Source organism: Megalops cyprinoides, chromosome 12 (assembly GCF_013368585.1).
Source record: "Megalops cyprinoides isolate fMegCyp1 chromosome 12, fMegCyp1.pri, whole genome shotgun sequence".
Taxonomy (NCBI): Eukaryota; Metazoa; Chordata; class Actinopteri; order Elopiformes; family Megalopidae; genus Megalops; species Megalops cyprinoides.
In genome coordinates, this window is record NC_050594.1 from 15,230,744 (window position 1) to 15,302,832 (window position 72,089).

General features: G+C 42.6%; 1 protein-coding gene across 2 annotated transcripts; it reads right to left on the reverse strand.

Moving 5' to 3' along the window:
* Window positions 1-7,971: 7,971 nt before the first annotated feature.
* On the reverse strand, window positions 7,972-43,907 carry fndc5a (fibronectin type III domain containing 5a). 2 transcript variants are annotated; one of them, XM_036542536.1, is made up of 6 exons: window positions 43,776-43,907; window positions 21,187-21,302; window positions 20,207-20,405; window positions 13,995-14,084; window positions 13,035-13,168; window positions 7,972-10,167 (listed from the first exon to the last, which is right to left on the reverse strand). In XM_036542536.1, the coding sequence occupies exons 1-6, from the start codon at window positions 43,846-43,848 to the stop codon at window positions 10,120-10,122; spliced, it is 660 nt and encodes a 219-aa protein (XP_036398429.1). In that variant the 5' UTR covers window positions 43,849-43,907; the 3' UTR covers window positions 7,972-10,119. The 2 variants fall into 2 exon arrangements, with proteins under 2 accessions (XP_036398429.1, XP_036398430.1); XM_036542537.1 differs by lacking the exon at window positions 7,972-10,167 and having other exon boundaries at window positions 13,029-13,168.
* Between the last annotated feature and the right edge of the window lie 28,182 nt (window positions 43,908-72,089).

Here is a 72,089-nt window from a genome sequence, read left to right on the forward strand (position 1 = left end):
TGAATCAAAATTTGTGTCGATCTCTCCAGGTGTCCTTAAAAATAACGCAGTTATAATTAATCACACATTTACTATAAGATTTGCTCCCGTTTCCTTCATATGTAGTCTTTGCAGCATCTGAAATTCAGAAATGCTTTCAGCAATAATGCACGCTCATCGCATCTGATACTGAACGGCATGTATGCTTTTCAGTTGTAAAGGCTGTGAACAATGCTAACACGTCCAAACTAAGCTATCTTTGGATACTTCACCTTCATAGTTAAATCTGTTATTTTCTTAGGATTAAGTGTGTGCCGCCATCTGCTCTTGAAGTTTAAAATAAACGCGCACAAAAACTGTTACAAACTGCGGAGTTGAAGAGGCCTGCCCTTTAACGACTGGTTATCGAACGTGGCGTTTTTTTGTTTTTTTTTTTCCCCCTCCCGTTCTGGCGCTGTCCTCCCTGCTGGCCCCGCTCTCCCGTCGGTGCGGTTGGATGCTCTTCCTCACAGTAGGTGAGCAATTCTCCGGCACATTCCCCCGGTGCACTGAGTGTTTGTGGGGGAGGTAGGGCTGCCGCTTATTTGTTTATTTCTCCCGGAGGTTCGTGACATCGCCTGCAGCGGATAGAACGCCTGCCTCTGAAGAAAAAAAAGACAAGAAACAAAAAGCACAAAAAGGTTGGCTCTGAATTCCCCCCCCACACCTTTTTTCCTGAACACCATTGGTAGCGTATGAGTACCTTTTTAAGCAGTTTGCGCCTTGTAAACAAAACACCATGGAGTACACTGTGGGAACGCCTGCCTCTAAATGTGAAAGCCCTTTAAATGCCAATTGTGGGTACAGGCTAGTGGAAAGGGAGAAAGAGGGTCATTTATTATGTAAATGTGTATTATGTAAGACTAACTCTTTACCTCTGCATTGAGTGGAGTACAGCTCGCAGGCTAAAAGCAATCTGTGTAAACCCCTGTACCAGCAGGAATCGCTGTCGATGGCAAAATGAATGTGGCACAGTGCATTTCCCAAATTGGTATTGCTCTCTGTGCCAGTGCAGAACTGCAGTTCTGAATGTTATTTCATTTTGAGCTGTTTTTGAAGATGCAGTCGGTTGTGCTGTACAAACTTTGATAGTGGTCTGTTCTTGGCCATTTAAGTTAATGACTTCCCTCAATTGAGTAACATCTTAAGTGGCTGCATATCTGTGACAGGCATCAGAGTGTACCACATAGAATGATGCAGATGGTATGTGGCATGATCCCATCTTTTATTAATTTGCAATAACATTTGCACTTGCCTTATTTATAAATGCCTTATTTACCACAAAGAATTCTTACCACAAAAAGGTCCAGAAGGAACACCAAGAATTTTTGCATATGCTGTTTCTTGTAATGCATTTTCTCAGAGGTAGAGGTGTTTTGCTCACATGGCTTTGTGTGCATGGATGCGTGTGTGCACGTGTGAGTGTGACTGTGTGAGTGTGTGTGTGTGTAAAAGTCAGCAGTGCAGCCACGTGGCTTTGTTTTCGTGAAGCTGTTGGGAAGGGTCTTGCCCAAAGGGGTCGGTGCGCAGTGCGCGGTGGGAGCCCGTGTAGGTCTCACAGAGTGCCCTCGTCTCTAAATAATGCAAGGTGTTAAAGTAGGCCTGTCTGCAGGAATCAGCAAGAGCCTGCCTTTGGCGAGCCAGTCAGGAGGTCTGGGGCAGCGTGCAGAGTAGGGGGGGCTGGTATGCCACGTGATAGGACTTCCTCCTCAGGGTTCACGACAGCCCCAGAAAAACGTGTCCGCAAACGTGCGTGGGTAGAAAACTAGCGAGTTGAGTATCTCTGCTGGCCTTTTTGTGTCCTGTTTTTTTTTTGTAACATGGTAAGTGATTTAAACTGTGTGCTTTTGGATTCCATTTCCATTCAATTATGTATGGTATGTTAAGGGCCAGAACCACAAAACGAAACAACTGAACAGGCGCTACTCCTGGAGGAATACGACTTTGCTGGTGTGTTCACCGTTTTAAAAACAGGTCACTGCTGCTTGCTGCCAAGGGAGCCAATCAGACAGTCAGGGACACTATCGGTTTGCGCCGCTTCCTCTAGTCGTAACTCCCCTCTTCATTAAATGACAAAAAACGCCAAGATGTGAAGGAAGGTGGCGGATGAGAGTCCCCCATGCTTAGCGTCACACGCAGCATCTGGTGGGTGACACTCAAAATTTGAAATTAAAATTTCTCCATCTGTTCTCTTGAGTCATGATTAGGTTTTTTTATGCCAGCGTTGGAGAGACATCAGTAAACTTAATCTAGGGTATGAATTCATCGAAATAAATCCGAGCTGCATGAGCGGTATCGATTTCTGTGGCTTGAAATCACGGCATATTTAATGCACAGCTTGATGGCAGGTCTAAGCACATTAAAATGCAGTGGCCTTTGTGATCATGCTATTGACTTTTTTCCTACAGGGATGTGCCCTTGATACTCCCTCCATCCCCCTTGCAGAGTGCTTGTCAACACCCTGCCAAAGCATAGTGGTGCCATCTGAGCATGAGGATTGGGTTATTTTTACTTTCACTAATATCGTTGAACCAAAGTCAAAAATGAAGATGCACTGACATCATGGCCGCAGAATGTTGTGTGAATGTCGTACCGTACCTCTCTTGCTAAGTGGCTTTTTGCTCTGTTAGCTGTATATGTATTGTATAGGTTTGTTGTTTGATGTTTGTCCACTGTGTAACAGTGGCAGATGAGATGGTCAGATACCTGATCATAAAACAATTTTAAGGTGGTTCTGGTTGGATATGACTTGGCTTTTTTTATATCTCTATTTGACTTTTTCTACATAATCTTCATCTGCTCTAAAATCGCTTTCTTTGTTTATTAACAGAGGGTGAAAGAGCCAACAAAAGGCCTTGTCTTCAGCATTCGGAGCTCATGGGATTGTTAAATTTAATTATTGGATTTGTCAAAACATCCATGTGCTTTGCATAGAAATAGTTGTATTAAATTTGCAGTTCTGGATATGCACGCTCGGCTTAGTTGCCTAATGCTGTAGTTACAGATGCACCTGTTTTCCACAGACAGTTCCATTCAAAATATTATTTTTAAAACCTTTCCAGTATAGCTGCTTGGTTCTTTCATACATTTGACCACTGCCTTTAATGAGCCAAAGACATTATAGTAATTCTGTTTCCATGGCAATAATGTTTCCTCTTTTGCTGTCTTGGTGACGGGGATTATGGGATTTTGATTGATAGAAAATTGACTGGTGGAACAGCTTGTTCTGTGGTACGGTTGCCAGATTAAGTCACTGTTTTCAAAGGGTAAAATGATGATGTCATATTTTAGGACCCCTTAGCACCCTGCTGGCTTACTGTATTAAATACAGAGGGAATGATAAATAACTGTTTTGAACAAATGTGTTTAAAAAGATGCATTTTAACACCCACAATCTCAAAACTAAACATAATGACAAAAAGACTACTTCACATCACTTTTTTAAGTCCCACGTGTCAATGCTAAACCAGGGACTAGTCAGCTAGCCTGCTTGAAGGAACTGGCAACCCTGTGTGTAGGAGACAATTCTTGTCTGTTTTACTGTTGTCACAGTTTCTGATTGACCCCACCCAGTGACTTCCTTAGCTCCTCAGACAGGGGATTTTCCCCTGAGAAAAGACAGGGGCACTGAAGACAGACTGCATTGAGGAATGTGTGGCCACAGCAACAAAATGTGAAGATCCTCACCAAATGACGAAGCCCAGAGGAAGAGCGGTCACACTGTCGCTGTGTCACACCTCATCTTCATACAATCCTGGAGAGGGAAGGATTTGCAGAAACCACTGACTCTAGAGCTCATTTCTCTACATGGCCTTGACATTGGTTATGCTCCTGGCTAAGGGCAGCTGCACCAAGCATCCAAAGCCAAAGAAGAAACTAGGATTGTGGAGTGATGGGAGTTATTGTGTGAGTGTCTATCTGTACACTGCACTGTGTGTGTGTGTGTGTGTGTGTGTGTGTGTGTCTGTGTGTCTGTGTGTGCGTGCATGCGTGCATGTGTCTTGCTTGGTATGATAGTAGTAGTACCAATGATGACTAGTGAAGAGAAATATCTTGAGGCTGTGAACAGAACGGCCCATGGTGAAACCACATCACTACATATTATTGCACTGCATCATTCTCATCGTGGGTTTGACAACAGATGCTGGGTGTGAACCTGCAGTAAAAGGGTGTAATATCCATACGTGGAATATCCCTGCTGAAATGTGAGGGAAAAGCCACTCTCAAAATGGCCCTGCAGAACACCTTAAAACCCTACAGCATCTGCTAGTTACATTCTCTGGTCTTGAGCTATAGGAAGCAGGTAACGACGAGTTGTTAATTTAAGGTAATGTTGTTACCATTTTGACTTCAAGCATCCATGCAATTGTTAGTTTCAACCATTGATAGCTTAAAAAAGTAAATGATTGAAGGAAAGCAGTGTTTGAAAATATTAGATAATTTTTATTCAATTTACATGTAATACACAAGTAGACATATATACTGTACAGTCCTTAATATAAATGGTTTAATCTTGTTTGTGCATAATAGTAGAACCATGCTAGCCCTCATAAAGCGATCACTATTGTACATCTCATACATTAAATATGAACAGGATGGTTTACATAAAGCATTCCTTTATTTCTTATTCATGCTTCTTCCTACATCTTTTGCTGTTGTACAAAGGTATGTAAATAATCATGTGTTCATTCAGCTTGGCTCTTGATTATTACTATCCCTATAATTCTCAATCATTCCTCAATTTCATTAAAACTCCAATTCTTTAATTCCAGGAAAGTGTTTAATTTAGAATGCTTGAAGGAAATGATCCGATTATTCCACAAGGAAATGAGTTAGGCCTGAACTCTGCATTCTCTCTGAAAGAGAAATTAAAAATGCAAACCTCTTCCCCCCTGCTGACTGTATTCACAATGTAACTGTGTATGCCCAGTTTAATTTACAGGTACACTTTAAAGGTTTCCCACACCTGTGTTTTCATGGTTCCACAGCTACTTCGCTTTATGACACTATGATGTCCTTACTGTAGTAAAAGTGGAATGTTGGATTATTACAGTCCGTCTTTAAACCACTGCACTCCCCACGGTAACCGTAACGAGGCTCTCTATCATCTGTTATAGGGGCTAGTGAGAATTGCCAAAAAGCTCCCCCCATTGTGCTGCGAAATTTTTGTTCAGCCGATTTGTCCCCCCCCCCCCCCCCCCCCCGAGTGGGGTAGATGGAAGGATAGGATGTCGCGCTGCTAGAGAGAGCTGACTGCCCTAGCTGGATCTGGGGTGGCTGAGGGGCCCTTCTGCGTGAGGCTGTGGGGGGTGTGGTTGAAATAAGGCAATGGATTGAAGCTACGCAGTGACCCTGCACCCAGCCACGTTGGGCAAAAACGTCTCCGACTTGCTGTCAGAGGCATCTTCAACCCCAGTGTGACCTGGTCATTAGGTGGTGGTTACGACTGCAAAGAGCTGTGGAACTGCATTGTTCTGGAAAGCCCACCGAGCTCCTAAGATGCACAAGTGGGACCTTTTTTTTTCCTGGTGTTTTTTTGAGCCCTTGACTTTGTGGCGCAAAAATAGCTTTTCACTGTTTTCGCAGAATTAAATCAGAGACTTCTTCCTGTGGATGATCAAGAGGCTCGCAGTATTGCAGGATTCATTTTTAATGAAACCGACGAAGGTGGGAGGGGTCGTCAGTCACCTGCCGTGATGCACTTAAACCAAGCATCTGGTTGTTGTTATTATTTATCATCATTATTATTTTATTTTTTTATTATTAGCAGTAGTAAATTTTCAAGAGGAGATGAAGGTCAGGCTAGATTGAGAAGTCTACTTCCACTAGAAATCAGAGGGATCTAAGATTGTTGGTAATCTGCATGAACTGAAATGTCTTTTGAGCTAATATTGTATTTTTTTTTAGATGACAGCTCTACAATTTGCACATTCAATGAGGAATACGGTGTTAGTTTACAGTAAATATCTGTCATTCTTCAAGAGAAAGGATGCTTAATGTTGACAAGGAAGTAATTGTTCAGTTTAGAAAAGAGCGTTCTCTGTGTCTCTTTGCTGTGTGTCAATACACTTTCGTGTCATTGGCTGGTATGAGCTGGACAAGGCCCAAAGCTTGACAACACCGATGATATGAATGGAGCACTAGCAGTCTGAAAAAAATAAATCTTAATTCAATTACACAGCTCTTTATAAATACTCATTCTTATTGCACTGCAAATAAGTCACTGGCGAGTAAGGTTTCATGCTGCGGGTAAATGAAAGAAGCTTTACTGTGTAAAGTTGCTGAGGCTTTTGTTTTGGGGTTTCTTGGTTCGCTAAACAGAGGCTGAGTAAAAAGAAATGCTGTGCCAGCTCTCAGCTCTGATGGATTTAAACTCGCTGGCTGCCATTATGGCTATAGTTCAAAGAAAATGTCCATGGAGATGGTCGTCATTTTCCGTTATTCATCCGCAGGCCCCTATCGATCGGAGAGCTGTGGCACTGCAACATGAAATCTCTGCTCAGGAAAGATGGTTTCCACCTTCAGCAGCTCAGAGCTGTTAATAGGCTGGGGTAATGGAGCGGAACCCTGGCCTGGAAAACTCATGGCCAGGCTCAGCGTCAATCAAACTGGCCCCTCTCTTTTTTTTTCTCTCTCTCTCTCTCTCTCTCTCTCTCTCTCTCACACACACACACTCACTCTCTCCCTTTTCCATTGCTTATTCTATGATAGGGGGTGTGATGTAGTGTGAATTGGTAGTCAGCTGTCAGTCTGCTGACCCCCGTCCTTCCAGATCTACTGTGAGCTTCCATGACAGAACACACACATCCACAGACTTCATTTTCATACAAATGTCTGACATTTTTCCCAGAAACCTGGGTCAGGTATCAGCTGTTTAAAGGATAATTTGGTCAAAGGTGTCTCTTAGGTGTTTGAGAGGGGAACCTCCCTCAGCACAATGCAGAAGAACTGCATGCCGTGTCAGTGTGATGACATCAATCTGCTCACAGCGAGACCCAGGGTGACCCCCAAACCAGCAGTGGAAGATGCCAGAATATAGCAGCCATCTGTGAGCCGGGGAGTGCGGAGAAACAGCAGCGTTGCACTGCTCCCAAATCAGACAATAAAGATTGAGTACCTTCGACCATGTTTTCATTTTCACAAAAAAGCACAATGCTGCGTCTGAACTGGAAGTAGTGTTGGCTTCTACTGTGCTATAAAAATCCCTGTACTGGGCATGTAGCACATTTATGGCTGTTCTTTAAAAAAAATTATGTCCCCAAATGGGTTTTGTCTGGGGCTGTTCACAGCAGCTGTGTAGAGCCAATGCTGAGGTCCAGCTGGGTCACAAGTCAAAAATACTGGTTTACAGGACTATTACTGCAGCATGGTGGTGGTGGGGCAGAGGGGTTAAAATCACTAGCATGGAGCTTCCTTTAGAATAATATCTCTTCCTTTAGAACGCTGAGTTTATACTGTAACAGGTTTGCCAAAGAAATTCCTGCTTTTTACCTCACCGCATATTTTTTCATTTTTTATAAATATATACAACACCCAAAAGAGAAAACAATACATCTGTAAATGACTAAAAACGCCAAATAGGAAAACACAATGAAATTCCTCCAGAAAGAGATAAGAATCAATAAACAGAGCTTTGAAACTGCCCATGAAACTCAAAAAAGTGATCAGGCCCCCTTTTTGGCTTAAAGTGCCAAAAAGTGTCACCCCATCTTACCAGAACCTTCAATAAAAGCATAAAATTACTTTTTTGTTGTCATCATTTTCACTCGAACAATCAAACAACATGACACAACCGGACAGTATTTCAAATAACCGCCTCCATTTACAGCAAACAAAACATCAGAATTTAAAAGTCATTCAAAGTGTACCTGTGTCATTCCATTCCAATGGACAGGATTACCAAAACAAGAATTTAAGGCAGTTTTACAAATGTATTACACAATGTATCTCTGGCCTGAGCCCTCCATAACCCCATGAAGATAAAGGGGATGTTGCTCTTTGACCTGACCCCTCCCGTCTACCCCTTTAAACACCTGTCAGAGATGTGTCAAAGAGTCCACACATGTGGGAAAGGGGGCATTGTGGCTCTTTGTGTGTGTGTGTGTGTTTGTGTGTATTTTAATTGTAAATTATTGTATAGAAGCCCTTCTTTCTGGGTGGTGACTGTGGGGAGAAATTCCCTGGTCACTATCGCACAGATTATACCTACATAAAGACAAGAGGAGGTTGATCTACGAGCACATTATCGAAAGTTGGTTTCTGTCAACGTTGAGACACTCAACTACTTTATTCAATCATAAAATCAGTGGGTGGAGGGCAAATAAAGATTAAGATGAGGTTATAAGGAAAGTATAATGGCACACTCAAGTTTCCTCAACCCCTTCCGCCCAAATCGCAGGTGTACTGCTGAAGGTGAAGGTGTACTGCTCTCCCTGGGTAAAAGATGTATGTTTTATGAATGCCACAACATGGGACACTCACTGACAGTGAGTGACAGTGAATGGTGGACACAGGAAAGGACTGAGGTAAGGAGGAATGCTGGACACAGGAACAAGACAGGTAACTCAGGTGAGGGTGAGCAGTAGAACGCAAGACAGGTGAAGGTGTATGCTTGGACATAGGACAGATGGGATAGGGTCAACCCTGGTCATGAGACCAGTGACTTACAGGTAGGGGTAAGCATGAGACAGATGACCCAGACAGGTGAGGTGCCCCACTCTAGGTGGTTCTCTGCATTACAGTAGCCTGAGCTGTTTGTCCACTCTGTTCCTGTTACCCAAAAGGATTTTTCCTGTAAGTTTTCCCATAAAACCATCACTATTGGGGTGTAAGACAGGGCTAAAACAGTGACAGACATAGGTACCTTTAAAAAGTTTTTAAAACATACCTCAAGAAATGCAAATGCAATATAATGTGACTGGATCTGTCTGTCTGAACGTTATCAGTCACCTTTAATGACAGGCCATGCAATTAATGTTACTAACAAATAAAAATAATAATAACAATGAAAACATTAGTGTGTCGAAGGCTGTATGTAAAGTACGATCATGTGCTTATCGAAGACAGCAATCTCTCAGTGTGCTGGAGAGAATTTTGACACATTTAGTTGATGTACTTGATGTGTGCTGTCACAACAAATGACTTTGATCTCCAATTGGGTTGAAAAACTTGGAGGGAGAGAATAGGCACAATCATGAGATGTGTTGCTGTGATCCAGTCTTGGCGTCCAAGCTGCTCTCTGATGTCAGGAGTGGTTCTAAAATTAGCCGCACGGTCTCTGGACAAATCCCTGCGTGCCCTGAGAGGAAGTTAGCGCTTGGACAAAATGCCTCTCGATGTTTGGAGAATGTTAGCGATGAAATCCAAGGGAGGTCTGCAGAGCTGGCCCATCACCGCTAAATGTTGTGTGGTCTCTGGCTTCAGTTTTTCATTGTGATGAATAACAACATAAATAAATCGAAGGAAAGAAAGGGAGTGTGTCTGAAAGAGTGTCTGACAGAGGGAGTGTGCTGAGAAGAGTGTATTAGACGGGGAGATACAGAGATAGTTTGTTACTGAGAGAGAGGAGTTTATGTGAATGTGTGTGTGTGTGAGTGAGTGAGAGACAGAGAGAGAGAAGGATGGTTTGTTGAGAGGCAGAGCAAGGGAATAGCACAGTTTGAAGTTTGGCGCAGTTTTCCCAAGCGTTCTAGCCTCGGTGATAGTATGTGGGAGAGCTGTTTGTTCAACGATAAGAAAACGAAGCCGAGAAAAAGGGTCTTTTCCCTGTTATCTGCATCCCAAGGTGCTTTACCGCCGGCTTCTCCATGGCTGAGGGCTTATCCCCACGGCCCTGTGGTGGACCTGCGGTCGTACCATTGTCTTTTCGTAGAGAGGCCTGGTCTTTAGCTTCTGCTTGCCCCTGGCCAAGGCTCTTTTTCCCAGGGAATCTCCCAGTTTAAACATCCACCCAGCTATTTCAAAAGGTGGGCTGAGAAGACTCTCCCAGAAATCCTGGCTCTTCCCAGGATCCCGAGCAGCACAGGGGATTCACATATATAAATATATTTTTTGATGTCCACCGGGTTTAGATTATCAGTCTTTTTGCATGAGGATGAACAGTCACACCTCAATGATGTTCACAGATGGCTTCCTGTTGTTCTTGGGAAACTGAAGAGGCAAAAACAACAGCGGACACCATAAGACAGATGGACTGAAGCCAGACCTGGAAGAGGTCCGATAGGCTCCAGTTCTGTGTGAACATGGAGCCTATTGGAAAATCTTAGTACATAGTCAATGCCGTGATAAATGGGCAGAAAAATTGCATGTCTGGTTCTAATATGTGCAGTTTGTTTACTGCCTAAAGGCTGAGATTCTCTCATAAAATATAAAAACCTTTGATATTAAATGTACTGTCTTAGGATTTCAGCGTGATCTAAAGGGCAAGGTTGAGGCTCCTTGGCAATACAGCATTTGTTAAAAGGTAGGACTACTTTAAAAAATCCTCAGTTTCTGACTGGCAGTTCCAGTTTCTTTCTAAAGGCCTGACTGGAACAGAGCTGGGGGGTGTTGCTTGCTCTCTGGAGAACAAGAACATATAGAACATCAAGCACTGTATCTGTAGCACTCGGAACAGTGGGGGGAGGTGGGGATGACAACACTAAGTTCCAAGGAGCTAGGACAGTGTTTTGCAGTGAAAAGTTAAAGGACTTGGAGTGTTGTTTTTAAACTCAAAAAGTTCCCTTTTTGTAAAGAAGATGTGTGGCACAGTATGCCTTAGCAGAGGGTTATGGGTTCTGCTTCTTAGTTTTGACCTTAGTAGAGCTGGAACCAACCTGGTTCATAATGAAAAGAGCCTGCTGGGCCCCAGGTATTCAGTGTAACTGGGATAGAATGACCCAGCCTGATTCCAGCTCCACAGTGGAAAAGGCGTTATTATGAGCCTTACTGGTTTCAGCCCTAGAGCAGAAAAGGGGTTAGTATGACCTTTTCCACTTTAGCGCTGGAACCAGGCTGGCTCGTTTAGTTCAGGTTCCAGGAATTGTCCTTCTTTTTCCTCCCACTGTACAGTGTCAGCACAGCCACCTAGAGTCACAGGTGCTGGCCCACATCCAGCTATGGATGTAAATGGCAAGCAACTTAACTACAGTGCTTCCATCGGTATTGGTCCTTCAAAGTGTGGAACCAGTGACAGAAGGAAAGATCATCACACTATTGCTGATCACATCAAACTACCAGAGGTAGAGAGAAATAATGGCCTCTTTCTCGCTCGCTCCCGACAGAGATGAATGCACATCAGTCTAGCTGAGATTTCACCTAGGTTCACCGTTTCACACTGTTCTTAGTCACAAGAGAATGAAGTGGCTCTCTCATCACTCTTGAGGATAAGGCTCCTGCATAAAAATGCAGCAACCCAGAAAGTGATGGGACTAAAACTGTTGGTAGTTTAAGTCTTAAGGCTTTGGAATTGCTCTCTGTCCACTGAGTAGCTGTGAACAGGCAGTTGTTCCAAAATCTTTATAAAAAGAATCTTTATAAAAATGCCCTTTTGAGAGTAGCTAGCTAGCTAGATGTCACTTTCATTTCCAAATTAATGAATCAATGAATACAGAACAATTTAACATTTTTTTAATGAACATGATGTACAGATTGACTACTTTTTTTCTATGGATGGGTAGTCATGCACATAAGTCAACCATTTGCTTATTCACTTGCCTGCTAACTGGCTAATTAACTTTTGCTGTTGATTACCATGGCGTTTGTCTTTTTTAATATTACTGAACTAGTTGGCTATAATTTTTTCAGCCTCATAAAACAGATTTTGCAGTGGTGTATCTTGTAGCTAATTAGTCATGTTAGCTGGCTAGTCTGAAAAGTGAAACCTGAAAATTGAATCAGCAAAAAATAAATAAATAAATAAATAAATAAATAAATAAATATTGCAAGCTGAAGAAAAGTCTCCATACCTTCTAATTTCTGTATTTGTTCATTTGTTACTGCTTGGTGGCAAGCAAGGTATAACTTGTGACAAAAGGACAGCTTAATCAGGGGTTTATGAGAACAGGCAGTGATGGTTCTTTCATGCTTGACATTATTGAGTGTGTTGCTCCAAAATAAGAATGTAATCAAATGCTGATGCAACCAACGCAGGAAGTAATCACTTGCAGGTCCTGTCATCCTTTCAAGAGGAGGAGACAGAGGAGACGCCCTATTCCTGCTGTCCCAAAAGATTCCAGCAGAGCCCAAAAGTGACGTGCTAATCACTTTCACTTTCCTTGCCCTAATTTGACTGCCAATCCACAATGTATTGTTCCACATGAAATTTGTGAGTGTGAGCAGGGTATATGAGGAATGTAGTTTTTTCCATAGGAAAACCTCAGCATTGGACTGTAGGTGAAGACTATGCAGTTGTTTCGATCTGAGCAGATGCCAGGATCTGGTTTCAGGGAATATAATGGGAAAGCATTTGTACCAGCTAGTGCTTGCCTAGTTCCAGCCCTGCAGTAGAAAAGGGTCATTGTGATCTGGACCGATTTGCTGAAAGTAGAGTCTAAATAAAACTGTAAACTTAAAACCCTACAAGGAAGAGTATATGTGTAGTCCTTGGCTAAGCAGTGATCAAAATATACCAAACAGCTGCACATGTCCCAGTGCTGACAGGTGAAGGGAGACTGCTATGTTTTTACATGGACTGTGATACTATGGTGGATTGATTAATTGATTGAATGATCGATTGATTGATTTATTGATGCACATGTCCTGTAGAGATCGAAGAAATGCTGGCTGCTGTTGGGGTGGAGTCAATGGGGAGACAGGTGGAGACCTGTGGCTGGTGTTTGGATGAGGGTTTGTGTTCTCTGCCAGGTGTCGTTTCAGTGTGGCTGGCGGCAGGGTGGTGGGGGATGCATTTACTGTTGGAATGGAGGAATAGGGGAAGTGGGTCTTGTGCCAGAAGTGTGGAAGCGTTAGTCGTCGGTACAATTCACCTGCCCGTGGGCTGGAGGGGGCTGTGGGGGAGGGGTGGGGGTGTTTTATACCTTGCTGCGCAACAGCCCCCCCGTCGGGTGCTCTGGAGTACTGCACTCTGATGAGTTCTTGGCTTTGTCCTTGTTGTTGTTGGGTTCATTGTCTTTAATGATGTCATACTGACGACAGAAGAGAGCAATCACACCTTTACAAAGAAGAGTGGGAGAGAGAGAGAGACAGAGAGAAAGGAGGGGACACAAAACAGATAATCACTTACAACCAATATGTGACTGTAAAATAAGAGACAAAAAATTAAACCAGCAGTTAGAGCGAATCTGGAAGTAATATAATGAGAATGACCTTGGTGTGAACAACGGTTTAATTGCTGTTCTATAAAGCTGATTGCAGCCGAGGAGAAATATATATTCACCCTGCATTTGCTACACAGTAAAATTGATTAAACTCTTAAAGTGTTTTGCGGATTTATTATCTGCTGTCCAGAAGTGAGATGGAGTTGACGATTTGTCAGGTAAGCAGAAAGCCCCAATGGTGCAATTACACTGTTGCTCCACACACTCTGTTCCCCCAAGTTAAGCTCTCCCGCTGTTCCAGATCTGTGACAGGTGTTTCAGACTATGAAATACCTTAGTCACGCCAGTCAGCCCAGACCTCCGGGGAGTGGCTGTCTAAAACTGAGGCAGAGACCCGTAAGAATGAAAACCACTGCGGGGTATGGAGCTCTGCTTTCCTAATTATCGGAGACGTCTGTATTACGACATATTGGAACGGCACCACCAAGGCAGAGGCAGAGATGATGCAGCGATGTGGAAAAGGGGACCATTAGATTACGGGGAGTGGTAAAGATAAGACTCTGTCAGAGTTGACAGGGTTGTGTTTTCGTTGTGTTTTGCATGCATGCTGTGATTGCCTGTTTAGCTGCCCGTGTGTATACACCTGCATACGTGCTGATGTGTGTGCTACTGTGCGTGTGTACAGGGTACACCTGGCTGCTGGTACAGTCCATCCCTCACCTGCCCACATGATCAGCACCACCACAATGATGATCAGCTCCCCCGCCCTCAGCTGGGTAGTCTGTCCCACTTCCTCCATTGTCACCTCGTCTGTGAGGAAAGAGAGGCAGCAGGATGAATTTACCTGTGGGTATAAAAATCTTTTGACCTACTCTCCCATTCGATAAACCACTGCAGACGTTCATACCTGCTACACAGTTTATCTGCAGACTTGACCCACACATATTGTCAATGGTTTACCTGGAGACTAACCACCTGATCAGTAATGTATGTATAAATCTAGACAGCTGCTTAATATTTTACCAACAAAACCAATATGTTTGTTAACCTGCAGACATAAACACCTTTCTAACAGTTTACCCACATACTTACACACCTTATCAATAGTTAACTTCCAGGCATACAGACACGCACAAATTCGACATCCGGCCACACTGGGGTTAGTTAGTAGTTAGTGTCTCTCTCTGAGTAAATCATTGACTCTGCCTTAAAGAAAGTAAATGGAGTCATGCTGTAAATCTGGAAGAGGAGGCAGCCAAACAAGACTGTGTGCGCTTTTCTTCAGGGAGCCATTTGAGGGATTCAAAGATGGGGAAGCCGAGACATTACTGCTGACTCGGCCTGTGGGGGAGACTGATTTCTCAATTTCCCTCCTGTTTTATGTGTGAGTGACTCACCTGCATCAGCGTTTTAAGTCTGTTGTCTCTTGTTGACAAGAAACCTAGTTAAGATTCTCCCAGTGACAGCATCCACTTGCACACGGCTTCTATAATTAATGCTTCATTAGTTTGAAGGACGGGTAACGCTCTTTGGAATCTGTCTATGCCTCAATTAGACATTGTTTACCTCACGTCAAGGAGCTCCGAAGCACAAGACCTATGAAGAATACATAGATTTGTATATATACATTTATATTAGCGGTGTTGCTCAGGAGATATCTGTTGTAGAGAACATCTGAAAGCAAATTAATCACAGCGTGGGGAGGCATTGATCTGGGCTGGTTTCAGCGCACTCGATTATCATGGCTAATATCCTTAAGGTCTCTGTGGATGTGAAAGCATGGAGACTGCGAGTGAGCTTTAATGAGGAGCTCTTTGAACTGCGTGGCCATTGTGGCCCTCTTTCAGCAGACACTCTCATGTGGACAGGTTGGAATGTCTGATTGCATCCAAGAGCGGTCCCTTACGCTGTGCAGAATGTCACCTCCTGTGACCTCACAGATCAGGGGAATCCAGTCTATTATAATACTGCTTTCCAGGCTAGAATATTCCCTGAATGCCACACAAATGGGAAGGACTGATTCAATTTCACTCACAGTACCCAGATAAACATTGTTGCCCCCCCCATGCATTCAGCTCCGACACCTGCTAGAGAGGATGTGGGACCAGTGGTGTGTGGGCGTTGGAAAATTAGATTGAATCCCACCAACTCCACCGAGGCTAGCACTGGCTCACATCTGCAGTGCATTGTAGGAGTTGATTCACCTCTGATCCCAGTCAAGTTAGGGGCAATCTCTGCCACACCATTCCATGACACTCCCCTGCCTCCCTGCCCACCAAGACATTGTCGTCTGTCCATCTCCGAGTTTTGCAGGGAGCTGTCTGTGTGAGTGTCTGTGTGTATATGTGTTGTGTATATATATGTATGTGTGTGTGTGTGTGTGTATGTGTGTATGTGCATGCGGGCGAAGGGAGATATGGTGCTAATGGCTGCATCCCTAAGCTTTGGTTGTTGTTGCCCTCCCACTCAGTTTCCCTCTGTTTCAACCAAGTGTCAGAAAGGTAGAGTGACAGAAAAACATCTTTTAATCTGTGGATTACTTCTACAGGCTTTCCTCAGGAACATTTTCCTGTCTTTGAGTGTTCAGGGGATGAACTAATTCCAGGTTTCATTTTTTTTTCTTCCTCCTGTTTTTAGCCAGCCTCTTCACTTCACATTTTGTGGAGTGAAGTATGTAGTGTGTGGGTGTGTGTGAGTGTGTGTGAGTGTATGTGTGGGTGTGTGTGGGTGTGTGTGTGTGTGTACATCTGTCAAAACTGAACAATCAGAGACGCAGCAGAGATTGCTTGTTTCATTATGAATGTTGTCACACCATGTGCTGGGATTTACTGGCATCACTTCTTTCCCTGAGCTCTTGTTCTGTCCTCTCTCTCTTTCTCTGGTCTCTCTTTCTGCAAGTCCCACCAGCAATGGGGGTAAAAAAAAGTAGAGAAGCAAAGTTTTACTTTTCCTGAGGCACCTCCCTGAATTCTCTGTTCAGTATGTTCTTGGAGGTGACTCCAGAGACGGCAGGGATGGTGACAGGCCAGGTTAATTAAGTGAGATATGAAATTAAATACAGACATACTGACAGCCCTCTTTCTATTGGCCCTGAGGGATTCACACCCCTCCTGGGTCTCTCCTCTGGGGCGAGAATGTTGGTCCTGTCACGGTTGCCAGCCGAAGCCACATGAACAAGTAACAGATGAGTTGGCTTTATTGTCTGCAACATGGCTTCACGGCTGAAGGTCTCTAAGGATTGCACCCCTAATACAACATATCTGTGTGTCTCTGGCTTCTCAAGGGCAAAAACACCAGTCTATTAAGATTAAAATAGTGTTCAAACAGGCATTAGGGTTAATCCAGATGACCAGGATAATACAAGTGGACCAGGCTTAAACCAGCTGACCAGGGTTAACATACAGCAGGAGCGCAGCAAAGTGCATCTATAAACTTGCAAGCTTAGAGACTCAGGTAACGCACTGACTGATCTAATCTGAATGATCTGCCATGCGGGTGAAGAATTTCTTTTTAGTTCAGAAATTCATCATATTGTCACACAACACTGTAAAACAGAATGGTTTTGTCATCATTTTTTATTCTAATTACTAATATATTTCTTCGCATAGGTCTTCCATCCTTATGATTTCTTCTCCACTGCACAGGAATGGATAGATAGATAAATATTTAGATGGTCCTTCTATATGAACACAAAAGCTGGCCGCAAACTGTAAAACAAACTTTTTAGGAAGGGACAGCATAGTTCTCTGGCACCCAACACCTCCAGGTACAAACAAGGCCCTTAATTCATTACATGTAGACTCCAGACAAAGGCAAAGACTGTCTGTTCAAGAGACTGAGACGTTTGGTCCAGAAATGAGCAAGTTCATGCAAGATCACCGTATGCAACATTTACCATGTACCTGTATCATCCTTTCAGCCAGCATCATTGGAGTCACATGATCATTAGATAATGACCTGGCATCTGTCCCACCATGTGTTTCCTATGTTTACATTTACATTTAGTTCCTTAGTGGACGCTGTTGTCTAGAGCAACATACATAGGTTACAATTTTCACATATCCATTTCAAACAGCTGGAAATTTACTGAGGAAATTCAGGTTAAGTACCTTGCCCAAGGGAGCAATAGTAGTGCCCAAGTGTGGAACTGAACCAGCAACCTTTGGGTTACAAGTCCTACTCCTTAACACCACAGGCTTACCTGCCTAGGCTGTGTGGACCTGGATGCTTTGTCTCTGGTCATAATAGAACAGGAGGGACTGGGGTGGAGACAGGGAGGAGAAGGGACACCAAAGAAAACAGGTATGTTGTATTTAAATAAGTGAAGACAGGTGCCAGGATTCAGATATTTTGCCAGGGGGTGTCTGGATACTCCTTTCCTTAATATTTGAATAGTGGGTGACAGATTTGGGGAGGGAGGTGTTTCTTGGTTTCTCTTGCTTTCTCCCCATCTATGTTGTGTGCTGGAGCAATCACAACAGGAGTTACTGAAAAAGCCTATTCTATCTCTCTCCTGTACCTCTCCCCTCTCTCTTCCTCTCTCTCCAAATCCTCTTGCATGTGCATAAGGATGGAGACAGTGTCATTATCTGAGCCAGGCTGAGTCACTCCTCACAACAACAGCCATTTATCAAGCTGCCTTAGAGGGGAGAGGAGAAACAAACACTTCGTGAACAGGAATAAATTAGGGTTAGGGGGCTTTTGTTTATTTATTTCATTTAATTCAATATGGCCGCTGTTGATCCAAGACTCTTTACTCTTTAATCCTGGTATTGCTAAAAGAAGATATTTGGATTTCCCGAAGATACTCAAACTCTAACTGTGTGTGCATGTGTGTGCATGTATCTCTGTGATTTCTAAGTAATTCGGTGTTCATTTGTAAATCAGTATTCCTCAGTTGCTCAGTGTTCATTTGTAACTCAGTGTTCCTTAGTAACTGAGTGCTCCGCAGTAACTCAGTGCTCTTTAGTAGCTCAGTGTTCCTTAGTAACTGAGTACTCTGCAGAAACTCAGTCTTCCTCAGTAACTCAGTACTTCTCTGCGGTAAGTTTGTCCTCGTTTATCCTCTGGCATCGAGGAGCCGCTGGGGGCAGATGTCACCCTGAGCTGTCAATGCGTGTCGACCTGCCTCACTGTATCACCCCTGATGGCAGAGACGTGGAGAGAGAGGGCAAGACTGCCAGCCAAAAGCGCATCAATTGCAGCCAGATGCCACCCTGAGCACCTGGTCACCGTGTTGACAAACGGCCTTTCACAGAGATTTATAGTGTACAGCGCAGAAGGTGCTGTATGGGAGGATAGCTTTCTCATACTCAAGCCTGTCTCAAATGTGGGAGACAGTTCATACATGTGTGCACTTATGCCTGAGTGAGATGCGACATTGAAAAACTGCTGAATGAAATCAGTAAGCTGAATGCATAGAATATACTATACAGGAAATGCCTTCATTGCCTTCAAAAAAAAAATAAAAAAATACTGTTATATATTATTTATTCTATAGAAATGCAAGATTTTACAGGCTGTCCATCCTTAAATTTATATAGTTGTTGCATTGTGTGTCAATGGTATAGCAAGTGTGTGTGCGTAGTGTCTACAATTTTGGGATGGGTCTGTGGGTTGGTGTACATGATTAATGATGGATTACTACGTTGATAGACTGGAAATCAGCAAGCAATGTGACAGACATGTATCCAAATTAGGCAGTCACCCAAAAGGAAGAAAGCCAAAACCAATGGCATTGCAGAAGACACCACTGACTAAGTTTTCTAGTTGGAGATTAGAATTGTTTCAGGCTGGAAATGTACTGCTATGAGCTGGGAGGTGTATTGTTTGATTTACTGTTTTCCAGCTGGAGACTTGTTGTTTTGGAGTGGGAGATATATTGTTTTGGGGCTGGAGATTTACTGTTTTCCGGTTTGAGATGCGTTGTTCAGGGTGAGAAATGCATTGGTTTGGGGGAGACAGGGCTGCTTTCACATCACAAATTGCTGAACGTGTTGTTCACTCTCTTTCTGCCAGCTGGGAGTCAGGGGACAGATGATCTCAACATTGAAATGCTAATGTTGTTTAGGGATGTTTTTTGTGTTTCAGCGCCAACGGACTCTCTTTCTGCTGACACCAGCACACGTTTCTTTTCTTTTTTTTTTAACAAAACAGTCTCTCTGGAGCCGCAGAAGTGACAAGTGAATTTTTTTTTTGTTTTTGAAAAGTTCATGACCTCGGTTGTGAGGGAATGTAATTTCTGTAGAGACACAGCTTGTGCCATCATTGATGCGGGGCTTAAAACAATATTCTGTTTCTGTGGCGTCAGAGCCTGTTCCTGACTTCACTAGAGTCATTATTGATTTTTATTCACCTTGGTTTTTTATGACTTTTTTGATTCCTGATTTAAGTTTCCCTAATGGCATTTTGTCTCATGCTTCTTCATATTTATATATATATATATATATATATATATACCACATTTTAATGATTAAGTTCAGTTCAGATTTAGTTCACTTTATATTATTTTATTAGGTCTTTATAAATCATGCGTAATGCTGTCATAAGCTGTGTATTGCTGTTTCATGCGTTCATGGGTGCTTCTTGATGATTGATTTACATTTAATGTAAAATTTGACATTGATCTGTGAAGCCCATTCCTCTGCATTCTCATTGTCATCACTGCACATACTGCACTCATAGGGAACGGCTATACAATGATTTAGAATCACAACACATTAAAGTATAGATTTTCAATGACACTTACATTCAGTCATTCATGGTGGCAAAGCCAGATGGACTAACACGTTCAAATGTTTCAGAGAGATTCAGCTCTGATCCTGTCCGACATGGTCATCAGGATTATGGATTTATTTGCCCCATCTAGGGGGAGAGCCATTCTGGCTCCTGTATTGCCATGTCCTGTGTGACGGCAGTGTGAGGGGGTTCACCTTTGCTCTTGGACGCCAGCTGCTCAGCTTCCTTTGGTGTGCGGAATCGAAGTGGTTCGCTCAGCGGGCTGGGCCCACTCATGCTGATGGACTGTACATGCACGATGTAGTCGGTCTCTTCCTCCAGGTCCCATAATGCACAGGAGCGCGTAGTGGTGTTCACTTCCTGGATGAAACGCAGCATGCGCACATCCTTCTTCTGTTTTGAACGATACAGGCATGAAAGCTCAGTGTGCTGCCTGTCCACATACACACAGCCATAGATTCATTTACATCTGCACACCCCTGCCCTAACACACACATACCCCTTCACACACATTACACATATATGATACTGTGTTCCTCCTGTGTGTGATGGTCATGTGTTTCAGCAGACAGTAATGAAGTATATTCTTAGTGTCTGGGGGCAGAAGAAGGCCTGCAATTTCTCTGTGATCTATATATGAGGTGCAAGTGGTGTAGGGTGGGGAGACATGCTACTTGTGCTGTCTTTAATGTGACGGCATGGTTAGGAGTCTGAAGAGCTTGGCAGTGAACATGCGCACGCGTGAATGACATTCATCATCGTATTTAGCCTCAGCACCATCTGCTGCCCAAACCAGCCACCCATCTCTCCCCGTGGGGGACATGTGCTGCTCTTAAGAGAATATAAAAGAAAAAAAAAGGAAAATATTTGCAAAGTAGCAGGCGGCTGCATACCAGAGGACAGTGACGTCCTGTCTTTTTAAAGCGCTGTAAGTGTGTGCTGTTCCCTGCCTGACAACCTTCATTTGGGAAGCACCCCCCCCCCCACTCCCCATGATGCATACCCGCAAACGGGAGCTTGATCATGTGCGGATGAAGAGGTGCGTGGATGCGGGCCTAATTTTCCTCAAGCACCACAGGACAGTGGCACGTGGTGACTGGAAATAATTAGCCCCCTGCAGGGGCGTTTGGGCAGAGGTCTCACGGGGCGGGGGTAGCACCCCGTCGCTCCTTACCTGCTGGGTGATGGCGAAGCCGATGACGGGATCCCCCCCGGGGATGTCCCATGTCACCACGGCGGAGTTAGCCTTCAGCGCCTTGATCGTCACATTGACAGGAGCCGTCAAGCTGTCTGAGACCACAAACAGAACAGAGAGAGAGAGAGAGAGAGAAAGAGAGAGGAAATCAATGAGGCACGAACGTTTTCATCTTCTACTTTCAACCCTTCCCTTTCAAGCATTGGGCGGAGTCTGACTTTCTGTTTATTATTTATTTTTTGTTATTTTAATTTCCTTCTTTCTTCAAAGGGCCACGTGCAGAGCCAGCGTGGGGCATGTTGGGGTGTGAGTAGAGTGAGTGTGTGTAGCGACTGTGGCGGTTCTTTACTCTGGGATCACTCCCGAAGGGTTCACGATCAATAGCTCCATTACTTCTGAACTTTTATTTACTGTGGTAGAAGTCCTCTTCCACAAGCTGAAAATGCTCTCTAATAATGCTCTCTTTCTTTGTACTGAGGAAGCAGAGAAGTATGTGTGTGTATCTGAGAGAGAGGGAAAGAGGGAGAGGAGAGGGATGTCTTAGGAATACATTTATGAAGAAAAAACACAGAAATTACAGAGGCAGTGAAAACTGCTGCTCTGACCACTGCTCCACACTGCTGCCCTGATAACTGCTTCACACTGCTGCTCTGACCACTGCTCCACACTGCTGCTCTGACCACTGCTCCACACTGCTGCCCTGATAACTGCTTCACACTGCTGCTCTGACCACTGCTCCACACTGCTGCTCTGACCACTGCTCCACACTGCTGCCCTGATAACTGCTTCACACTGCTGCTCTGACCACTGCTCCACACTGCTGCCCTGATAACTGCTTCACACTGCTGCTCTGACCACTGCTCCACGCTACATGGTATACCTGCATGTTGTGCCTTTGCTTCTATCCTTGTCCCCTTCTGAGGGGATATTGGTGAGCGTCTCACAGCCTCTGCTGAGAAGCTTATCAGAGCCGTGTGTTGTGGCAGCGAACAGCGCTGCCTGCATTGTGCCGTGGCCCACGGCTGTGTCCCTCAGGTGGCTCTCAGTAATAAACACGTCTGCCTCCTGTTCCTCCCCGGGACGTGCCTGTGACTCCCATCAGATAAAAAAAGAATTCCTCTCCGCTTGGCCATGTTGACGGCTTTGCCTCAAGAGATCAGGAGGAGAGTTGTGTTAATAAAACCGAAATACATTATGGATGAGCAGCCCAAGAGCAGGTTGAGGCGGCGGGGTAACGATGGAATGTATATGGATATATAGATGAAAGTATTCATTTCTCCTGTGGTGGAAACAAGGGTTAAAATGTGCTTCTCAGTTTTCCTGATGTCTCTATTAGAGACGGGAGTGAAATGGCGGGGGAGAATCATCAAAAGGACGGAGCATAAACAGTGAGGAAATTTCTTTTTTCCCATGACACGCGAGAGATCAGTGGAGGCTGGGTTCCTCTGAAGATCTGATTGCTCTTTCACATGCGGCAAATTGCAGTCGGACAAATTAGTGATTTAGACAAACGCACACCCGCATATGCCTGCATACACACATACACAAACTCTCACACACACACACACACCGCCATGCAAACACACATACGTATGTGTACAAACACACATGTAAACACACTCATACTTGTATGGATGCATACATGCACATACATCACAACATGTATACGGACGCATGCACACATTCTCTCTCTCTCTCTCTCTCTCACACACACACACACACACGAATGGCTGTGAGCATGCGCTGGGCAGACTTGGTTGCAGTGTACCATAGAGGCTAAACTCTGACACTCACTCACTGTCAAGAGCTTCTAGAAACAGAATTTCAATGCAGACAATATGATGCACAGGCTTGAGCATTTGGGGTAATCTGTGTGGAGAGACAGGGATGCATAGAGAGCGTCGTGTGGAGACAGGAGGATGGCTGGAGAGAGTTGTGTGGAGAGAGAGGGATGGATGGACAGAGCGTGTATGGAGAGATGGATGGATGGATGGATAGATGGAGAGTTGTGTGGAGAGAGAGGGATGGATGGAGAGAGTAATAAGTAATAACAGGGGTAGATGATGGAGAAAAGCCATGCTTGGATTAGCGCTGGCAGCGTTTATGAAGTGGGGGCTGAATACAAAATATTATCTTTCATGTGCTGCAATGTTTGATGTGCGAGCTGGAGCATGTCCTTCCTTCATAATTTCTTTTGTGCTGAGAATGAATTTCTTTAATGAAATGTGGCTCCATGCTCAAATGTATAAAGCTTTCTGGGTCTATATCAGTCTTAAGACAGGAAGACAGTCACAATGAGTGATCCACTTGTTAGTCATCATTTCATTTTCCCTTTCACTTATAATACATGGTCATGTATAGTTTAATTTATGCTTGAAGGACTGAGTGGGACTAAGTGCGTGCATAAAAATGAGAAGAAGAGAAGATGAAAACAAATCAGCTGTCTCGTGTTTTCAAAGGGGTAGTAAAGAAAACTTACAATGTCTCCACTAGTGCTGTGTCTGTTTGGTTGACTGCTAAACCAATAAGATTCTAGTTGTTGCTAAGAATAGTGGGAGGAGTGTGCATTGACTCACTTGAGTAAAGAAGAGTTGTAAAAAGATGTGTCACCAAATATCAACTATGATAACCGCAGAGTGAGGACCTCTTTTAAAGTACTGAAAGCAAACATCACATGTACTTGTCGAGCTGATGTGTCCTTACTTGGATAAGATGCATCTCAAGAACAAAAGTTAGCTGTAGAACAAAGCAAATTTGAAAGCATGGTGTATAAATGACAATTTTCAATCTTTTTTAGTGAAACCCCTGCTGTTGTTGTCTATTGATATCATATAAAGTGAAACTTGCTCCCTCTAGTGGCAGGGGAACATACTGGCACCCAGCCTCTCGGCTGAATATCTCGCTTCCCAAGCTGTGCACGTTGTCACTGTGTCCGTGGAATGAGGGATGAGGATGAATGAGCTCGGACTCCTCTGTTTTGGGGGGAGAGTGCTGGCCTGCCTGCCTGCCTGCCTGCCTGCCAGCCTGCAGGGGGAACTTAATGGGTCGGTAGCTGTATTGCTGTGGTGGCAGCTTGTGGAAGAGCCCCTGTTTAGCATTCCTCAGGTGCTGCGAGGTAGAGCAGGCTAAGTGATAACCTCTCCTCGCGCCACTGCAGAACAATGGAGAGACGGTGACACTAAATAAACCACACCGTCCCTCCCAGAGAAGAGCACGGTTATAGAGATTCAAAAGAGTAGCTCCTTCTGGATGAAAGAGGCCGCTATGAAAATAAAGAGCTAATGATATGGCTGGGTAATTCACCTCAGAAATCAGTCATATCTTTCTTAAAAATTCAATTCTTTTAATGAGGGGGCTGAGAGACTCAGGTGTTTAGATAGTCCGTTGTTTTGGTTCAGCTTTGTATTTGTTATCTGTTCTACTTGTGAGCTCTATGTTGTTAGTTTATGAGGTTCTGTAAAAGGAAGCCATCGGCCTGCAGACTAAACATGAATCATTTGCTGTTTTTCTGCTGCGGCTTAGTTTTTTTCTTTGTTTGATTTGTGCAGCAGGGAGGGGGACTCAGGATTAAGCAGAACAAGTGGCCTTGCCTGCTTGAGATAAAGTGTTAATTTGGGGGTCATGGTATTATGTGGCATTAACCAATCGAAAACTGCCTGTCGCATGTAGCTGGGGTATATGGAGTGGTGTGATTGTCAGCTGCTGCTGTATGTGAAGGGCCAGCTTGTACTGTGGAGCTGCAGTGGGGGAAATGATGACTGTATGTTCTTTCTTTCTTCTTCATTTTGTTTGGTCTTGACTTTGAAAGAATCCAGTGTAGCCCAGGGTGTCAGGCGTGGACGACATTCTCCGAAAATCAGACTCATTACCGTTTCATTAATCGTTTAATTATCAGCGCACTCCCCTCAGGGGCTGCTGGACGCGCACGCACAGTATCTCGTGCCAGTTTAGGAGAGCTCTGATCTGCCTGGGGGTAAAATAAACACGCTGTGACAGCTAACGTACCATTGCTGTCGTGGTGGGGATTTATTCCTGGCCACGGCTGCATCACAGACTACACATCGTGGACCTTTGCCATCCCTCCCCTGCATTCATGCAGGCGTCTGTGCCTAACTCCCGGAACACAGGCGTCTGTAACCACGGTTACTCTGACAAGGGGGGGGGGGGGGGGGGGGCATTAACAAACTACTACCACAGAGCTGTTTATTGAACTTCCCACGATTCGCTTTCAGAGGACTGCCAGGGCTCAGAAAGCGGACAGAGGCGGCCACGGAGTCCAGCTGCAGCAGCGCACTCTGAGAGGTTTCCCTCCCGTCGACACATTGATGGGATTCATGGGTTGAAACACACATTCCAAGCTCACCTGTTGTGCTGCTGGTGTCTACCACTGCATTCACAGACCACTCCCTGCTTTCTGATTTAGGACAGTCATGCTTTGAGAATGGAGCTGAATTGGTTTTGCATTGTATGTACTGCATTGTAGGTTTCACTCTCCCAAAGTCCATTTATCTCTGGTGATAAACTGACCTCTCCTATTGGATCCCATGGGAAGTGCATGTGGTGAAATTTTGTCGCTGTTTTTATTTATTTTTTTTAGAACAGTTGCTTTGTATTCTCTGTTGCTTCCTTAGTTGTAATTCAACCCTATAGCAAAAAAATCACAGGACTTCCAGCACAATGTACACAAAGGCCACTGTGGACATCTCAGTAATGAACAAACCTCTACAAAAGACAGCATAGAAGTGAAGATTTAAATAGACAGAATAGAACTTCTACCACTTTAAGGCACCTAGGGTGGTTCTATAAGGATAAAAAACCCATAAAAATTACTGGTTGGGCATATTAAGCATTTTTAAATTAGCCTTGCCAAGGCACTTGATTTGGTCTGTGCTTGGTACGGCTAAATAAGCACTTTCCCAGGGATTCTTTTTCAAACCGTTATTTACCTTTGCCTGAGAGCATAAAATCAATTTCAAGGAAAAGTACTGACTTGGCCCTATAATGCAGTGCATTTGAGAGACTTCCCACTCTAAAGGAGCTGTCCCTGGCCAGAATTTAGGTCATAGCACTTTTGACCTCTGTGAACTATATCTGGCTGGACTTTTGGTCATGGTGCCCTTGACTTCTGTGAACTATATTTTGCAAAATGAAAAGCTTCACTTTTAAGTGAATTATTAAAGACTCTAATCTAAAAGGACTCCCTTTTAAAGAAGGGCATAATGCACCGTGCCAGGATTTTTTTTTGCATGGTTATGTTTATTTTCTCAACCTCCAATAGCCCTGTGGGTAGACTCAGTGGAAGCAGTGTCAGTGTCAGTACTTTATTCAAATTTATTCAGATTTGTTCTTTAATTCTTCAACCTTTGCATTTCCAGCTCTCCAAACACACACACTGAGGCTTCATGGCACTGAGTAAGGGTGGTCAACTCTCCACCATTCCAGGAGCTTGGCTGGAAAATAACAAAAAAGCTGATAAAAAGAGAAGGCATTGAAAACATCTTTCCTTTGTCTGTTTTCTGTCAAGAAGATTAGTGCCTCAGTTCTGGCTGCTGGGTGATATTCCATTCTGCCCTGATCAGGATCCATTGCTCCCAATACGGATCTGAACAGTGGATATCTCCTGCGTGCTTCACATTGGTTCACCCATGGAGCTACCTCTGTTGTGGCCCCTCCACCCTTTAAATGATTACATGACGTATTTCCTTTTTGACAGGGCCCACAGATTGCATCTTACTTGTAATATCCTCTCTGTATCTAGTACATCGGTTTTGGACTCCCTGAGAGAGCACGGACAGAGAGGACACGACAGCGGAGCAGAGAACTCTCTCATCAAAAACAATATGACACAAATAATGTCCCTTTATGAGAAAGCTCTACATGATTCAATATGTTGCATTTGATATGATAGGCATTTCAGGATGATTGTAAATTACATGAAATGCATTGAAACATTATCGCTTTTTTGAAGGTTGTGAGCTGCGACTGTCTGTGAGTGAGAAGTGAGGGTGACTTTCAGACACCAGACTGTTGTGTCCTCACTCCTCTGTACCCAGCATGCACCAGGGGACCCCAGGTGCCTCTCTTCTTTATTAGCGTTGCCGTCACCCTGACAGCCAGTTGTCTGAGGGTTCGTCAAACGCTGGCAGGTGATGCTGCGCTAACACCTTCCCTAATTAGAGTGCGCTGTGTGTGTGTGCCATCTGAGCGATGCAGGGAGGACTGGGCTATCTGACCGTGCGTGTGTGCGCGTGTATGTGTGTGTGTGTATTTGGTGGATGAGGCTGAAGGTATATTGGGAATGTGAGAGAGTTTACAGTGTGACTTTGTAGGGAAAAATTTGTTCAATGTGTGTTTGAGTGCATATTTGTTTGTGTTGGAGAGAGGGTATTTAAGATAATGTGTGTGACAGTGTGTCCATGACTTTGAAAGATAGAATGCATTGTGTGTGTATGTGTGTGTGTGTGTGTGTGTGTGCGTGCGCACGCACGTTTGCACATGCAAGTCTGTCTGCGGAGGAGTGTACCTGTGGATGTCCAGGTGTACAGGGGTTGCTCACCTATGAGGCTGAAGGAGAGCAGCCGTCTGTATCTGACAAGTCTTGCAGAGATAAAGGACTATCAGCAGACTGAGGTTATATCCTGCAATAGCAACGCGCACCATATAATCTCTACTCTATAATCTCTATTTCTGCCACTTCTATTTTCCATTCTCCGCGTCCTCTAAAATTCACTGATTCACATAAAAAAGCCCCACTCTCTTGATTAAAGCCTGCCAGTGCACACTTCCAGCAGGAGCCTCTTAAAATAGTTGAAATGGGAGTTCTTTCTTCATCCTATTTTGGTCCAAGAATAATTATGAAAGCACTAAAGCACCTTCTGTAATTCTTTTTTTCCTGATCACCATAGCAACTGCACACACGTTGGACAGAATGCTGACCACTTGTTCCTGTCGCTGTGGGTTTCACTGATACGCGGGCAGACTCCCTCTGTACCTTCGCATCTATCTGACACACCAGCATGTGTTTTGCCTTCACCTTATCGCTTAGAAAACGCCCAGGAACATTACAGTTGAGTACTTGTCCCAGGCAGCCGGGTTGAGCTGGTCTTTGAAATTCAGCGCCAGTGTCCAAAGCTCCCCCTTGAATTCTCCAGTTACCCACCCGCTTCCTGAGGCAGCCTGAGCCGAAGTTCCAGTCCCACGAACATGAAAATATCAGGAGATTTGATCAGAAATGCCAGGCTTTGTGGAAGCCTCTTCTCTGATGTTACACTTGATGTTATCCTCTTGCACCAGATGCTGCATTGTACACACACACACACACACACACACACACGCATACCCATACACCCACACACACACATTCACACACATGCTCAGTTCTCTCAACTATTAAGCAACACACAGAGCTTGCCCCAACTCCCACTGTGTTTGATCAATAACTTCCCGTCACTGTTTAATGACCAGCCCTCCTGGCCTGGGGCACAAGCTCTTGTGTCTTCAGTACTAGCACCTCTGCACACGCCTTCATGCACTCCCATCATCAAGTGCGTGCTCCCAGCCCACCCAGGGGACGGATATGATGTGAAATGATTGACCCCTTCCTGACCTATGTGCTGTGCAGGATGGGGGGAGTGGGGGGGGGGGGGGGGGGGGTGTCTTCACTATTCCTTAGGTCACTGACCATTTTTCCCTTTCCCGTGCAGCCTCTTATTCTGCTGAAACGACATGCCACAGCATGTAGAGTCGATTAGCAGAGAGCCGACTTTGTTCTCTGCTAATCGCATTGTTCCAGGATTCCCTGTGAAATGGCGACCAGCATGTGGGCACCGCTTTGATTCTCGCTCTTCCCGCCCAGACAGACGGGCATTGACTGCCGAGGCTGATTTCCACGAGGCTCTCGGCTGGAGATGAGGCACTCTGCTTTCCCCTCCGGTCTTTACACTTCCTTTTCTTCACCCCAGCGCCGCATGCTAACCCACTGAATAGACTGATTGAAGGACTCCATCTCCTCAAATGAATGCGGATCAGATCTGAAACACGCGCATGTTGCTTTGGTGCCTTATGATTAATTTATAGGTTAAAATGGGTGATGTATGTTTCATATTAGGCTGGAATGGTGATTCTTTTCTTTTTTTTTTGAACGATGTGACATTTCCCCCAATGTGGACATTCTTTGAATATCTCTTCTGAGAATAGTCAGGACAGTGCTTCAAATGTGAATTAAAATTTATCTCTGATTATTGAATTCTTTACTGGGTGTAAGATTAATTCCTTTTTTGGCAAAAATTTATTCCGAGGCACCATATTAACAGGAGAAAGTGAAAAAAAGGAAGACTACAGCAGCCACACATTTTCTGCCACACAGTAAACATTGATTCACTGGAGTAAAAAAGGAAACAGAAAAGCAATCATACCTTTTTTGGTATTAGATCATTTGAATCACACTTTACAGTGCTGTGGCGTCAAAGAGGAGACAACATCACAGCAGTAAAAATCTCCAGAAATCATCAAAGGCAGAAAGCAAGGGAACATAAAACCAGCGAGCTGTTTCAGACCCAGGTTCATCTTTTTAAAAGAAGTTATAAAAGAAGCTTTGGAAAACCCCTTTGCTCACACTGTGCATAAACATGGCGTATTACTTCAAGCATAGCAGCTGTAAAAAACATCATACCTTTGTGACAGAGTTCAGTATGTTATTAGTCCACTGTGGACAGTAACTCTACCTGGGCCTTTTGCACTGCAGAGTTAATCCTGTTTTCCTGGAACTGGGTCATGTGGTTGGGAATTGCAGATTGCTCCCACCCCCCTTTGGAGAACCTTTGTGAAGATTTGTGTCTGCTGTCTCTGGAATCCCCCCCCCTCCAATATCCCTCCATCTACCTCCAGCTCTCAATATCCCCCCATCTCCCAACACCAATGTCTAACCTCTGAACTATCCTGTCTTCAAATGTCCCTGAAGGAGGACAGCTGAGGTAAATAGCTCAGTCTCAAAGCCAAAGACACCTGTTTCCAAGCCACGCTTCCCAGCCTTTGACCTTTGCTGTGTTTACTGAGTATGGCTGTGCTTTGATAGCTTTACCTTCCTCAAAGTGGAGGTCAGCTGAAGTCCCCAAAGATAAAATAAATAATATAAAATAATATAGTGTTTCTTTATGTTTTGCTTGTGTTCAGAGCTTCTGGCTGTAACCTTTAGTGTTGGATGGAGACTGCAGAGACCGATGAGTCACTGGAGTTCAGATGGAGAATAGGCATGTGAGAGAAGCATGAAGAATGAAAAGGCGAACAAAATGAACTTCTCGCTGCCTCAGCTGAGTCCGGGCCCCCCTGAGGTAAAATGGCTAATTAATTAGCACATGTTCATTAACACATCTTCATCTGGCACTAATGAGAAGGAAACATTTATCGCTTTAGCGTGACTCGTTAAACCATGACATTGAGACTGCGGCGACGCGCCATGGAGGGAGGATCTCTGCGATACGGCGAGTCCCCCAAGGTCACTCTGCTCGTTTGTCCTCCTCTGATAATAACGGAGAAGAAGGATTAAAGGCTCATGAAGTCTCATCCCAGGCATCTCTTTCCAAGTTCAGCCACATAGCACAAAGCTGTAATGATTTTTGGGTTCACCACATTCCATGCACTTGTTTTCCTCTGTATTGGGTAAGATGAAGTGGGTTCTGTGCGTACCCACAACCAATACAAGCGAACAAACGAACTGTCCCAAAATGGCCCCCGAAAAACATTTTCATTCATTTCAGAATGAGAACATATGGGATTTACATTTAGATCTTAGTTCCCATGTCTCTCACTTCCTAACAGAGTTTATTCTTCACAGCAAGAACAAATATCTTCATTAAAACGTCTTGCTTTTGAGAAAAAACGGGAACTACATTTTTATCATGAGGACATTCTTCAAAAACAGATGTTATAGATTTGTTTTTTTTTTTAAGATGAGTAATCTTGCATTGAGAGATATTTTCTAATGAGAAATGCATCTCTCTGCAGTGAATCTCTCCCTACTGTACCCTCCCCTTTGGACGAATCAGCAAAAGGCCCCATCTTTATCGCTTCGGAGCAGCGCACAAGGGCATGACACCCAGCATTCTGCAGTGTCGAGGGACAGTGCCCAGCGCCCAGAGGAGAGATTTAACATTACGCTTTTTAATGGGTGTAATTTGGAAGCAAAGGGACAAGTGAATGCCAAGATTCGATGTGTGCAGGGGAACTGGACAGCGCACTACTCAATGTCCTGTTCAGTCACATATGCAGCATTTTCTGTGATTGGTTTCAGCAAACAAAAGTTCATTTTTAATGGCAGGGAAATTTGTACAACAGTGAGGCTCTCTCTTAGTCACAGAGATCTACAGGTCAAAATGTTTTTAACTCGATTCAAGTCCGTATCAATAAATACCTCCAGTTAAGTAATTAAGACCTGGAATAGAATGAAGACCATCAACCTGTGGATCTGTTACAATTGCTGCACAGTGTATTCACCAGCATAGTATTGGGTCTTAGACCCCTGTTAGCTACCCCACATCAACTTGGAATGATTGACTTATAGACTCTGACACGTAGAACATGCTGCTAGAGTTGACCAGGAAAATTCTACAAGACCCCCTGTTTGTCTATCCAGCACTTCAAAACTCGATGTAATCACCACACACCTAGATAAGAAACAAGTTCTAATCCTGTATGCTGGTTATTGCTACAATGTGCCTCCTGGCAGCTGAACATTATGGGTTCAGTACTCAGTGCAGTACCTCTAGTTGCTGTCTGCCGCCTGTGTATTTGGGTTTTACCCCCATGATGTTCTGCTGTCCCACCTTGGGGCGTACTTGCTTGTAAAGTTGCCTGATTTGACAGCCATGACCTGATGCAATGACCTCTGACACTGTAGATGTGCTCTGAACAGACCTGCTTGAAACAAGGGCCTTACGAAAGCATCAATCATTTTAAAAGTTTAGGAAAACAAAGCCAGTGATATAGTTTATGCCCTGTACATATTTCCCCTGTAGATCTCAGATTTTCTTTTCTCCTTGTGATTGGGCGATGGCCATTTTGGTGTTCCCTCAGAGAGGGTGTCACGGTCTTGCCTTCACACTCTGAGGATTTAAGATGAGGAGCGGCTGACAGTTAAATATGAGGTGTGAGACGAAACTTGTCGGCGTGAAAGGCATCGGGCTTACCTGCCTGTCAATTCCTCTCCTCCATCTGCCTTGATCTGTGGACATTGCAGTTCATTATCTGAGCTCTTAGCAGGTATCCTTACTGGGCTCAGCTGAAAAAAGGCATTCTGTAGCTGCTTTATGCAGCATGAGAGCCACTGGTGCAAGAAAGTCAAAGTACTTTGCTCAAGGTTACACTGGGCCATGCCACACCTGGGATGCAATCCCATGATGCTCGGAGGCAGAATCCTATGCAATAACCACTATTCCACACCACTGCCTATGGCCCAAGGCTTGCAACGCTCCATTTCTCTGCTCGCTGCCTAAAACTACATCTTGTGGCCTTTCCAGCTCTGGAGCAGGTCCTGCAAACACAACACAATATATATAACTCCGGGGCTCTCACATTTTGCGGTGGAATAAGTTATTTACTCGCTGAAATTAATTCCCCCCACCGATGGTGCTGAAAGCAACAAACGGGTCTGGCAGATCTGGGTCTCTCCCTCTCTCTCTCTCTTTCTCTCTAATTAAATGTCAGAAGGCGGAATATGAAAATCAATACTGCATTACAGCAACCGTGTGTTTGAGGAGGCGGAAACATGCTCGGTCATGCGCCGCCAAGCCGGGCACCCTTCGACGCAATGCCGGCGGATTGTTTCTACGATGAGCCGATTGGGGAATCGCTCACTTGACCAACTTCCCTCACTCCCCGCTACCCCTCTTTGCCAACTAAACCCTCCACTCGGATGGCCTGCCTTCAAATTCGGAAGATAGAAGCGGCTGACGTGACACTGAGTGACTCATGGGTGTGGGCACTAATTCATGAGAATGAGATGGCGGGTGTCTGACGTAGGGATGTAGAGTTTCTGTGCCATGATGGGGCTCTGTCAGCGCTGATTGCGTTACTTTCTGATATTTACACTGGGCCCTTCTCGCAACCCAGCTACACTCGGTCATTGCTTTCTGGCTGATGAAAGCTGCTGGCACAATCATTTATTGGGCACATTTTAATAGCCCGAGAGAAAGGCTTAGCATTTGTGAACCATGCTTTACCTTTCCCCCTTCATCCTGAGATGCTGTTTTAGGTGATCTATTCAAAACACTCCTTTGATTTTTACTGCCAAGAAGCCTTTGGAGGGCCCTGTAGGGCAAGCACAGCCTTGGCTTACTTTGTTTGGCTACTCATATCTTTCTCATGAAATTCAGCGGAATAAATATTCCCTGGATTTGGGTAGGAAAAAGTGCATCTCTGTTTCCACCTCACCAGCCTTTCCTTCTTTGGCAGACATTTCTTTAAATATCAGCTGTCGCTTCTTCTACCTGCTAGTTCCAGTCTAATCAATACCACCTGCAATCTTGTACAAAAACGATTTGTTCCAACATCACTAATTTCATTTCAGTGTAGTAATGCAATTCCAGTTGATAGAATTTTGTAATTTTTTGTAATTTTGTTGGTAATATTGCACCAGACAGAATATTTTGTGAAGGCAATATACACTTTTGTTAAAGAACATACTAGCAAATAGAGGCTTTTGTTTTGTATATTTTTTTTAATGTGGTGTAACACTTTATTTGAATGATGTGTCATAAAGTATATATAATGTTGTAATAAGCATGCCACCATTCAAAACAGCTTATGACACATACAACATGCCATGCTAAGTATGCTGTAAGTGACAAACAAGCTTTACATCATCTGTCTTGACAAAATTATGCTAGTGAAACCCAAGATAAGCTGTTAGGACACATGTATCATACAAATAACTTGAAATAATATAGTTGCCATGACACATGTTACATGAGAGCATATTGGGCAGAAAACTACTGTGACTCAATCCTGGCCTCCAAAATGTTTACCAAAAAAAAAAACGTTCTTTCAGAACAGTGTGGTGCTATGACATTTGTGTCATAAGCAGTTTATCATGGTTGGCGAAATAAGGTTTTTTCAGTTCAGTTCATTTTTGTAATGACAGATGACTTAAGGCTTTTTGTCACTTGTAACATTTTAGTTCGGTTTGGATTTGACCCCCTGGTGGACCCACAGACTGCGGTGACAGCAGGTTTAACTACCTTTTTAACAAAGAACTGGGGCAGCTCAGAATTCGGGAACATTGTTTTCAAAAGTGTCACTTCTGTCCAAACAGAAAGGTTGTCAAATTCTTCCTGCTTCTGCTTTCAATGATTCAGCCCTGACAGCACCTGTCTTTTACTGTGTTGTGCAGTGGTGTAATGCAGTGGTGCTCCAGTCTGATGCCCTACCGTGAATGGCTTTGTGAATAAGTTAGAAAACACTGAAGGCAGGTATTAGAGTGAATCAAAGCTGGAGAAAAACAATACCCTGGAGGATGCGTGCTCTGCTTGGACAGGCTCAAACCCAGGACCATTCAACCAAATGAACCAGGTTCAATCATGTTTAATTTATGCTTCAGATGTAAAAATCAACAGACCCTGGATTGAATGGACATCATTCTTTATCTTTGACTCACAATCAAATGAAAATGTTGCAACTTTAGTCTTCACAAACAGTTCAGCAGTCACTAGAGTTAATGAATAATGTTGTTTTTGTATTGAAAAGTGATGACAATTAATTTGTAGGTCAACGTTAATTATAAAAGTTGATTGAATTCAAGGGATGATGTATACAGAATGTAACAATAAAACAGATGCAGAAAAAATAGAATCTCTGAATAATAAGGCAAGAACATACTGAGTTGCTGAACCACAATATTTATCCATATGCAGTACTAATGAATCAAAATTACATTTTTTAAAAATTCTATTTTATCACAGTTTCTTTTCAAGTGTACTATATTAATGAAGCTGATTCCTCATTTGTTTATTGTTACATCCATTGCATGTCACATTTATATAAATTATTGATATGATTTATACTACTTATGAATATATGTATATTAATATTAATATTGATACTGAGAGAGAAACAGAGGGAAGGAGAATGAAATTGTGTTCGTATGAGTGTGTGCGTCTGTATGTGTGCGTGTGTGTTGAGTTTATTTACTGTATGTGTGCTACAAATAGATCTTTCTCTCCTCTTCCAGCATCATTTTCTGCCATTGTTATGACCCATAGTCCAGCTGTAATAGGATTGCAAGCGTAACTGTGCATTGCTGCATCGGTCAATACCATTTAAATCCATCTTATTGCATAGCCAATCCTCAGCTCTGGCCTGACTGAATTATTCCCAGTTTCCTGGACTGCTTGCAGTACAAAGCACCCAGAGGCCGAGTCAGGCAGCTTCCAACCCCTGTCATTTTCAGTTGTTTGTTCACACCTTCCTGTACACTGATACCCCTTTCAGTGCAGGGAAGAAAAAACCAAGAACCAAGAAAATGGCAACCAGGTCAAACAGCTCGTAAAAGCTTTCCTTCCCTTCACTTCTCCCTTTTCTCTTTTATCCCCCTCCTACATCTCTCTCTTTCTCTTTGCCAGTGCAACCCTTCAAAGCCATCTGGTTCAGTAATGCTTTGCCGCTTTGCTGCTTTTTCTGGGGGAAAAAAATGACACCATTGCTGTCTCTTCCTGGCAGCCTTGCTGCAGAAATGACCCACATCGCCCTGGGGTCCAGCTCTACTTCTCTGCACAGTGTCTCCTTCTCATGGTACTGTAGCTAGCAGGACCATTAATGAAAAATGGCCAAGCGAGGGGCTGGGCGACACATGGCTGTGTAGGATGAAAATGGGAAAAACGTGGCAGGGAGAAAGCAGCTGGGAGGGCACTGCTGATGAGGTATTGGACTTCAGGAGGAGAAACCCGTGTGGGAGCTGGGATGAGGTTAACCCTGGAAGATGCACCTGGCCCTCATTGACCTCCACCTGTTAGAACTGAACCAAGAGCATCTGGTTTTTCCCAAGGCCTGAATAAAGTGATGCCTTACTTAGTGGCTGTTCATAATGCGAAGACTCTGGTGCGGTGATGCAGAGAATGAGAAAGAGTGTGAGAAAACGGCCTGGGAACACCTCTCTGGCCGTTGTGTGCAGCACACCACACTGATTTCTCCCTGCTTAAGATTTAAGCTCAGTGCTCATAGAAAATTTGTTTTCTGACGGGGTGATGTGCCTGGGAGCTGATGCGCCTGGAGCCCCCGTAACCTTACGCTTGGGGCCTTATCTGCCAGGCTCCTGCACGCAGCTGCCATCACCACGGCGACTCGACTGATTGCCGCCCGCTCTCCTCTGATTGATCCTGCCCCCAGCCCCAGTCCTACGTGCGCTGCCGCCACCGCCTCCTCCCACGCACGCCAGAGAGCTCCAGTGACAGAGCCAGCGCCACAACGCACCCTTTGAAATCCGCTCTCAGATTACTGTACGTCTTCTGTGAAAAATCAGAGAGAGAGAGAGAGCACCGCTCTCCCCACACTGGCACTCTCAGGACTGCACATTACTTCACAGCAAGAAGATCTCTCACGCACGCACTCATATTAATGACACAGCAACCCCCCCCCCAACACCTCTCCACATCCCACAGCTCCTAAAACAAATGTGAGAGTCCCGACTGCATGCACTCTTAAAGCTTTTATTGTTTTGTATTCCGCCTCCTCTGTAGTTTGTAAGGGGACCACCTCTCCCTGTCAGCACTGTGCATCGTACGGCACGATGGCATCTCTCTTCCCTTCATCACAGCATCGTTCAAACCTTTTTACATGACTGCAGGCGCAACAAGAGAGGGCTCTTTGATTGGATTATGGGAAAATAACAGTTTGTTCCAGAGCTACAGCACCAGCTGACACTGGCCTCACTCAATGTGGTGTGTGCGTGTTTGTTCAGCTTGTGAACAGTTTTTGCTTTAATTACGAGGAAATGAAAAAATATGCTTATTTCTTTCCACGCTTTGGCGACGCTCTCTCTGTAGGTTTTTTTTTTGTCTCAGGAGTGCCAGAGCAGATCAGATCGAGGAAAAGGATTGTCGTGCTGGGGGCCTTAGAATCTGTGGGTTTTGAATTTGCTGGTTATGTTGATATGTGGGCACATATTTCTGTGAAACATGAAAGATTATGGGAGTGGTGCAACTGCAAGGCTGCCCAGAGCATGTCCACAGCGGCTGACCTGAGTTGTATTCATTTCCTTTATGAGGTCAGCTTGTTTGATATGTGGTCAGAAGAAGCAAATGTGGTTTCCAGCACACAACAGAGTCTTCCTCAGGGAAAAGGAGTCCATGTGAAGGTGAACCCTGCTTGAATGCTGCCAAAAATGTTGAGGTCATAGAATATTTCCCTCTCATGACATAAGCATAACCTTGTATGTCATTATGAATGCCAAAGGAGTAATTTACAATCCACTCCTATTTACTACTATTATGTTCATTTAGCAGGTACCCTTAACCAGGAATGGTTTACAGCACAATGTTAATGTACTGGTGAATCCAAAATATTATTATCTATTTAACGCTAAAATATTATTTTGCATTTGTTAAACACATTCATTCATTTATCTCTCTCTCTCTCTCTCTCTCTCTCTCTCTCTCATATATATTTACATTACTTTCCTCATCATCAGATATAAAACATACTGCAAAATGATGAGGGAGATGAGGGTTATGGTGCATGACTGTCTTGACATACTTAACCAAGAGTCAGGCTAAACAAGGTTGACAGAAGGGTGTGGGTCATAGATTCTCTCTGCACTGCACTGTTGCTGGGTGCCATTGTTTGCTTAATGAGATTCCTGCATACATTTCAACACACTGGCAGTGCATTTATGCAAATCGGTGTTGCTGCAGTTCTGTGTGCATGCATGTTTAATGCACACACATATACACAGATGCACGCACATGCTCGCAAGCATGAGCCCGCGCACACACACGCACACTCTTGATGTTCACTCTAGTGTAAGTAACTCCCCTACTACCCCACAGGGCTGAATAAATAGTAGGATTTTTTCCGTCTCTTTCGGAGAGCACCATCATTCACATACGATGTGCTGGGATCTCTGCTTTCTTTGTGGCTGTTTTTTGTGTTGTTGCTTTGGAGATATTCTGGTTCTGAGAATAAACACTGGAGCATCATATCTGAATTTTGATTACTCAGAATTTCTCTGATCAAGGCAGCCATCCTAGATAACAGCCTCGGCTAAAAACGAGAGAAGAGAAGCCAGAGGGTAATGCCTGTATTGCAAAGATGAAATACGTTCACAAATGAATTAAAGCAACACCATCAGACCCCATCCAAACCAAATTATGTTTTTGCACATAATGTGCTGTCCTTCACAGCTAATGTGCAATATGTTGTAAGGGAATGTACAGTTTGCTGTCAGTGAGATCAAAAGACTTTATTGTGTTTTTTGAGAGGGACCAATTGTAACAAAGAAGGTAGCTGGCACCACAATGCTAGGAAGTGGGACCCTACTTGATGCCCTTTGGCTAGTTGAACTGTATGCTGCGAATGTGATGATGCTTTGACAGGCTATATGGCTTCTGAGAATTTGTAGCACAGGGCAGCAATGCCAAGGTCTTTCTGTTGAGAGCTTTAATGCAGTGGTCTCCCATGAGGAAGAGGGTAATTGTACTATGATACAGTAAGACCCAAGCAACCGGGAAGCAGAAAAAAATGCTCTGTAAAATTCAAATGTCTCCACGTTATCACACGAACGGCTAGCTTGTGTGTTGTGTGTTCGCTGACATTGGGTATTTTATAGTTGTTTAGAGGAAAATTTCAGTCCAGGATGAAAACAAATCTCAATGTACACTTCAAGGTTTAGATCCATGAAGGAACATTTGGTAAAATTTACTACATCTCTTTGAAATTTTAAACACCATCTGTTTTCCCCTCTGAAACTTTGGTGTTACTGGATTTTTAAGTTACCCAAAGGCAATTGACGCATTATAAATCACCATCTTTTGTACAAATCCAAGCATGTTGAAATGGGATAGCTGTGTCATGGATGATATAGAAAAGCTCTCATCGAGTATCTGATCACAGATCAACCAATTAATACCTTCCACTCATCTTTTTACTGTCCCTACAACTGTCATTTTATCTAGAGATTCACCTCTCTGTCAATCCAACCTGTCGTCCCTTCATCCATCCAGCCGACAGCACCCACTTAACTGATCTTCTAAGCATTGTTTCTAAGCATAATACAGGGTGCCTCATAGAGCGACAGAAAACAGCTGCAAAAACCTACTGCGCTCCATCTGCATCACACACACAAGAGGTCGAGTTTCATACTGTTGTATCGGCATGCGATGCCTATATGCAGATAAACGCAGATAGACAGATAGATATCTGTATCCATTGAAGGACCAGCATCCAATCACCAACAGCCCTGCCCACTAACCCTGGCTCCACACACACCTAGTCTCAAGACCAGTAAACCGAGCACTGCACTCTTGCCCATAACTGAGCTGCTTCCCAATCCAAGTGAAAAAATGAAGTGTAAGTGAATTCATACGTCAAGCAACATCATACAAACAAGTACATACTGAGGACGGAGCGGCAGGATGTTTTTTTGGGAGCGTATTTGAGACAGACTATTGTCATTCCAGCAATATGGCTTTGGACAGACCAAGAGCCACTTGGAAGAAGAAGAAAAAGCACAAAACCGTGGGAACAGCAGAAGCAGTGGCCTCTGGAAATCATGTCAGAATCATAATGCTAACAATTCTGATGTAGTGGGCTATCAAACCACCCATTTTTAAAAAGTTGTTCTCATCTTTCCCATTTTTGACAAGCATTCTTTGAAAATTGAGTGACTGCACAGATAAAATATCAATACTGCAGGAGGTAATGTTAGATGTGCAAAAAAGCAAAACATTACTTGAGCATGAGACTCACTGTCTCATTAATCTTTCAGTTTGAGCAATGTATCAATTTAAATTTTACACACTGTTTACCAAAGCATGGTTGCTTGTAAATCTGGCTTTATTGCAAAAAGACTAATGGTTGGTATAGCATAAAAGGTTGTCTCTTTTAACTCTTTACAAATTTTGCTTGTTACCAGATGAAAATCATGGCAATTCAGATTAGAGCTTTGTGATCCTGCAGTGACACAATTTCTATCCACTTCTAATTAAAATGCATGGGATTCACTCAGTCCAATGTAACCACTATTTCATGGTTGTGTGAGAAACGTAAATGCATACAATATAATTCACCACTGTCTGGGATAAATCTGATCAAAAATAGGGAGTTTTTTTGGTGCTGCTGTGGAACTCTTGTACTGGTTCCTAAAGAGAAAGTGTCATGCATGATATTTGGGACACAGACATTCCAAGCCCCTAACCTCACCCCCACACTGTTGCCATACCAAGTGTCTGTAATCCTCAGGGTTTTAGGACAGACACAGTTCCCTCAAAGACACAACACATCATACACATCCCAATCAGGAAACACTCTCATATTGCAGCCAGTGTCTTGGGATGTGGTGTTCTGGCAGCCATGTGTCAGGGATCAACTGTTGGGATTGACAGGAGAATGGCAGCTAACGGACTCAGAGTCAGGCCTGCTGCTCTCACTCCCAATGAGATGCAGCAAGTCTCTCCCAGCTGACTGTACCTTACATTTATGGCCACTCACCATATGTTTCAGGTCTTCACTACATCCCCGCAACAGTATACTCACACAAAACCACCTACAATGTACCTGGCAAAATATGGCAAAGATCTCCTTGGATCTTAGATCTCCATTTAGGATTTTTTCTGTCTGTTTTTACATTTGATAACTTAATGCTAAGCTTGTCAGTCCTTATTACAGGATGGTGAAAGAGCTTTGAACCCATTATTGCGAACCTGTGGTCCTCAAAGACCTGCTAGTGGCCATTTTCATGCCTTAGCGTCTATGAAGCTGATGTTCTAAAATAATCAACTATGCTTAAATTTGCAGTTACATTGAGATGTAACTGCAAACAAACATTTGTTTTACCTACATTACTACAATAGTCTTCAACATTTTGTGAATGAAATGGAAACACTTTTTACTGGCAACTCGTCTTATGAATAATTGTTTTCCATCCTTTATGCAATTTCATTATAAAACCTGCATTTGCCAAAGAGCTAGATCACTTGATCATTGGTAGCTCGTTGCCCGCTGTGCTCAGATGAGGTTGAATCTATACCCTTAGATAAATTACTGTATGTTCAGCACCACCACTATAAGCATTTGCCATAATTTGTAACTTGGTGTCTATTGCTTGTTTGGCTTCTCCACAGAGCTGCTGGAAAACCTTGCAAACCTCAGTGAAGTGTGTGGATCTTAATACACAATTTATAGTTCACATGGAATTCAAGATGAATGTATTTTATGGATAATGGGTAAGAAGGCAGGTTTTGCGAGACAATCCAGTTTGACCCTAAAAGGTCAGGGATGAACTAAGGCTGAAATAATGAGGGGATGTTTTGATCCTTGCAAGATAATTCAGGTACATCCTATAGGGCCAGAGTGTACATTGTAACAATGATGAAGATTAATGGAGACCAAGGATAGATTTATTTCCAACCCTTTTTATAGGCTCATGGGTAAGTACTTTTGACATTCATTATTTTTTATATTTGTATTTTACATTTACATTTAAATCTTGTCATTTAGCACATGCTCTTATCCAAAATGACTTACAAATTATATACAAAAGTGCATATAAAGTGCAAGGGACAAAAGTACATACAGAGCACAGACCACATCCAAACATGCCAATCCACCCCACAGTGCTGTGATCACTAGCGCTAAATACACAAATGCTACAAATTACCTATGTATTTATGCATTTGCATTAAGTGCTACAAATTACATTGCTTAAATGAATATTTATTACATACAATTATTTGGCTGCAGATTTTGTGTCAGCATCTACGAGACCACCCCTTCATATTGTGTATGTGTGTGCATTTTCGTTTGCCGGTGAGAGGAAACGGAGACAGAGAAAGAGTGACGCGGGAAATGACTATTTTTCACAATGATGATTTGGGAGGGGGGAGTCTTTACAATAGGGACATAAACCAAAGTGATTTAACACTTTTTGTCAATGCGAAATATATAATGAGTGAATAAGCACTGCAATTCCATGTACCTGCAGAGGATGAGCTCTTAATGTAATATGACTGAGGTGTTGAATGGAAACACATTATGTAGTGATATGCTGCACATTGCTTCCAACATGTCATTATGAAAATGTCTTTTAACATAATCTATGGTTTAATGCACCAAAATGAGATTTGGCCAGCCCCAAATACAAATATTTCTAAACTTGAGTGAGTAGCTGGAGCCAAAGCAGTCCACTGTCCTTTGGCTCCAGCTACTCACTACTCAGCTACTCCACACCTTTGTCTTATTGTTCACTACAGTACCAAGCACCACACTACATTTTGGAAACATGTTTTGCCTATAGTAATGTGAAGGTGAAGGTAGTGAAAGGGAAGGTTCTGCCTGGTAAACTTATTATCACAGCCATCTAGATATTTCTCTAAAAACATCTGGATACACATACGTAATTTCAAGAGAAGCTGGTTCCTTAGCAGCCACAAAGTGACAAAACACTGTCCCCCAGATAACGAAACATGTTTTGTTCTGAGGGAGACCGCATAACCAGTTTATTGTGCTGTAGTAAGCTTTACTATAGCGTGCGGTGACGTGCTTTCTTTCGCTATGTCTGTTATTTCCCACTAACATACGTTAAAAGTTTTCAACAAAAACGCGGCAAGTGCTCCTCGGGGTTCGGTGAACCGCCTGAAGGCAAAGCAGTAACCTGGTTTCTCACATCTATGCGTTTCTTTTTAAACCCGAAGGTCAGGTGCAGCTTGGAATTCAAAACACATACCTCTCGAGACAAAGCTTACTCCTATTTCCATGCAATGCACAGCGCGAGAGCAGAGCCATCAGTTATGACTGTTTGTTCATGAACTTGTGTTTAGGGTACTGTTGGTGTCACAGTTTTATATATAGTACAACATTACATAAACATGTTTTAGTTTTTTTTCTCTCCTCATAATATTGTATACAGGGAAGAATTCCGATGTATGCGTTGCAATAAGTCATTCAGTCATGTAAATGCATGCTTTAGAAATGATTTATGTTGTAAATTGCAAGTAAATAACAATACCAGCATGCACTACAGAATGTCAAACCATTCATAATTATAATGTGTAGTATCATTTAGACGAAATCTTGCCACGTCTATTATCTGTTGCACTGTTTATGTTAGAGTTCGTTGGTCACGGATCACGCTATACTGAATATATAGACGACAAGCTTGAATCATAATAACAACAGCCATCACACCATGTACTTGAAATACACAAAATTAAGAAAAATGTTTATGAAATGTCCGTAGTTTTCCATGCTTGTGATCTTGATGATAGACGTATGTGTATTTTTTTAAATGAGGAAGAACCCTAGTGTAACTGTCATTATAAATCTTCATCATAACGCATGCATATGAACCAAAGCGAATCTAAACTTACCGGCTTCAACCCAAGAGACACCGAGACAGCTCAGAACCAGCAACAGCGCGGCAGACAGGGAAAATCTCTCCATCCTTCAAACAGTCGTAGGACGTGAAATCCCATTTACTTTGAGAGGGGAATATTAACCGGGACTTGTATGCGATTATTTAGCATTCACGTCAGCCCGCTTCTTGTCTCACCCGAAAACCCGATCAGTCACAGTTCGAAGCGCGTGCCGCAGACACACGACAGGAAGAGAATTCAGCACCTGGGACAGCGTATCCAGCCCCGCATTCAACAGCAAGCCAGAGGGGGGCCCGTGTGCTTTGCCGAAAACCAATCTCCCGGTCTTTTACATGCGGTTATCTTGGATTTCAGATCATCGCGTGTAAAATGAAATCCACGTTGTTGTTTTTGTCCGTTGCGGGGACACGAGCCTCAACCAAAGCTTGCTGCACACATCTGTGCTGCCGAACTCTATTTAAAGGAGCGAGCTCAACTGCTGCAGGATGGAACGTGCTAACACTGACAGCCAGCCCATTCACTCTCGCGCGCCTAGTCACAGGCTGGAGACACACACAGACAGAGACACACCAAATTGCCTCGCTGCGGACTAGGAGTTTTTCCTGACACTACTTTTATCTCTGGCAAATAAAGTACATAGAGTCGTTTACATTTAAAACGATTAACAGATTGAATATATAGAAAAGGTAGGACTACTTCCACATGCTGTCCATATGCCGTCTAGAGTAATTGAAGAGGGAATGTCAATACGATCACAAGATTTTAGCCGTTGCAGATATAAAGACTCCTATGAGTGAAACGGTTATTTTTTTGGACGTCTTGGTTTAGGGTTTATACCAATTCCACGAGGATACTGATGGGTGACACCAGCGATGAGAATAAAATCACATCACACAAATCAGTGTACCAAAAAAACCTTGTTCGTGGATAGTTATCTGGATGATACATATCCTGAAGTATTTTACACTTCACTAATCTACTATTTCGTATGCTCGAAACAGCACTGGTCAGAGTCGAACCTCTGGCTTGATAGACTAAAGAATGGGCACACGATCAACCAATAATTCTTCCATACTCTGTGCAGTACACCTTCCACAAATAAGTATAATTTGTTCTTCACGGAAGTTCTAATCGTAAATGTTTGATAATGTTGTATTGTCTTAATAATAGTAATGTTCGTATTTTATGGTATTTTGAGACCGTGCTATTTCAGCTATGCAAGTAAATTCGGTCGCTGCTGCTCTTGTATTTGAAAGGAATGTCTGCCAGTTCCTGCCATGCGGCTTTTTATAACTGTCCAACTGTGAATATGTCCTCCAGTACTCCAGCGCATACATTTGCTATAATTGGTAAAGGCGTCCTCCCTACTCTTGTCGCTCCATGACTATATAAATACATCCGCATCAATAGTTTAGGTTCTCTTCCGACGCGGCTGTTTGAGCAATTCAGTGGGTGTGATTGAGTGAGAGCCTAATCAGATGTGCAAAAGTCGGGAGTGCAGTTGCGTTCCACGCGCGCAAGACAGCAACGGTTTTCACCTTTATGTTTCTTCCAAACGTAACATAAGGATAACGTCTTTTCATTACTTTAAATACTCTATTCCTGTATTTCTATCTGAACCTCGTAACAGATAATGTCAGCAATACCACAGCAGTCCCATCTTAATTAAATGTAAAGCTAATTAAAATCTTTAATTAGCAATATAAATCTACAATACTTCCACTTCAAGCCTTACATAAAAGAGACAACATCATGCATTCCTTACCCACAGTGCTCAGTTGCTCTCCTCTGATGTGTGTGTGTGTGTGAGTGTGTGTAAGGCCAAGATCGTCTCACTTTTTCAACAGCCCCCGTCACGAGTCCCACAGAGGAGGGCGACAGTCAGAAAGTCAGGAGCGCGTACCGACCTGAGAAGCTCTAATTTAAAGAAGTCCAAACACGAATACTCCGCAAACTGTGACCATGTGTTTGGGAATGTAAGAGCGATCCAAATGTACAGATGCTTTTCGTTCCATTTGTCCGTGTGCCATACAGACACAAATATATATATATACATTGTGAGGAATATTGTGATTGTGTCACTTTTTCATGAAAGATTTAATCATTGAGCTATTATGTAGTATATTAGTCAGGCCATTACACACAGATCATAGGCTTGAATCCTAGGGGGTGTTTCTCTTGTATCTCAAATCAAGAATACTCTGCTTCAAACTTCCTGTTTAATTAATAGGCAAAACATTGATTCAAGACTGCCTGATAAAGATATGCAGCCCTGCTCAAATACTACGTTTTATTTTCCCTTTGATACTTTAACTTGTAAAACAAGTGGTAAAAGGTCTATAGGCTATGATGAGTGATTGTTATTGTGCGAGTGAGTGATTTTGATTTTGTTTTTAGCACAGGTGACAGTGTGTTGTCTGCTAAAAAATACATAAATCAGTTATGTAGTTTTGTCTGCGTTGATGTTTTAAAAGGGATCTTGGTAATTCTCCAGAACCACATTATGCTTTTTAATCTTATTAAATATGAATACAGACTCCAGCAGAGTGAAAAATTGTATTGTTGACTAGCTGTGAATGCCAGGATTTTAAGGTATACAAAGTCTTGGTGACTTGGCCCAATAGAATATTAATGGGTGTTAAATTCAATACTCAGCAAACATATAAAGGAGTCAGACGGAGCAGGTAATTTGCTTTTGTAAAGTGCTTCACTGAAGCCTTATAGACCTGCACATTAAACGCAAATCAAGCGGAAAATCACTAATAAATCAAGTTTTTTTTTTTTTTTTTTTACGGATGCAGTGGTGTTTCCTTGATTGTCTTCCACTCTGAGTTAACAATTGGAAGTAGAAATGTATATATAGGGAGTAGTAGTATACAGAGTATATATATACAGAGTAATAATCGCTAGAACTAAGACCCCTCTTATAAGACAGCTGCTAGTAACAGATTAGTAATAATTCTTGAGAGATTGAGACATATAATTAACTTCTCCATGATTCACTAAGTGTAGGTGCAAGAAATAATGTGTTGCTCTTTCAGATAAATTGTAGCGTAACCTTTTCATGATACCCCTTTAATCATGTCGTCAGCTAATTTCGTTAGTTTTGCTAGCTATTTGGGGACACAAAAGCTTGCAGACTCTGTCACCCTCCAGGCCCAGGGTTGGGTAACACCACCCTAATACAGAAAACATGTAATGGAGGCCATGTAAGTCTGTTTCCAAGACAACTGCTCAGGGTCCCGACTCTACATTTGTAGGGCTCCTGCAAGATACTGGGTGTGCCCTTCTTTGATAGCGCCTTGAATGTTTGATATGTTTTTGAATGAATAAAATGATTACATTTTGACAGTGTTCCTGTGACAGAAAGTCCCATGTTTTAAATTCAGGTCTTGCTACCGCCTGTCAAGGTGAAAGATCACAGTACATGGGAAGGTATTACTGTTATTTTTATTTTTTTATTTTATCTTTTTTATTGGGATTTTAAAGCTATGGTTTCATCTACATATGCCATGATGAAACGTGTGTGTCATTAGCAGTTGTCCAAGTTTTTCTGTGAGTACATACTTAAACTGTGTGAGGGGATGACCCAGCAGTGGGAGCAGTAATGAGCACAGCACGAGAGTAGTGCACATCACTGGTGAGAGATTTATTTTTCCCAAGAACTGCAAGAAAAATAATGCCAGCACACTGTTTTAAAATAACAAAAATACTTTGGCACACATACACGAACAACTGTTTTGCTTTTCAATTAGCACAACAGCCCCTCCATTTCTTTAGCTAAACCCCCCAACTGAATGTTGGGACTATCTTTATCTATGTTCCCCTCTTGAGCTCGTCCCCCAGAAAATACAAGCTATGGAAAAATCAATTATCGTCATCAATTACAATATTTACACGAATTTTATCATCAACAACAATATTACCCTAATTGCTCAAAAAATACAATCAATAACTGCAGTGCAACATTTTACAGATTGATATAATATCATCGTCCCCCCACATTAAGTTGACTTTTGTCAGGGTCCCGCAGATCAATAAAGTTTCGCTTCAGACGATGTCCCATCTTTTCCGTCATATGACGCTGCCAATGCCACCCCAAACCCACCAAACAATAGGTGAGTTACATTACCTTTAAGTAATATTTACATTTAACTGTGCGCATGTTTCCACAATATTCTCATATACATTTAACCAATGTATCAGTCACTTACTTTAGCTCACAGAGTCATATTATTAGTAATAATGCACGTAGTTAGCATACTTTTGGAACATAGACCGCGACGCCCTGGCTATGAACCAGCATGCTAACTTCAGTGCTACTTCTGCTTTTTGCCGGTCTGGCTCCCCTTATGGCCGGCCTACAGGAGCAATCCAGTAACAGTGTATTATTTCCATTACAGCGAAGACATAAACAAAACCGTTTTCTTCAATCACAGATTGTCGCGTATTTACTGCAGCAAACCCAGTACACGCTATTAGAATTCATCTTGTTAAGGAACGGAGGACAAACTGCAACTTTACACCGTCGGCATTTTTGAAGAAAAAAAAAACAACCAAACAGATATTTACAATGAATATGCATATCCAAATCCATGAGTGTTGTGAGTTGCAGAGGATGTGTGTGAGTTGTATGAGTAGCAGAAGATCATATCCCAGAGGTTCCAGGTTTGGTTCTGAATATGCCCGTTGTCGATGCACCTTTGGTTACAACAGCAGGTTAAGGTGCAAGATTGCTGAAGATATCCAGATCTCCAGACGTGAAACAAAACACAAAACTGTTAATGAAATCAAACTTGATGTGTCTAAATACACGCAAAATGATATTCCTCAGCCAAACAACATTTCTAACACCAAGACAAATTTTGCCCTCAACCTAGATTTTGACATAACTACTCCAAATGTGCTTAATAAAGACCTCAGGGCTACAATTTATCTGGATCTGTGCTTAAATTCATACAAAAATATTTCAAAACATGTCAAATGTAGGCATTTTTTCAATTTCAAAAGATTGATATTTATTCAATAAAAGATGCAGAAAAAGATTGGGCTATTGTAATGCCCTTTTACTGGAATGCTTGAATGCTCCTTTAAATTCCTTGAAAATTGTTATAAGAAAAAGAAGAAATATATGACCACTGGCCTCTACTATCGCTTCACTGGCTACCAGTTTAATGCCAGATTCATTTCAAACTGTTTCTCCTAACCTATTACCCTTTAAATGCATTTGCACTTGGCTATTAATCCTCAAACCCCACCCCCCGCCCCCACCCCCTAGATTGTTTCCTTCACAAGAGAGTGGCTTTCAGATTGTTTAAAAATACAGTAAAAACAAAATCTGATGGGAAAGCTTTCTGATGGAGAGCTCCTCTTTTATGGAAGAACCTATTTTTTGTCAGGGAATCAGACAATCTCAGTTTTCTATTTTATCTTATTTCTTATTTCTATTTTATCTTAAAACCTATCTCTACAGGTCTTACTGGCAAACTGGGTGCTGAAAAGGAGGGTGGCCCTTAGCTATAGAAAATTTCTGGTTTTGTTGCTGTCACCTCATCTGTAATGAGACCCCTCCATGTTTGAAATGGATTCCTGCTCTCAAAGGGGTGGGGCAGTTTTGTATCACCCTCTTGGCCATGGGCCCTAATGTTACTGTTTGCCTCCTTTGGTATGCTGCCATAATTTATCACTGCTGAGGCTTCAAGGTGTCACACTGCCCCATCACTCACTGCACCCAAAACACCCCGTCACCCTATTCTAGCCAGTACCTTTAACCTTCTTTCTCTCTCTCTTGACCCCCGTACCTTCCAAGTGCAGCAAGTGTTCCTGCAACCCTGATGATGACTATTTACCTTGGCTGCATAGACAAGTTGCCTTCAGTCTCCATGATGACGTACCTGCCCTGAACACTGTTGGATGTAAGGTTGGTTTATTTCATGCCAATCCACTGGCAACATTCCAATGTCTTTTTGGGAGAGTGTGAATGAATTTGAAGACATGATATATATTGTGATTTCAAGCGTGGCTTTGGCTCTGAATTTCGTGAAACCTGGCTGCAATGCCAGTTTTGTTGTGTATTATAAAGAGAAAAGTCACATTGATTATCGACTTAATCATCTAATGTGAAAACCATGTGCACAGTGCTGTTTGACTTGGCTGGTTTGGCTGCTCAGACTGACTCAAGAACTGTTTCATTTCAAACTGAAAATTTCTCTCATGGTTAATTTTAGCATTTTAGTGTTTTATACTTATTTGATCGCTAATCATATACAAGAAAGAAGTGTTAGGAATGATATTTTAGGTACTTGTGCTTAAGAGGCATTTGGATTGATAATTAAGCAATACAGTATGGTATGCCATGATATCATTGAAGCTGTTGCACATTATATTATTTACACTCACATTAAAAGTTTAGCTGTAATACACCATAATTGTACACATAGCTGGAATGCTGAATTGACCAATCAGAGAGGATGACTGGAACTATCCATTTTGTAAAGGAATACGTCAGACCCAAACCTTTAACACTTTATCCTTTACTCTTAGCTCTAGTGTAGGGTAAATTTGTAATGCAGCACATATCCGGCATGAGTTTGTAATACAGCACTTCCCAATTGGTTGTTAATAGTATTAGCAACATTAGTTCTGTTGTTTCATAGGTGTTACAAAACACAGTTGGAATAAATTGTCACAGTTCTCTGTGTGAGTATGTTTTGAATTTACTTTCAATTGATGAAAATGCTTCCCATTGCTACTGTTTTTGATTTATATCACTGAGTTAAAAGTGAAACTGGTGGTGTGCAGCACTGGCCCGTTCTTTTGAAATGATATGTTCTCTTGGCAACCATGGTTTTTCATTATGAAGGAGAATCTCCCTGGTTTGTTTGGGGTGTTTTTAATTGCGTCGCGCTGAGTTGCACACTTTCCTCCGCACTTTCATCCCTTACTTTACTATCCGTTTTATTGACTCGCATGCTTGCAGTCTACCACGAGATTTAATCAGTGCTGCTGGGGTCAGAATAACATCAATATTGTCGCAGTGAGAGAACAATAATGCAGGTACTGTGTAACACTATCAAAAACGATGATGTGTACAAAACTGGTGTTAATGCTGCAGGAAAGTCAATAGCCGACAGCCACTTTGGTTTGTCAAATAACTCTACAATTGTGGATGGCTTGGTAACACAGCCCAGTGGTAGTTAAAGCTATCAACAGTGGTTAAGGTAAAAAAACAAAACAAAACAAAAAAAAAAACTCATCAGTCATAGTCTCAATGAAAAGAAAGCCATCGTCCGGATCTATGGTGACACAAAACCCCTATGCCTTAAATTAATGAAAATTGCTCCCACTTTGCATTAATGGGACAGTTTTTCCTGTATGACATGTGTTTCCTGTATGCTGTCTCATTTAACCAATATTATTCTTTCTATTAACACCAAAATTTAATAGACTACAATGCCAAGCATTAAAGCTCATACCAAAGTTAATCTCTTTTTACAGTAAAAATGTTAACTTACAGAGTTTAATAATGTGTACAATGCACACAGTGTTTCCTTGGTGGAAACTGTGATTACAAAATGTCATCTCACACTCTTAGATTTGCATTGGAAAACTGCAAACGTGATCCATGTTGAATATGTGGTTAAATTTTAATTGCTGGACTCTTCATGTTCTATTGCACATTAATAAATGTGCTATTAAAAAGAAGATGAGGGTTATTAGACTGAATAAATTCCAAACAAGGCTGCACTGTCATGCTGGACATATATAATACATAGCAGTAAAGCATGTTGTAGCTTTATTAATAACATATTTACTAAAAATTCATGTTAGACTAAACTCAATGTATTTCTTAAATAACTTTAATGCAATTATTACTGCCTTACCTAAAAGTATGTGGTTTGTTGTCATGTAGGAACACCTTAGTTTGTTACACTATGGTTTCCTTTCTCCCTTGGTTTTATTTATAATCCTATAGAATCAGTGAGGTTGTAGTCAGCGTAGCTTCAGATTCATTGTTTGTGTGGTTGACTTACAATGCTTACATCTGTAGGCTACTTGCATGCAGAAATGATTGACTTCCTCGGTTAATCTTATTACAGCTTCAGAATCTGGAGTTAATTTGCCTTTTTTGCTATCATCACACACCCCCATCTCAAGTCTGATGATTTCTGAGCTGGCAAGAACCAGCCATCTCTGTGCTTCTAACCATGGTGGAAGACAGATGAGGGGGCTTGAAAGAGTGAAATTAGACAAATTGGTTGGGATGGCTGAAAAATTCCTTTAGTATTTCCAAAGCAACCTGTGAAGCAATAAAAAGAAAAGGAAGGCTATTTCTCATATGTGTTTTGTGAATGTCTGAGAAAAAATATTATCTATTCAGTGCTTGATTTCTGAAATTAAACTTTGCCGACAGAGTTCTGCAGCATCTGTAATCTGCAACATCAAATGAGCATAGAAATCAAATCAGATCTGTGAAACATTATTAAATTATCAAGGTAGCCAAAGTCATCTCAAGGATTTATTATTAAATGTCAAGCCTGGAGAGCACCAAGTGCTAAAACGGATTTTACGCCTAATGATAATGACAGATAACTGTACTTTCTAAGTGGAGGTCTTCATGGAACCATTTACTACATTTTAGAAATGAGGGATGTTTTTTAATACTGTGGTTCTCCATTGTAATTTGCATACATTTGTGTAATGAGAAAACCAACCATCTTGAATTTATTCACTGTTGTTTGTAGGTGTCCAGTCTTTGTGTTTCACATGTTACAAAAGACCCCATTACAAAGGTCTTAAAAGGCAAAGACACAGATGCCTTAGAGTTGGCATGGACATAGTTTGGTAAATATGCAGTCAGTTTTCTACTGTGAGCATAAGAATGACAACCTTGAGAGGTGTTGTATAATTAGGTCGTGGTTATTAGACACCTACAGAAACTGGTGGGGTTAACCCTGTGTAGAAATCACTCACTAGAAATAGAAACATTTTGGTGACAGGTGAAACCCAAAGCCGTATAAGCTGAGTGGTACTTGAAGATAATATCCTTAAGGAGTAGGAGAAAGACAGGTATTACTGACAACAGGACTGACAGAGAGATTGGCTGTCATTGTCAATCCATGAGCAGCACAAAAGTATCATGAATTACATGTTTTAAATGTATCAAATGATGTTTGATTATGAGCTTAATGCGAGCAATAGTATGATCTTTGGGCATACCCTGGGATGTGGCTGCCATGAAACTGTCATGGACTGAAAATAACACTGGAAGTGGGGTTAGATTCCATGCTGGTAAAGACAAAGGAAAGGAAAAACAAAGCAAAAATAATGACTCTTATAATGGACTTTCTGTATTGGAGGGGAATATTCCTGTTTGGGATGTGTTTTTTTTTGTGTCTATCAACTATATATATTCCTGACTATGTTGGTGACACCCCCTCATGTGGGAATATGTAAATGTAGTTGTTATATAATCTCAGATGCAAATAATATGGAACATCAGTTTTGATGCACATGTAAATTCACTACAGAAAATAAGGAATGAGGGAGTCTCCTTCAGGGTCTAGAATTATTGAGCAGATTTTTCTCTGACATCTTGGCATTTACTTAAATTAGAAAGGTGCACAATATATTCTTTGAGTCTATGTTAAGCTTGAACAAAACATTAACATATCTTTATCTACAATGTGGACAACCTCACTAGTTAGAAATAAATACTACTATGAAATTACCTTATAAAACTGCATGTGTGCTATGCAAAGGCATTTTAAAAAGAAAAGCAAAGAAAAGAAGCAGTGAAACATTAGTGTGGGCGTGTTTCTGTGAATGTGTCAGTGTTTGTGTGTATGTGTGCACTGTGTCTTTTAAAATATTCACATCCCTATTTATCCATAGATAGGAGTAGTACAGAAGTACCAAAATAAGATACAGGACCAAAGTAGAATAGATTGCATATGAATTTAAGATTTGGGCTGTAAGACAGAAGACAGAAGTGGGGCAATGCGTTTTCTTCAAAGCATGTTTGGATTTGCCGTAGAGTTACAGCCTATGCAATACAGTACATTCTCAGTAATCTCAGCATGTAAAATCACTGGAAGCAAAGCTGCAGTCCGTAACAGTAATGCAGAATCAAAACTGTAATCCAGTTTTTGTTTCTTTGTTTTTTTTCCAGGGGCACCCTAGCAATTGCATAGCATTCTCACACTCTTCAATGTAATACTATAATATCACAATGTTGCCTCAGTGTCACAGCAACAATGAGGGAACATCAGTATAACTGATCTGCTACCTTGGTACTTTCTTATTGTGCAGTTACATTAAAGGCTGATCTCCCCTGTTAGAGACTGCTTATTCCTTATAGATGTGATTGTGTAGTAAGAGCATAAAAATGCCTCATAGAAGAAAAAAAAACATATAGCAGTGCGTACGTATCATTGCTTAGTTCATTCAAAAATGAAAAAAAAGAAATATTTTAATCTGATTGAAGTTCCCCTTCTCCTGTGTCACCAGAGATAATGGAAGACTTTAAGATAGCCACACACTAGGATTTCAGGACTTGGTTGTGAGCAGTTAGTGTGAGTGATTCATTTTGGCAAGGCTGATCCTCTCTGAGGCCTGGAAGAGGCCCTCTGAATCATGGATTTCTCTTGGGACTCAGACAGTGTTGTGTGATGAATGGCAGTGGTCGTAACATTATACTGGAGGGAAGAATATCTGTGTGACAGCTGAAGGGGTCCAGGCCAGGAATAGGACTGGGGTCACCTGTTTACAGGAGGTTATCATATCGCACCCCGACCCTCAGACCTCAAGCTTTCAACAGCAGACGAAAGAGCAAGACAGTAAGAAGCTGGAATGTCATTAGCAAATTCCAGGCGTATCACTCCTCTCTGTTATCTCTCTTTTTTCTCTCTCCCTCACTCTATCTCAACCTTTCCCATTCTCCACTGTACCTCTCTCTTCTTGTCTCTCTTAATCTACATCTCACCTGGTTGAGCCTTCCACATCACTTCTCAGGAATGTTCCTTGCACTAGTTATCCGTTGAGGAACCATCCGGGTTCTATCACCGTTTAAAAGTTTAAAATTTAAGTCACATTCCCGGAGTGATACTCTGCCCCCTCCTGTGGACTGAGTGGCGTCATGTTCCAGCTGCTCTGTGGTCTCCAGAGAGACTCTCAGGGCTGAAATGTAGGCTTTGGAGATCATTGGGTATGCTGCTGTAGGAGTGTGGAGTGCTGGGGGATTCCTGCCTGGGGCAACCAATAGAAAGACCTTCAACTAGATTTGCCCTACAATTGAAACACTCTGCACAGTTAAATATGTCAATAGCAATCTACCAGTTTAATTAGGTGACATGAAAATATGAACATTACAATATCTGTCTTTTGTGTTTATGTCTGAGTTATGAGTGTTAAAAGTTAATTGGGACATTTTAATTTTCCACCTCGAAAAAAATAAACTACTTTTCCCATGCTGCCTTGCATTTTAATTGGCATATATTTAAATGTGCATATCTTGCTTCCCTCCGTATTGCATGTGGTAATTTAATATTTGGTGAAACCTGCTGATCACTTTGCTTGGTTTCCTGCCATTTTTATATGACAAGCAGTTTGATGGTAAGCCACTGCTACAAAGGGCTGTGCTATTGTTGGATTGATTGTTGGAAAAATTAAGTGTTCTCCATGTTTTGCCAAAGCAGTTGGAGCTTCGCCTGCAGCAGACTCCAGTTTATTTCCAGGACAGATCAATGCAAGCAAGAAGTTAAATATGTGATGTTCCTCCTTCCAGCCACAGCTTCTCAAATTTCTGAAGACAATTATTTGGGCAAAGATTGCAGTGTGGTTGAATCCTTATGCTGTGCCATCCGTTTATTCATTCACTCTGCAAATCTAGAGGGAAATGAGTAACGCTGTTAAGCGCTGTGGTATTATACATAAATTTAGTGACCACAAGATATGACAAGGTTGATTAGCAACAACAGCAAGCCAGCAAGGTGGTTATCCAGAAACACAAAGGCTAGTTGTATTGCAAAAATTTTTTTTTGTAAGTGAGCTAGTTAAAGAATTATAAACTCTCCCAAACCTGCCTCCACCGCAAGTGTAATAATATATGGACTACAAAAAGTGACCATGACATTCTAACCTCAACTAACTTCAGGTTCTTTGCCTAGACAGGGATAACAGTGATACTGCATAATATTTTTTCAGAACAGTTCAAGCCAGTCATACTCAGTAATCACCACTGTGTACTATTCACAGACAACCATCACCTGCAACATGTCCTGGAATGTGAGCCGTATGGGTTAAGTGTATGGGAGTATTCTTCACTGAAAAACACACATCCCCCCAGTGAAAGCAGCTAGGCTGAGCAATGCTGCTGGCCAGAAGAACAAAAGATATTTTAATGTATAATTGATCTATAGAAATCTATAGAAATATATGTTTTGGTCTGAGTAAAACACACACACACACACACACACACACACATACCATAACCCATAATATTAAGAGAAGTGCCCCCCTCCCACAGTCCAACAGTTTCTTTTGAGGAGGAGAACAAGGACTTGTTATTTTGTCTTCTCCTCAGCAACTACAAAAACTGCCTCTACTGTTGTCTCAAGAGCATTAGGCTCAAATAGGTGGGTGATTCGCTGTTCTTCTCTGTGTAGGGATAGTCTGTGTAATATATAAAAATATAAGCCTTGCAAATCACCATGAAGTAGTAACATAATGCAGTGTAATGCAATGTGTCTGAGAAGTGCTTCTTTGAGGTGAAGGGTTTTTGGCATCCGTCATGTACTACTTGTTTAGATGCATGGTAGGACTATCAAGTGACTTTTTTACTTGCTTAATGAAAAATTCAATTCAAACTGTGCTTTGCCACATCAGAGAACACCGCTGCTGGTTTTTTCCTCAGCAGTTTGCATCTTTAGAATCTGGTTTCCTTTCACCACCATTCCACATCAGTTTCCAATTTGACGTAATTGTGAAGAAGTAATTCAATTCAACTGTGAATGGCTATTTGAATGTAATTGTGTAGAACTAAATAAACTTAATTCAGTAGAATGTAATTCCAAATCAATTAAAACCCCAAGGATGCTTGTTGTGGGTATAGCGGTAATTTTATTTGGCTTGGAGTCTGTCAAAGGGATTGCCCCTGGCTGTGGGCCGAGGTTGTTCACCCTCCATTTGGATGTCATGAACAAGGGAAGTAAGGGGGGGGGGGGGGGGTTGAGAAGGGATGCCGTAAACAGCTGATGAAAGGAGGCAGTAAGTGGGATTTTCATAATTGTGGATGGGCCTGGCTTATCTAAATTTGCTTAATTCTACAGAGATTGTCTGAAAATTCTCCTCCTGAATCTTTGTTTGGAACTTCAGTTTGTAGTTAAATGTGCACATGCGATGAAGTAGGGTTATTTGTGTCATGGAAAATCTTGATCAGAATATCATCACAGATGATAGAACAGTATGTGGGTATTTTGCATACATGAATAAAAAAAATTATTTTCTTAATTAGGGTCTGTGTATAGCATGGGGCTACCATTTTATAGTATAAGTAATATTGCATTGTACTGTTTACAATAGCGTAACCTTTACAGTTTATTTAGGGTTTCTTTCAAAACTAGAAGTAGAACATGAATTGGAACATTTGATGGTCTCTTTGCTTTATGGACCCCTGGATTTAAAGTGAAGTGACTGCAAATTTTACTGACCCAGATCAATGCATGAATAGTATTCTCGCAAAGGGCCATTAAAACCTCTTTCACCAGGTCATAAACCAGACAAAGAGGGACAAAAAAGCAACTAGATAAAAACAAGGAGGCTTGACTGCAGCTATTGAATATTATGTTGGGGTGTTTTTTTCTCATTACCCCTGGACAGACATCAGCACATGTAAGGTAACATGTTTGTATTCAGTATACATTAGCGCCCTTTTCTAAGCCCTGTTCTTGGGCCCCGAGGATCTACGAAAGTAATAATGCTTAATGGTGATATCAGCTGCACCATTCAGGCCATCTAGGCCTGTCATTTTATCTGTAATCCAGAAGGCATCAGGGTGCTGTGCTAGGCAGGGTCTAGAGTGGAATGAATTGATAACTCCTATTGTAAGTGCTTCCTAGTGTGTGAAATTTCCTCCATGCAATTTCAAAACTTAGTGTGTAAACTCCCAAATCTAAAGGTAATCTTGAAAAAGCTTCTATGCTCTTCTTAAGACCACAGGCCCTGAATGAAAGTTGGTCTGTTTGGGTGAAATGTGGTGGCAGCTGAGGTCAGATGGCAGTGTTAGTTATCTTATGATCTTGGATGAAACTCAGGGCAGCTGAGCCAAGATGGTTGTGGTTACGTAACGGCCATGTGAATGATGGTGCGCACAGGGGGAATTCACCACTGCACACTCGCTGAGCATGATCGGCGAGGCGGCAAAAGTGGTGCATTTACGCAGAGGCAGAAAGACAAAAAGAACATCACAGAATTCAAGATGAGTCCTCCCTTCACCAGCTGGTCCCTCCTGAGCCAGCCCAAGTCCTCAGATAACACACGTAGAGACTGTGTCTCACAGCTGCTGATTTCAAACACATGTCCACTAATGCTGTCCATCTGGAAAAAAAGCAATCTGCAGCATTTATTTCTGCTTCGTCAATATTTCACCAGGATATTAACTAAATATTTCATCTCACCGCTAATATATGCTTAAAATCTGCCTTCTAAGTTGGTTTTATAATTTTAAGTTTGTTGTTTTTTTGTCTTGCTGCTGAGTCTTGTTTGGATCAGTGTGTGTCTGTTGGATTCCTAACTTGACCTTTCTGAGTGATGTCTCCCCCTGCAGGGTGAGGATGGAAGTGCAGGTATGTGCCTGAGTCTCTGCAGAGGTGTCCAAACCTCCCCTGCCCCATCAGGGTCACTCACCTGAAAGCAGTGCGCTTCAGATGTAGTATATTCTCCCTGACTGCCACGTTCCTCCTTCTCAACCATCTGTCTAATACACACATATACAGTGGTGTGAAAAGTATTTCCCCCCTTCCTGATTTCCTCTTTTATTGACTTGTTTCATATCATCATATAAAATGTAATATTAAACAAGGGAAATCTGAGAACGCAAAAACATTTTTTTGGGTGTGGGTGTTAACAATTTTCACTGTGGGAACAAAATAAACATTAAAGTACTATGTTCTGTGTTTATTCAGGTTCCCTTTGTGCAATGTTACATTCTATTTGAAAATCTGAAACCATTCACTGCTCCAAATAGGCAATAATGTCAAGAATATCAAGATGGGGGCAAATACTTGTTCATGCCACTGTAGGTGTGCTTCCACAGTCAAAGCCACCCAGCCACACACATACACACACAGATTTATACATATGCATAAACACACAAACGTACATAGACATGCATATATGCATAAACACACAAGCACATACACAAATATACAAACATACACAGACTTACACATATGCATAAACACACACACGCATGCACAAACACACACAGACTTCAACCCATGCACGGTCAGTCAGTCAGTCCAGTCTGTCTATCAGCAGGCCTGATTGGCACTTGACTCCCTGGGTCTGTCTGCATCCTGGTCGCTTGCTCGTCTCTACTTGCTGGGTCTGCCTGGCCTGGATTGCCCTGTTGTGTCTGTGTGCTCCCAGCCCTGATGGCATATTATTGCCTTATCACCCAGTGTTCTCCATTCACCTCCTGCCCTCCATGGCTTCCTGTCACTGCTTCATTAATGATTTTTGTAGTAATGGTGTCAGTAATACAGGATAAAGAAATAATGCTCCAGCTCTCTTCTCTTATTGAGGGAGCCAGTCTGGGTGTTAAACGGAGGACTTCTGCATCTGACTGTTTGATAATAAACAGGAAGAGATGCCTGCTGGAAGTATCAGACAGTGAAGAATCTGTGAGGTCTGTCTTTCCGTGATGTAGGCACTGCGATCAGGGCGCATGACTGGAATGGCACAAGGCAGATCGTCTATTAAGGATAATTATGCAGGGGATTTCAAGGCGGAATTTGCATTCCAATTCACATGGGCTCACAGCTCTCATTCTTCAAACATCTTTACTTATTTAGTCAACATTTTTTCTGCTTAGCCTCACTGTATTTTGTTTAATGTATAGACCCATCTGGAGTGGCTCAGCTGGCTCCCTTTCGGGCTCTGAATGCCTGCCTGACGTCAATCAGATGCAGAAATGTAAATGTCCACAGCTGGCATGTGATTGGTCAGAGGAAGCCTGAAGGGGGCGGGGTAGACAGTGTCACATGATCCTGGCCAGAGTACAGTGCTTTTCCCACAGGCTTTGGAGGCTGACAATACAAGGCCGTGAGGCTATGCTGCTTCCTGCTGAGTTGTCCCTGTTGGTCTCTGTGTGTCCCCTGCATATGCACATCCTGTGCACACTGCTTCCTCCTCACGCTAAGAGAAGAGAGGGCACCTCTCACTGGAGGTTTCCCAGCTGCTCTCTGAGACTGAGTGGAGCAGGCAGGTGTGTCTTGTATCGTAACAGCGTTCGATCTGCAGATAAACTGTGTGTCACCGGCTGTCTGCGAGATTGATAAAGCTGCTGTAGCTTTAAATATTCATGCTCTGAGAATGAGGGAAGACCAGGGCCCTCATGAGCTGCACGGTGGATTGTCTGTGCACTGCACACTGCTGCAGTGGATCTCTGAATGTCTGATTTCTTCAGATGCTCAGTGAGGATCTCTTCTCCAGATAATGGAGAGGATAGAATAGATACATTTGTGGATAAATGTAATAAATATTAGATTGACTGGATGACCAGAGGATTTAATGATCATCTGAAAATGTTCTACTTCACATTTTTGGCTTGAAGTAGCCATCATCACTTTAGGCAGTGATGCAGGGAAAGTGATAAGCTGACTGACTTGATTGATTGATTGATTAACCCAATTTATGATTTTCCAAGGCCTTGGTCCACCATTTCCCTCCTGTGTAAGGCCAGGCCAGAAGCAGAACAGTGGGAGTGAGGGATGGAGCTTACTGACCAGACAGGCTATGGACTAATGTGGACCCCAAATTGCTAACAGCAGTGATGGTGCAATGGACCCCAGGGCACGAAATGCAAATGACCGATTCAGACTATGCTGATGTGCTCGACATGATTTCTCACAAGGTGACAAAAGACTTGGATTATGGCGATGGAAACGGAGCTAAATGAAGAGAAATCACAGCTGCATGAAAGTGGACGAATTGGATTGAGGACCCAGCTTTGGTTTTCATTAAAAGTCACGTGTTGCCAGTCGGTCCCTACCGTCCACTAAAACCCCCAAACCAATTTCTGTCTGCGTTCAGGCTCGGTGGCCACATTTTTAGAGTTGTCGCTTCATTTCGCATGTCTCTACACCATTCAGTGGAGTCGCAAGCTCCCAATGCCCTCCATTAGGGTTTTAATTGGAAATCGCTCGTCAGCCCAGAAATGCAGAGACATCGCAGCTTTTCAAAGGTTGCGAGGAAAGCCAAAGAAAGTCGTTACAGTAGATGACAACCAAAACTGAAACAGTAACAAAAGTCCCAGATCCCACAGAAGCTTCGGATAAACCTGTGACGTTTGTGGCGCTTTGTGGCGAAAGACTGTGTCATTGTTTTGTCTGTTTCTGTGACCGTGGCTACCCTCATTCACCTGCTAATGTTATGGGCTTAATTATTCAGAATGATTAAAGGTGGAGATTACCTCGACACGCTTGTAAATGTAGATTAAAAGGGGGAATGTCCCGCTGACCTATCAGGGGGAAGAGGAAGACAGCATGAGGGGATGGGGGAAAAAGGAGGAGAGGGGGAAAAGAGGAGCAGGAAAGAGACCTGCAGTAGCATGCGTGAGAGAAGAAGGTAAAAGAGAGGGAGGGTGACTGAATGAAAGAGAGACAGAGCGGGAAAGAGAGAATGAGAGAGGATAGAGTGCAAACGGGGGATGTGGTTTCTCATTTTTTCTCAGAGCATATAGCTGCAATGTCACTGGAGTTCCTCACTCGCGAAAACAACTCTGAAAACAGCTGACATCATCGTTACCCTGGCCCATGAATATGCCTGGTGCTGCCCTCCACCCCCCTTCTGACATGATAGGACACAGGCTTGTGCGTCTTTTCTGCAGTATAGAAGGTATATGTGTGTGTGTGTGCGTGTGCGTGTGCGTGTGCGTGTGCATGTGCGTGTGTGCATGTGCTTGTGTATATGTGTCTGTGTGTGTGTGGTACATTAGTGTATGTGTGCCTGTCTGTGTGTGTGTGTGTGTGTGTGTGTGTGTGTGTGTGTTGGCAGATCAGTCTGTGTTCTAAAGTAAGGAGGAGTGCAGCAATGTTGGCACAGGGAGAGAGGCTGTCCTTCTGGCAGAGAAGTTTGTCAGTGATTCCTGAGGTGACGTCAGCGTTTCGCGGCCGTGTGTCCTCTGCAAGGACATAGCTTCACCTGACACAGGCAGATGCAGCAGAACAAAACATCATTAAGCTATGTGGTCTCTGCCAAAATGACACAAGTGACAGCAGAATCAAATCTTCCAATGAGAACTACCGAGTGGAGAACGGAACATGCTGTATTGCTGTCAGTGTGCATACTCTGACATTTCAGGCTGATGGGAACCAGGTGTCCATTCAAACTGTTGGCCAAGCTATGGAATGCTGAGCTCGTCACCATGGCTGCATTCAGTCATCGGTCCTGTCTGTGTAGGGGTAATCAAGTATTGCAGCTGCAACTGAATCTGCATTTGCGCATCTTTGGGTCAAGCTTGTGACAGGAGATGCAAGGTGCTGTTTTATCATTTCTAACTAGCACGGTCCCATGGTTTCTTAATGTAAGGCAAATGAGATGGAGGATACTATAGCTATGTATCCATCAGAGAATAATGATAAACTGTCAACAGAGAGCATTCATAGCCTGACAGACAGTGCAGAGAGAGTGTTATCAAGATGTGGGCAGAAAGCTTCCTTTTATATAACTGTATATTTTATGCAAAACCCTGACCATCATCTGTGAATGTGTGAAGGAGAGAAAGTGTGTGTGTGTGTGTGTGTTTGTGTGTTTGTGTTTGTGTGTGTGTGTGTCTGTGGATGTGTGGGGGGCTTTCGTACTAGATGAAAGTCAAGGACACTGTTTTCGTTTGAATCAGGTGTGTGTACATTTTGTATGGACTCATGGGGAATACAATAGTTTTTTCATTGCTAAGCCACCAAAAATGAGGCAGAGATATCTCTGTCTCTGTTCCCTGTACAGCCACAGTCCTCTCATTGATCCACATGGGAATTATTCAGGAGCCTGTGTACCAAGAGACTTCTTGTGCACAGATACAGGCTGTCATTGAAATTAGGGATGTCATTGAAATACACCTAAAATACACATTAGTCATATGCATAGTCTTAGCCATAAATTATCTCCACACACATATGCCTAACTCGTGCTTCATATTCAACACAAGACAATTTTAAATTCAACTCAAAGTGCCTCAGAACATGACCTTAATGCATGCTTCTTATATTAACCAGGGTAATTCGCTTCATATTAAAAACGCCACTTGTGTTAATGTGTTCTTGGAGATTAGGGGAGAATAAAGATTCAAGTAAATCCTACCCTAATTCCTATCCTCCTAATTTTTATTGCTTCCTAGATACAGTGTTGCTTTGGTCTGCAGTCTTGAAGCTGAAGTAGTTTATGTGGGAGAGGGCTGAATGAGCAATGGTCCTCTTTGTGGAAGGGCCTTAATGTGAACTCTATTGTGTGTGTTGGGGCCACTGTGTTTTCATAATGCCTGGCCGTTTTCGGTGCAACAATAACACAACAATGCCGCATCTTCCGCACTCCGGCCTTTGGTTTTTCCATTGACGTCATGCTCGATTGTTGCGCTTAATGAAAATATCTATCTCCTGTAGTGTTCATTATCTGTTTCGGGAGCTGAATTACAGATGCGTCACCGGGATCAGCTTTAGAATGTGGGCAAGTGCTCCATCTCTGCTGCATGCTGTTTATTCCTCTGGTGCTTTTTATAAACACAAGCGCAAAGAATAATGAATTTTGGTAGATGGCAGGCTTGGGAGTAGTGGTGGTGTGTGTGTGTGTGTGTGTGTGTGTGTGTGTGTGTGTGTGTGTGTGTGTCGGGGTGGTGGGTGCAGCAGTTTTAGTAACACTGAAGGACGCATCAGGTTTATTACAATGCAACAGGATGCACTTTCACAGCTCTGTCTGTATTGTTTGAAAACAGTTACTGCTTAATTAGCTTGGACAAAAAGCGTGCTTGAATTGACTGTTAGAATTTGACAAGGCTGAAAAACATACTTAAAGTGACTTAGAGTTGACAAGGCTGAAAATGTTGGCAAAGTAAGAGAATGTAAAAGAATGGCGTGTACTAACCTCTAATATATATGTTGCTTTTGAGAAAGTTACTGCTCACACCACTCAGTAGGTCAGTGGCGTAGGCTGCTAAGGGTTACTGGGGGTTGGATGGACAATGATAGCCCCAATCCTCTTTGAATAGGGTGCTTCTAATTTCTTTTCTGTGGAATATCTTCAAACCTTTAGAAGAGCAAGAAATGTACACTTACAAAATTTGCCTAACCAATCCATTGTGCTGTACTGTTTGATGCACAATTAAGTGAAGCTGACTCAACTTGTGACATGAAACAATGAGGTGTAGAAGGATATTTTATGAATTAACTTTATTATTGACCTTTTTAGAAAATTTCTCTTAATCCACAGCCCAGTGTCTGTCAAAGCATAATCCCTCAATATCAGATGGGCACACCAGGTTCACATAATTATGTGCAACATGATTTTCAGACTTTCACTGCAGTGTGTGTGTGTGTGTGTGTGTGTATGTGTGTGTGTGTGTGTGTGTGCGTGTGTGTGTGTGTGTGTGTGTGTGTGTGTGTGTGTGGAATATCCCATCATGCTTTGCACCTGTCACTCACTGCCTCTCTCAATTAGACAGTCCACCGACCATAACTATTAATATCCAGGAAAAGACTTCCTGCCATCAGCCATAAAGCCGAGGAGCACAAAGTGGGCAGAAAGCTCTTTCTCTGGAAGAAATAATATGCTCTTTCTTTTTTTACCTGTTTCCACTAACACATATCAGTGGGCAAATACAATACTTTCGCTCCAAGCCTGTCTAGGATTCTTTAATGATGTATGAAACACCGGTTCAAGTTGATTGCTATCAGGGATTCCCTTTCTTTTTATAATTGTGCAAAACCACAGAGCTTTGACTAAAAAAAGCTCAAGTTCAGTCTCAACACTATTGTTTAACCCATGCAGACCATGACGAGACAACATTGGACACATGTATGCATGTAAATGTAGGCAATTATATGTACACACACACACACACATACACTTATGCATACGTATGTGTGCACAGCTGCACCCACACAGATGCACCTGCACCCATACAAACATACGCACATATCTACACATGCACATATACTTGCACTCATACACAAAGATACACAGACATCCCCTTGCACACGTACCCACCAGTGCTTGTCCAGTCACACACACACACACAAACACACACACACACACACGCACCACACCTCTCATATTGACTGCATGTCAGCACCTGTGGGGGCGTGTGGGAAACAAACATGTGACCAGAACTCCGGGTGCTAATACACCAGAGAGCATGTGTGGGCTTCACTACATATTTATAAATGTCAGCTGAATTCATCAGCAGCCAGGAGGGAAAACATTTCCTGTTTACTGCACATTCACTTCCTCTCATGCAGAAACGTCACTGAACCAAAGGAGGGCCAGAGAAAATAAACGACTGATAATCACATTATTAAGATTTTTAATTTTTAAATTTTTAAATTTTTTATTTCTAACAAAACAAGAAGTAGATATATCATGGCCATGCTGACAGCAGTGTATAATGTATACCTGCTCTGAAGCAGTACCATACTGTATTTTTTTTAAGTTACATGTTATGTCTCAAGCACACCTTCTTCAGTGAAACAGGAAGATTTAAAGGCGAAGAATATTTTATTACATTGTCAAAACTACAGGACTTTACTGGTGAATAAACTTCAATGTCTGTGTTTTCAGGCATTCATTACATAGGAGCACTTTTTGGCATGAGACACCTAAGCAAAATTATGAAGTTGTTGATAAGTGGTAAGGTAACAAATAATTAGACTGGTATGCTAAACATGCTCCCTTTTTTCTGTGACAGAGTGTTATAAATCTCTTCCAGCCAAAATAGCAGCATTCATATATAAGAGGTACCTAAGTAGAAGTTTTACCATTCATCATTATGACCAATAATAACTTCCGTTGGGAAAATATTGCAGGCTATTTAACACAGCAATTGTTTATAGTACTTCGTTATTTACGAGCGTTAATTAATAGATAATGTTTTGAGGTGATGCAAAATATCTTTTACGTGATACTGGAATATAATTCTGTTGGTGTTGCATCTCAGTTGTTGAACAGGGTGGAATTACCCCCGCCTGAAATTTTGCCTCATCGACTCATGCTATATTGTGACCCATATCCTTTTCACGAGTTACATTTAATACAGTTTATAAATGTGCAATTCCTTAAATACTTCATGAACTGTATCAGACATTTTGTACATTTCAATTAGTAAATGTTCCATATATTTTGCAAATATTACAACCATTTAGAGGTACTCAGTGTAATGTTCTGTAAAACATGTAAACCACCACTACTCCCAAGCCTGCCAACATTATTTGACTACGGTGTGGATACAGTAGATTTCTGAATAACAAAGAAAGTACTGTCTGTTAAATAATTAGTTATTGAATAAAATACCACTCTCACATACTGTAGGTCAGTTTGGGTTTGCTCTGTTGTAAAACAATGAAGCTCAGATTGAATTTACCAACAAACAGGCATGTGGTCCTCATCCAAAAGTATATAGCTGTGGTCCCGGTTTTTGCCTCTACTCACATGGAATACAGCGAGCCACAGGAAGTTGGGAAACACATCGTCCACTTCTTCTTCTTCGGTTTTGCAGATCTGGGTCGCTGCAATCAGCCATCACTCAGCCAGGAGCTGACACAAGTGGGCCAGTGTAATGCTGATGCAGTCACTAAACTGGATTAAGAGTACCAGGCTATCCCCTTTCAGCCCCGCCCCCGTTCCACCAGCTCTCGCCAATCAATTCCCCCTTGATAAATGAACAGCAGGAGTGGGATGAAGAGGGGTGCACAGAGAGGGGGAGAAATGGAGAGACACAGAGAGACGGAGGGAAAACGAAGAGCCAGGGGTGGTAAAAAGAGGAGGAAAGAGGAGACAAGGAAAAATGCAGGAAGAGAGAGATGTGGAAGAGGAAAGCGTGAAAAAGCAGGAGAAAATGGAAAAAATGGAAAGCACCTGCAACTAAAACCCACTGACGTCAACACAAGGCATTTTCTGGGCCTTAAGCTATCGGAGTTTGTGGGCATGAGGGCGGTGACTTGCGGTCTGTTCCCCTTTCACATTGCGTTTGAAACAGGAAATGAAAAGGGCTGTTGATCAGTACCCAGAGTCAGAAATAAGTGTCCATATGGCTCCTAAAGTCAAACTTGTCACTAGTGGAGAGATCTGCGGGTGGACAGAGGGTGTGGAGGTGGCGGCATCAGGAGGAATTTGCAACAAGCAGAGGCCCTTGGAGAGGAGGAAAACAGAAAGGGGTAGTGAGGGGGTGAGGGAAAATGGGGGAGAGGGAGAAAATTAAAGAGGGAGGAGAATGGAAATAGGTCAGAAAAATGAGCAGGGAGAGAATGACAGAGAGAGAAAAAGAAAAAGAAAGAAAGAAGGGAGAGAGAGAGCGCAAGAAAGATGACGTGGGCTGCAGACCGACACAAATAGCCGTCCGGCACACAGCAATCCAGCTAAACTTGTGAGTGACGTAGGCCTTGATATTTACCACAGCCCTCCATGCTTGGCTCTGTGTGTTCTTTTCAGCAAAGTGACACGCATGCTGGGTCCTTATGTGGGAAGGAACACTTAAGGAAAATAGCAGTAATTAGCCAGAGGTAGCAGAAAAATGCAGCGCTAATGGGGCAAAATTACCTGTCTGTTCCCATGGCCTTTAAACAGTTATTAGAGTAGAACACAGTGAACAGTAAGTCCAATCGCTCACAAAGTGCGCCTTTAATAACCTATTTGCGGCGTCACATCAATCATTCTCTTTCACTGTTAAGGCTTTGCTGGTCTTTTTTTAAAGCTCTTTTTTAAAACCCTGAGCTGATACAGTGTTGCCATTGGACAAGCATGGTTTCGACAATGCGCAAATGCACAAATATTGTGAAAAGGTAAATAGGAAAAATGCAAGGTTGAGTAGTATCTGATGAATAACTGTGGGTCTACAACAGCAAAATGGCTTCAGATGAAGCACAAGCGTGGGCGTGTGTGTGTCAAAGAGAGAGAAAATAAAAATGGATGTCTGTATGAATGCGCAAGCATGTCTTAGCCAGGGCATGTTCACGTAGACAGCTTTGAGGATGCTCGGTTTTAGCTCCAAGGCATGATTTTTTATCCTCAAGTGATTCCAGTGTCTATAAAGCATCTTCCTCATTTGACATTTACATTGTTTATGTGGTGCACAAAACTCTGCCCACAATTCTGATGTTAAAGAGAAAGGTAATCTAGAGTGAATAATGTTCATCACCAATAAAAATATAGACCTGAGGCAATGTACCACGCAGCACAACCTGATGCATTATGAGCTGAAGTTGATTGCTTAGATTTTGTTCTGAAAACAAATGGAATGAAACTGAACTGGTTGAATTCTTCCCTCTTGGTACATAAACAAATCCAGAAATCAGAAATCTCTGTGGATTTATCACAAGGCCACAGGTGCTCTAACTTTTGCCCCAGCAAAAAGGTGAGGGGGAGAATTAATGCAACTGCTAACTTATCATTATACACCATCTTTTGCATTGAAGCAATTTGTCCTGATTCCCTTTTGAAGTTATCAGTGGTTGCTGTGCATAGATGCCACTGTCAAAGACAAGAGACCACTTTAAGTTACCTTCACATCAAATGTGCATACGTGACCATGACCCAAGCATATTTATCTGTTTATATTTTTCTCTGCATCTGAGAGTGTGTGTGCGTAATTGTTTTATGTACAGTATCCGTGTATGAATGTGAGTGTTTGTATGTGTGTGGGTTTGTGAGAATACGTCTGTATGGTCTTTGTTACTATTTGAGGACTGTTACTCTTACTAGAAAAAGAAATGATAGTTTTTTTTATTCATTTCAGGCCAATCTCTGCTTACTGGCTTATATTTAGACGTTGAATACTTTTAGGACGTTTTGGTATCAGACTTCATTAAAAGAAAAGCTTGTGGCAGCTTTTAATAACTGTAATCAATCTTTAATAACTGTATTCACTTAATAAAGCCCAGCATGTTCATGGATTATACTGTCGTATAGGAACTAGCCATGTATCCAGCAGGTTACAGTTCAAAAAGGGGTGTGGCACCTCTGTTGTCCCATGCATAGTTGCGTCACTAAAAATCTGGCTGCATAAATTGATATATGAAAAATGTATGCTGTGTTTGTCACCGTGGATGAGGATGCATGCTAAATCATTATGTAAAGTGAAACAAATCACATAACTGCATGGCATGTTGAAGGACTCCTTTTGTACTGTTAGGATTTTTAGAACATGTAGAATCCTCATTCTTCAAGGCCCTGCCCAGGATGGCCCAGCATTCTCTGGGGTAGGGTGATGTGAAGCCGGCTCCTGGGGGACCCACCTTCACCAAGGCAAGGACAGCGATTGGCAGGGAGGAAATGAAGGAGAACGCAGAACCCAGAAAGATTAATTAATGCGGGGAGGAACTGACAGAGAAATGATTGAGTGCCAGTGTGCCAAACCCAGAGAGAGTGAAAAGATTTAATCACTTAAACGTTGATCAAAACCATTTCCACGACAAAAACATCAAGTGGAGACCCCCCGCCCCCCCCTCCCCTTCAGAGCCCCGTGAGCGGCGGCCGTTTTCATTACAGAAAGAGGCCCTTGACGGTGACCAGCGTGACGCATTGTTTCGCCTCCTTCTCCGCTCCCCTTTTGTCCTTCGACGGATTCCTGTAGTTCATTAGCACAGAGGGCCCCCGCTCTCCTTGATGAAATGGCCTTTTTGGAGATGGGAGACCTGCAGCCGGGGCTCCATCGGGAGAAGTGGGCGCTCGGAGGTTAATTAAGGTACCGTCGAGACGGGCCCCCATCGCGGGGACTCTCAGGGAGGTGCGTGCCATCCAGGCGATTGCACCAGATGGCGTCCTTCTCAGGACACGTAATGCACCGTGAGAGGGGTGCCGCGCAGAATGCTAAACCTCAGCTCTCACAGGTACGGCATACGAGGACACAAAACGCTATACACTAATGCACTGCACTTATGTGCTACAATAAATTCATGTGTATTAATAGTAGCACTGTATGAGGGACTTATGCATGTTTTGGTGAGTCAGTTATTTTCATTACGTTCCTTTGTTCCGGGAACTTCATGACATGCACTTTGTGCTCTTGCTTTGTAAGTTGTGGTGGATGAGAGTGTCTGCTAAATGACTAACTTTAGATATGAAATATACAGAAAATGAAAAGGTTCATCGTTGTGGTTGGTGACCCCAGGTGGTCGGCACTGGTGTAGTGATGTAAATGATGTACCTGCACAGTGTACTGCCCCACTCCTCATAGAAGAAGAATGACAAAAAGAAATACCCGGTGCTGGCATCCTACAATAAAATACAATCCTGTTCAGTGCAATAAAATACATTACAATAGATTACAATATGAAATAACACACTATAATACATTAAAATACAATACAATGCAATATAGTGCATTACAACATAACCCAGTACAACAAAGTACAGTACAATGCAATGCAATATAATATAATTACTTCATTCATTTTTGGGCTGCCAGAGAAAGTTTATCCAAATACACTACCATACGCTTACAGACAATATCTCTGACAGTGTACAATTTACATGGCCACACTCATGTTGTGCCTGTTTTTGTTTGCTTATCATATGAGGGAGGGAGGTTGGGGTGGGGGGGGTGTCTTATATAACCATAGGTTAGCTGCCTTTTTCCATTTCTGTGCGGGGGAACACCAGTGATGCCTTCCAATACAGCAGGGCACCCAAGCCCATAATGCAAATACAGGAACTTTCTCTGTCACTCAGCCACCACTGCACTGGTTTAATCGATTAAAATAAAAAAATACAAAGCACGTCATGCACTCAGCGGCATCCTGCTATTTCTGTCTTTATTTATTTATTTTGCGATTGGGCACCCTCTCCTGGAGTCACAGCGTTCATTTGCAGGAGGTGCAAATCAGCATTTCTGCGGTGCAGCCCTAACCGAACCTGACAGCAGGGAGAAACAGCCCCCCTCCCGCCTCCAACACCGTCGCTGTTGCTACTCGGGGTCAACAACCCCTCATCTCCCAAACAAACGTGGACATTTCCGCAGCTCTCTCAGGAACGGCAACATTACAAAGGCGTGTCTAACAAGGTTGAGTCTGCTCCCCAGCTTGCTGGTCGCAGTGTTTTCTCCTCGTAAAAGTTCTCCAAAGCTCTCTTTTTAATATTCTTGGCCAGCGGGATTAGTGGCTGAAAGTTGCATGTGTAATTGATAAATGCTCTCCTGATAAAGGATTACTGACTCTGTTTATAGGTGATATTAAAGTGCTCTTCACTGATAAGGCCAAATAACGCTCAGAGTAATTCATCACCTGCTAATGAACACTTATATTGAGGCACTTCGAGCATACTGTAATTCCCTTTCAATTAACTTAAAATTTGTGGAAGTTTTTTTTTTTTACTCTCCTGTCAGTACTTTGGATAACTTACTGATCATTGCCCCCATTAAAAGTATTTCAGTAACAGGCAGTTTGGCGTTTGTCCTAAAAGTACCTCTGAATCAATGCTTTACGATCCAGGGATTGGTTTTGGAAAGCTGTCTCTCTCTGGCCCCTGAGGGGTTAAATCCAATGTCATCTCTGTTGGTGCTGTCCCTTATAATCTGCCTTTATGTTGAGCAGAACAGAAGCACCAGATCTTCCATCGCCAGAATACGTGTACTCTACCCCAACGACTGCTCCATTGGCCTACATCCCGCAACCTGTGGGAACATGTGCATGACCTCCATTGTCTCCACATGATGGAGGAATGAGACAGCACTAAAAACATTCACGAGCACCACCTATTTTCCGATGCGGGGAGCATCTGTTCCAGTAAGCCTACTCACTCTACAGAGGAGTCAGTGGATCATAATGCGTTTTATTTTTTTGCCTTCTCATTTTTATTTGTAAATGTTATGCTTTTCTGACTTGCCCTATA

Bases quoted from the DNA above. Each gene is read 5' to 3' on its own strand.
- fndc5a (XM_036542536.1), bottom strand. From the start codon at position 43,848: ATGGAGAGATTTTCCCTGTCTGCCGCGCTGTTGCTGGTTCTGAGCTGT. The intron at 20,406-21,186 runs GTAAGGAGCGAC...CGTTCAAAACAG, and splicing joins GCTTCGCCATCACCCAGCAG to AAGAAGGATGTGCGCATGCT. The intron at 13,169-13,994 runs GTGAGGGATGGA...TTCTTTGTAAAG, and splicing joins GGTGCTGATCATGTGGGCAG to GTGTGATTGCTCTCTTCTGT.